At 37.2% G+C, this 72,089-nt stretch overlaps 5 protein-coding genes, 1 long non-coding RNA gene and 2 pseudogenes across 9 annotated transcripts in view; 5 read left to right on the top strand and 3 right to left on the bottom strand.

Annotated features, from left to right (window-relative positions):
• Positions 1–5,707: 5,707 nt before the first annotated feature.
• LOC147498495 (protein FAR1-RELATED SEQUENCE 5-like) lies at positions 5,708–7,077 on the top strand. Of its 2 annotated transcripts, none has more exons than XM_086559055.1 (3): positions 5,708–6,476; positions 6,558–6,640; positions 6,745–7,077. In XM_086559055.1, coding segments are annotated over exons 1-3 (777 nt in total). In that variant the 5' UTR covers positions 5,708–5,784; the 3' UTR covers positions 6,747–7,077. The 2 variants fall into 2 exon arrangements, with proteins under 2 accessions (XP_086415181.1, XP_086415180.1); XM_086559054.1 differs by having other exon boundaries at positions 5,712–6,476; positions 6,558–6,631; positions 6,745–7,070.
• Positions 7,078–17,379: 10,302 nt separating this feature from the next.
• Positions 17,380–20,096, top strand: LOC147498494 (uncharacterized). Its single transcript, XM_086560477.1, has 2 exons — positions 17,380–17,621; positions 19,289–20,096. The coding sequence occupies exons 1-2, from the start codon at positions 17,549–17,551 to the stop codon at positions 19,924–19,926; spliced, it is 711 nt and encodes a 236-aa protein (XP_086416603.1). The 5' UTR covers positions 17,380–17,548; the 3' UTR covers positions 19,927–20,096.
• A 28-nt stretch (positions 20,097–20,124) lies between these two features.
• LOC147498493 (Prolyl oligopeptidase family protein) lies at positions 20,125–31,085 on the top strand. The gene is given in 16 exon segments (XM_086560476.1): positions 20,125–20,400; positions 21,114–21,330; positions 22,146–22,256; positions 22,672–22,717; positions 23,759–23,868; positions 23,955–24,006; positions 24,008–24,459; positions 25,115–25,243; positions 26,049–26,348; positions 26,430–26,888; positions 27,010–27,075; positions 28,951–29,011; positions 29,108–29,257; positions 29,377–29,514; positions 29,959–30,257; positions 30,720–31,085. Coding segments are annotated over 16 exon segments (2,877 nt in total). The 5' UTR covers positions 20,125–20,144; the 3' UTR covers positions 30,751–31,085.
• A 5,278-nt stretch (positions 31,086–36,363) lies between these two features.
• LOC147498492 (uncharacterized) lies at positions 36,364–38,926 on the top strand. Its single transcript, XR_015195508.1, has 3 exons — positions 36,364–37,875; positions 38,038–38,113; positions 38,255–38,926. It is a non-coding gene; the product is annotated as an uncharacterized LOC147498492 (long non-coding RNA).
• Positions 38,927–45,727: 6,801 nt separating this feature from the next.
• LOC147498491 (nicotianamine synthase-like) lies at positions 45,728–47,109 on the top strand. Its single transcript, XM_086560475.1, has one exon. It carries the CDS (start codon positions 46,000–46,002, stop codon positions 46,951–46,953), a length of 954 nt encoding a protein of 317 aa, XP_086416601.1. The 5' UTR covers positions 45,728–45,999; the 3' UTR covers positions 46,954–47,109.
• A 1,714-nt stretch (positions 47,110–48,823) lies between these two features.
• On the bottom strand, positions 48,824–51,055 carry LOC147498490 (pentatricopeptide repeat-containing protein At4g18840 pseudogene; annotated as a pseudogene). Its single transcript, XR_015195507.1, has one exon. The product of XR_015195507.1 is annotated as a pentatricopeptide repeat-containing protein At4g18840 pseudogene (transcript).
• Positions 51,056–51,201: 146 nt separating this feature from the next.
• Positions 51,202–57,028, bottom strand: LOC147498489 (homeobox protein knotted-1-like 1). Its single transcript, XM_086560474.1, has 5 exons — positions 56,459–57,028; positions 56,246–56,359; positions 55,996–56,149; positions 53,022–53,272; positions 51,202–51,629 (listed from the first exon to the last, which is right to left on the bottom strand). The coding sequence occupies exons 1-5, from the start codon at positions 56,567–56,569 to the stop codon at positions 51,438–51,440; spliced, it is 822 nt and encodes a 273-aa protein (XP_086416600.1). The 5' UTR covers positions 56,570–57,028; the 3' UTR covers positions 51,202–51,437.
• Positions 57,029–70,479: 13,451 nt separating this feature from the next.
• LOC147498488 (cytochrome c oxidase subunit 5C-like) overlaps positions 70,480–72,089 on the bottom strand; it is a 3,153-nt pseudogene continuing 1,543 nt past the window's right edge. The window contains exon 2 of the transcript XR_015195506.1: positions 70,480–70,877. The product of XR_015195506.1 is annotated as a cytochrome c oxidase subunit 5C-like (transcript). The remainder of the gene's footprint in view (positions 70,878–72,089) is intronic.

Genomic DNA, 72,089 nt, shown 5'->3' with positions numbered 1-72,089 from the left:
CTAATGTTGAGAGTTACACATTTTTCATAGAGAAAATGAGTGAACTGTCAATTGGAGTTGCAAAGCGCAAGGAAACTCTCATTGAAGGAGCTACTAAAGGAATTACTAAAGAGGTGGCTTCAACTAACGAGAAGCACAAAGTTGATGTAGTGGAGGTATTTTCTTATCACTTGTTTTTACCGCGATTAAATTTAATTTTAAGCTTAACCCCTTAACCTTTGTTTCACAGGTTTTAATTTTGAACCCCAACATTTCTCAAACAAAGAGGAGAAATAAGAGAATAAAGTCTGGTATGGAGATAGCCCAAGAAGAAAAAAAATGGAAGGTTGTGTAAAACGTGCCAAAAGATTACAAAACATGACTCAAGAAATTGTCCGGACAAGATTCAAAACGTAATAACATGTTCTATTTTTTTGTAAATTTAATATTGGATATTTGTTGTCAACTTTTAACATGTATTTTACTTGCATGCTACTTTTAGTGAGCAAATGACTAATTAGCAATGGGATAAGATATTGAATTTTGATAGTTGCGGTGTTGAACTTTGATAGGGGTGTACTGATTTTTTTGCATGGAGGGGGTGCCGAGCAATAAGAAGTGTTGTTATTGGTTTTTTTTTTAGTGCTGAATCATTCAATTATTTTTGGTTATGTGAGACAATGTGGTAGACAAAGTGTGTTCAGACTTCAGACTGTGGACGCTGCGTTACTGCAGTGGAGATATTCCTGAGCATTATGAACTGATTTATTAATTTGAAGGGCTTCTGTTTATTGTTCTAAAGTATTCTTTTAATTGTTGTCACAAGCATCATTTGGTTACGACTGTACACAGAACATGGGATACTGTATTTATGCAGGTGTGTAACATGTCAGGTCTTAAGACTTAATTTTGTGAAGCCACGACAATATCCCCATCTCATGCTAGTTTTTGTAAAATATACCAGAACATGTCTACAGTTGCAAAAATGCCACCACAAAAATGCCTCATTGCACCTAGTATTCAACTCGCTATACCCATCTACGGATTCAAAGAAAAAACACTTGCACCACATCATCGCTTGCAACAGTGGCAACCACCAAAAGTTCACTAAAAAGTAACTAAAGCTCTTCAATTGCTTTGTATTGAATTTATTGACTACTTCTATACAATTATTTTTCTTCACAACTGGGACATCATATAAAGATTAAAATAGATTAACCATTCTCCCATTATAGTTCTCATGGAAATCTGGTTTTGATCTTTTTCTTATAACACAACATATAATTGTTACAAGACTTTTTATAGTTCCCGTATAAATTAACTCTTCTTCATAAAAAATTATGCATTGGTGACAACTTACACAAACAAATGCAGTGTGACATAGGTACTTAAAGGAAAATTTTAGGGAGGCAGAGCATTAGAATGTACTTGATTGCATCTATAAGGCCATTTACCGAGCATTGAACTTGAACACATGTAACATTACTTACATAAACTAGTGTTTGTGGAAGTTTTCAACCAAATGTGATACGCTAAATATACAAGATTTTTCGCATTCAGAAATGACATCTATGGTCGAGCTATCTAGAAATGTAGAATCCTTCCAGTCACTAATAAGGCATGCTACCAATCCTTGAGCTAGCTTCTGCGATTCCGATGGGTAAGGCCATTTGTGGTGCCTACTCCACCAGTCGTAAAAACTTTTGCCTAGCTTTCTTGGGGAGTTTCCCTTTCTTTTTCTTCTTCATAAATTCCTGCTTAAGACCTCCCAAATACCCACTGTACTTCCGAAAAAGTTTAAGCTTCAGTTCCCTGTCTTCTGCTAAAATAGATCAATATAGTGATCACTTACATCAACATTTTCCTCGAATTTCTCGTTCAAATCAACAGCCTCAAAATGACCAGAATTTGAAGAAGAAACGGTGAGGGCTTTGAATTGGCACTCAATTCTGGACAAAAACATCATGGCTTCTTTGACTGGTCTGCCTAACAAGAAATACTTACAATGGGAGTCTGCCTAACAACCTTTACGATGGGAGTCGAAAAAAATAAAACGAGATTTCCTTGAGAAGAAGAAGGAGTTTTTTTTGGGTGAAAAAGCTACGAACAAGAAAAATGAGTTTTTTCTTTAGCAAAACAAAATGACATTTTCTCCCCTTTCAATTTCAATTCATTTGTTTGGCTTTTTTAGAGGTAGATCTGGGGTCAGATTCTGTTTGATCTGATGGTTGACTAGGTATGTCAAGATAGTATATTAGAATAGTATGTCGACGTAGCCCCGTATATATATATATATATCAGCCCCGCTCTTAAGCGGATGTACTTAAACGGACTTTATCTAAATATTGAAATTTCACCAAAATAAAATTCACGGTCCCTCAAAACCAAAAATCTCTCTTTCGATCTTTCTTTCTCTTATTCTCTCTCCCATCTATTTCGTTAGAACACTCCTCTCTCCCTCCTAGCACTCTCTTTCTCTTTATATCTCCTGTTTTTCTGTTTCTCTCCTTCTCATCTTATAGCAAGTCCTAAACAAAAAAAGAGAGGCACAACACAAGTTTGACGTTATTGAAATTCTTTAAACTGATTCTCTCTTTCTTTCATCACATTCGTTTTCCTGATTCAGTGTCACGGATTTAATATATTTGATTCAGGTAAATTGAATTTTCATTGCTTTATTTATCAAAATCAATGCATGTGTATCTAGACAAAAGCATATGAATCAATTGTTTCAAATGAAAAAGATGTCACCACTAAAAAGGAAAAGACGTCCATTTATATTCAAGGGAGGGAATAAGGCTTTTAAGCCTAAAGAATAAGATTCTTTCAAATATACAGAAGTAGTGGATGACTTTCTTTTCAAAACTTCTACCTTTCCAGTTTTACAATGGTTCTTTTCAAAACTTCTACCTTTCCAGTTTTACAGTGGGTTTCATTAGCAAGAGACAAAAGAGAGCGAATTATTTTCTTTCCATGTTCTTTTGAAATTACATTTTCCTATAAAAGCTTATATGCAAGTGATGTACTAGATGGTATAAATTGACACTTACTGGGGAAAGTGGCGTCCTCATTAGTTTGGATTGAGGTAACTTGTACCTTGGTTATCCGTGTAAATTGCAACGTTATTCATACTTATTTCTACCAATGGTCTATATCAGTATTAAAGAAATAAATGCTGCAGATGAATCCGATTAGGAAAAGAGGCGAAGAGTTGCAGCTTGGGGCATAACATTTGCATGTATAGGCGTGCTTCTCCTCACCTCTGCGTCATCAGCTGCATACCTTCCTAGGTAAGGTTCACTACTAAACATTATTCGTTTATGGTTTGTGTCAATTCTCCCCACTTTTCGATTTTTAAGTAAGTAGCCCTTCATGGTTCTCAAGCCTGAAGAATAAGATTCTTTCAAATATACAGAAGTAGTCGATGACTAAAAGGCAAGTCCGACAGCAAGGAGTGTTGTTTGGTATAGAACCAGAACAAGGGCGGAGGGAGTTGTTTTCCAGTAGCAGGTCTTGCAGAGCCTGGTTGTAAGGTCTATAAACCCATAGAGGGGTGGCTGGCTAAGTAGTTTCTCAAATCCCGATAAGGGTGGTGGATGGGAATAGATAAGTAAGCATGCGAGTACATTGTTTCAGATCGCTGAATACGTTAAATCACCCACCGAACAATCAAGAAAATTCAGTAGACTCTTTTCTAGGAACTAAATTTTGGTCTATTTGCTATTTGCTATTTGCTCAAATTTTAAGTACTACAATAATAAAGCACTTAGCATAAAATATATTGGTGAGATGCCCAGTGTAGGTGTTTGACGTCCATGTCATATGGCTACCACATGAGCAGTCGGATGCTGCATCATTACCCCTGGATCGGGAAGAGCTCGTCTTTGTGATAGGTCCGCGAAATGAGTGTGGTGCTGTCTTGGTGCTTCTTACATGATATTCAATTTTACAGATAAAAAACTATCGCTATATTAGCTTTACATATTGGTCCTGTCATTTTCGGTCATGTAATTATTCTATTCCTACATTGTTTTATGCGTTTGCTTGTCGATGTCGACAATTTTTTTTATAATTTCAATTGTTCTGTTATTCCTCTTATTCAAACTTGGGTTTGTTATATATTTTTTTTCTAGGTTATATTGAGATGGAAAATGAGGATTTTGAAATTGAGAGTGGGAGTGTAGGTGGGAAACCCAATCACATTTACAATCCCCAAGTATCATATGATACCAAACCTAGAAAAGAACAGGAGTTTGAATCACTTGATGATGTCTACGGTTTCTACAATAATTATGCCAAAGCCATTTGGATTCAGGTGTTAAGTAGTTGGTCCGAAAGGAAGAAAGATGGTGAATGTGTAAGAAAGGAATATGTGTGTTACAAGCAAGGAAAAAGTTCAGAAATAGCAGACGTTGATACAAAAAGGTGTCGGGGCAATGTAAAAGAAGATTGTAAAGCAAAAGTTGCTATGACGAAGTCAAACTCTGGTACATTTGTTGTTACTGTATTTGTTGAAGGGCATTCTCACCCGTTGTCGACCCCACGAAGAGTACATCTTCTAAGATCTCACCGTGGTGTTTCCAGTGCCCAAAAATGTTTAACACAACAACTTGGCATGGTAAACATACCACAACATCAGCAGTTCAGTCTTCTTGGAGTTGGTCGGGGAGGGATAGAAAATATTGGTTTCACCTGAAAAATTTAAATAACCAGGAAAGGGACAAGCGTAATAAGATGAAAGGCCATGATGGAGATATGTTTTATGAGTTTTTAGAATTGGAACAAGGGAGGAATCCTTCTTTCATTTTTAAAATTGAGACAAACGATGAACAGAGAATTACACGTTGTTTTTGGGCTGATGCAACCTCGAGACGAGCATACAAATTTTATGGAGATGTGGTTATCTTTGATACTACCTACAACACTAATCGATATGGCTTGATTCTTGCACCGCTGTTTGGGGTTAATAATCATGGTCAGACAGTTGTTTTTGCTTGTTCATTTTTATGTGATGAGACCACAGAATCATTTATTTGGTTGTTCAACCAATTTTTAGAAGCTATGTCAGGCAATCCCCCAAAGATGATTATTACAAATCAAGATCCAGCAATGACAAAAGCCATTTCTCAAACTCTTCCAACCACTTTTCACAGGTTTCTTATTTATTTATTTATTTTTATAATTAATTTGCAGATGTTTTTTTTTTATTTGTTTTACATGCTAAAGTTTTGGGTACTCTGTCAACAGGTATTGCAGTTGGCACATACTGATGAAATTTTCGATGAAAATAGATTCAGTTATATATAGTAAGTACTAATCGAGTTTTTCAAACTGTATTTGGGGATCTGAAATGAAAGATGAGTTTGACTTGAAGTGGAATGGTATTCTTCAGAAGAGTGGTTTACATGAGAACAAGTGGTTGGAGTTGATGTACGAAATCCGATCACAATGGGTGCCCGCACATGTGAATCACATCTTCTCTGCAAGTATGTCAAGTAGTCAACGAAATGAAAGCTCATTCATTTTCAAAATGTATGTTTCAAAAAGAAAATTCTTTGGTAGATTTTATGGTTCAGTTTGGTAGGGGACTTGTCGCCAACGTCATGAAGAATTAATGGCAGATAACAAAGATATGATTGAGAAACCAAAATGAAAATGCCCCATAGCTTTTTGGTACATATGGTTGATGTTTATACACATGAGTTATTCTTTAAATTTCAAGATGAGTTATGGGAGAGCTTGAATTATAGATTTGTACTTGTTAGTGAGAATGAGAAGTGTTGCGTTTATAAGGTTCATAGAAAAATGGCGGCCAAAAAGTCTAAAGTGCGGGAAATTTCTTATCAAAAAGATCTAGATTTTGCTTCATGCACTTGTAAAAAGTTTGAGAGCTTAGGGGTCCCTTGTAGGCATATTTTAGCTTATTTGAATAAGATGCATGATTTTGATAAGTTGCCGAATCAATACATTTTGAAGAGATGGTGTAAAACTGCAAAGTCAGGGGCAGTCATTGATGATGGTGGAATGGAGGTTCAAGATAATAAATTATACATAATGAAGCGGAATGAATTGATTCAAATGTCAACACTTGTAGTTGATAAATCCCTCGAAAGTGAAGAAGCAACTAAAGTGTTTACAGATGCTTTAAGTGGTGCACTTGAAAAAATTAGTAAGTTGGTTGGTTGTGATACAAGTGTAGCAACACCATATGAGAAAAGTAGTCAAGTGTTTGGTTGTGATACAAGTGTAGGAGTTTCTGGAGCAAAGAATTCTAATTTGGCAATTAATTATCATGAACCGAGTCAAGCAAGACCAAAAGGATGTGGAAAAAGACTTAAAGGAGATAAAGAGAAAGCACTCAAAAAGGCACAAAAATATAAAAGGAGGCGGTGCAATGGATGTAACAAGGTTGGAGTGTCACACGATAAAAGGAATTGTCCGGAGCTTAATAAGAAGGGTAAAGAAGAGCTAAACAATGAAGAAGAGCTAAAGAATGGGTAAGAAAATTTTTCTTTCTTTATTTTTATTTCGATTAGAGTATTTGCATATTCTTTCTTATTATCTTAACTGACTTGCAGTGAAAAAAATTCCTTGTACGACAAAGACGCAACTTCGGACTCTACCACAGATGATGATTCTTGTTCATCTTCGGGTAAAATATGTAATTTTCCTTTCGCATACACTTGCTTTGTTTTCTGTTACTAATGCCTTTGGTGGAGCACTCATTAATTCATAGCTTTATATTTTCACATGTTTCTATTGTAGGAATGTCTAGGAATGTCGTTTGATTAAAGGATGTTGCAAATAATTAGAGTTTGAAGGTTGAAATTCAAAGTTTACAAGCTATGCCGAGAGATAAGAAGGTTTCTTTTGGAAGATAAATTTGCAGCCACATATTTGGAAGAGTTTTATTTTGAGCTTTTATGCTTTGAGTATGCATTTTTTTTTCTTCAACAAATAAATTGTTAGCTCAAGTAATCGACCTGATGAGCTATCCGGTGCTTACATTTTTTTGGTGAACAATGACAATTTCTATAGAAGTGCGATATTGTTTATGAATTTCCAAACTTGTTCTAGATTCATTGGCTGTGTATGTGCATGTCACTTATCATATGGCGCCAGGTCTTTCAGGATTAATGGGTTATTTGCTGGATGTATCCTCACTTTGTTTCCTTTGTGTGCAGTTCAATGATTTAAAGGCCTCTGAGCCTTTAGTTAAGTACATCAGACAATCCAAGTAAAGTCTCTCAATCCATGTCCAGTGATATTGACAAAAACAATAGTTACAACTAGCTTGCAATAACAAAAATATATTTCTCTTCCCTGTTCCTACTTTAAGACAAAATGCAATTGAAAGACTGGAACCAATCACTGCACTAAATAACTACCTACAAATTTCTCACAAGAAATAACAAGAATGTATAAAACTTATCCATATTCCAGAGCACTTCGAACAGATAATGGAGGACCTTGCACCAAGCCTTGGGAAATTAGATCATGGTTTAGAAACAAAACAATTACACTTATATCATCATGGAAGTGGCGTCTGACTTTCTTGTCAGTGCTTCTAAGGTTTGCATATCACATCTCACGTTTTCTAGCTGCTTCCTGTAGTGCAGCCTTGATTAGCCTTTTCGCGCTTCCCTGCATCAACCAAACTCAACAAAGGCTTTAATCCACATTACAAGAGACTACAAATCATGACCTGTAAAATTATATAACAGAAATCTAAATCTAAAAGTAACTGGAGGTAGACCAGCATGCGATAAGGCTAGCAAAAGACCGAAAGGCAGAGGCAGATTTGCAATAAAGTGAGGCTGGCTCCACTAATAAAGGGGACGAAGTCATTTGAGTGAAACGAAGGAGGTAACGATTCTGTCTTTCTTGATGAACTACCTACCCGGATACTACTTTAAGCGAGTAGTTCAATTCTCGTATGCAATCCGAAGGCCCTTTTACAAAAGCAAGGGAGATCGGATAAAAGAGAGGCAAGCAATTGAATCATTAGTCCTTCCGAGGTTGGATCGGTTCGGGGCTCACCGGGTTGAATGGATGCTATTTGCTTCGGTTAGCTGGTTAGCTCCTTCCCGGGGGAGAGCGGACATGGAGGCGAATAAGGTGGAGCTTAGCGGGTGAAGGGAAGACATGGAGTTGCTTCAATGGCTTTGCCTCTTCAGTAGTTCCCTCATTAGATCCAGTCATGGGACCTCCTTTCCTTGGGTTCCCTCATAAGCAAGTAAATTAGTCTGATTCGATAGCAAGTATTTAATGGGGACCAAGGGTTGGGCGAGTGGGTGTGACATAACCTAAGTAACCTTTCTGATCCTGTGCTCCAAAACTTTGCCGCTTTTAGTTAAATTTTTTTTAGACAAAGCTTTATCATCTTCTCAATCCTATTACCTTTCCTATTTAGGTAAAATCCAACACTACCTAACAGTGATTGTTCTGGATAGGGCAAGGAAGTAGGATCTCTTTCTCTCTTCTCTTTCACTCTTGTCGATGGGTAAAATCCCTCACTGATCAACAGTGAGTGTTCCGGTCTCTACAGGAAAGTTGCCACCTTGGGTTCATCCTTGCTATCAGGTAAAATCCACCACTGTGGTACAGTGGGTGTTACGAAAGTAACCGGGGAATCGATCCTCTCACCTAATAGAGCATGTGTACTTCCTCATTCGGGTAAAATCCTTTGCTGCTGACAGTATAAGTTCTGGAGAGGAAGGGACAGACATGGACATCTATGAGTTTGAGAACCCCCATAAGGTGACCAACGAAAAGCTTCAACCACCAATGCAATACATCACCAACGAGGCTCGAGCTGAAGATTCAGCTCCTAAAGAATCACAGAGGATTTCATATGCGGCTGTGACAAAGCAACACCTATGGGAGCCAGTGGAATTCTAGGAGCTGACCACTCCAGAAAAAATGGGAGAATACCCCACTGTCACAATACCGGATAAGGCTTATGAGGCAGGGTTACTATACTGCAAACACTGCTTGGTGGGACGCATAGACCTTCAAAAAGTTTCGCTTGACAGAGTGCGTATTTTAGCAAACCAAATCTGGCAACCAACAGGCGAGTGGCTTATTACACCTATCGGAAAGGGGTTCCTATTCTTAAGATTTTCGAATGCGGATGATCTGAACAGAGTTTGGGCAAAGGGTTCTTGGGACTTTGATAAGAACCCTATGTGAATCAGCCAATGGTCCCCAAATTTCAATCCGCATGACCAAAGACAATCTCATGGTTTGGTGCGGATTCGTTTGTCGAAGTGCGGGGACGGGGAATACTGGGAGCCCGAATCCCTCATGACAATTGCACGTGGAGTGGGTTATCCAATGCAAATAGATGAAAAAACACTCAATTGCGAGTATGGGTACTACGCTAACATCTTAGTGGATGTGGACCTGTCAGAGCCTATCCCGGATCAAATCTACATCAAAGCTAAGAATTTTAACCGGCAAACAAATCGAGGTTGGGAAATTACCAAAAAATGTGCACGCATTGTAAAATTGTTGGGCACTTGGTCACGGAGTGCAGGAAGCTTAGAAGGGATATGCAGCACAACAAAGATAAGGATAAAGCAAATAAGGATAAAGAGGTGGTGGTGGATGCCACTCCACCCCCGAAGGAGGGTGGAGATAACTTTTCACAGCTTAAAAGGGAGGAAAAGAAAACAGAGAGAGAGCAAGCAAGGAGAGACTATCCCGGAAACCTAAAGCCTCGGTTAGAGGGTTGATATTCAAAACAAGTTTGATGGGTTAGGTGAAGTGGAGGAGGTTCATGTTATTGAGGATAAGGAGATTTTGGTCCCAGACCAGGTACCAAAACCTCATACAAGTACCGCATCTGTTCTTAGAGGTACGCAGCAGGAGCAAGAAGATTCTGAATATGAGCAACATGCTGAGAATCGAGATACTCAGATTGACCAAGTAGAACCTGGTAAGGAGCAGCAAAAAGACAGAGAACATGAGATAACTCCTACAGAACAAGTGCCGGGGGAAACACTTCTGGTATCGGGAGATGTGGCCTGTGACACTAGACAGACTCGTGAGGTCTGTGTATCTAGGCAGCCTCGCGAAGACGGAGACTCTAGGCAGACTCGAGAGGAGACTCAAGAGGAGGAATGGATCCATCAAACGGAGAGTGTAGCAGCATCAGATCTTATGGCTCTGGGAGATGTGGGCTGGGATTATGGGCAGAATAACGAGGTCTGGGATTCTAGACAGACTCGAAAGGAATGTGCCTCAGGACAGACTCGAGACGGCTGTGTTTCGAGGCAGTCTCGAGAGGAGCAAGGGATATATCAAACGGAGAGAGTAGCAACAGTAGTTCCACCACCTCATATAAGAGAGGAGGAGTTACTCATAATGCGCAATGGGAACAGCCCGTCTTCAGAGAGAGGAGGATCTACATCTGAGTCTCTATCTCGTATCCATAAGACTTCAGTGGGACTAAACATAGCAGACTCTAAGGCGGAGAAAGTGCTGCACCTTCTGGTGCAAAAGCAATAGGTGAGGGAACTCGAGTCTAAGCCTCCTGATCCTACCTCTCCGCAATCATCGAACTGGAGTGATATGATTGAAGAGGATGTGGAGGATCATCTCCAAAGCAACAAAGAAAGATACAAACCACAATGGCAGCTACAGTCTCACATTCCTCCAGCCACCAGGTCCAGATCAAGATCTAGGACTAAGGGTCGGGAAGAATAACTCGACTTTCACCATCCAACCGAATAAATTTCCAATATTCTCAATGAGGTGCATATATTGGAATATTAGAGGTATAGCAAACGACAAGTCTCAGAATCGACTGTCCAAGCTTATCAATAAATGGGATCCGGAGATTGTGGGTATTGCAGAACCGATGATTTATCCCACTGATCTCCCCAGGAGTTTTCTACAATCTTTGGGAATGAGTAGTGCTTTCTACTCCAATCCCAGTTCGGATCTTAAAAGAACTCCTAACCTTTGGCTCATGTGGAAGGATTCAATTTCAGCTCCCAATTTGATTCACTTCTCGAATCAGCATATTACAGTTATGGTTGACAATGTCTTAATCACAATTGTGCACGCCCACTGCCTTTACGTGCAAAGAAGACTCCTTTGGTTAGAACTATCAACCATCAACTCTCTAAATTTGCCATGGCTGATTATGGGAGACTTCAATGCCTACTTTAGTGTCTCGGAAAAGAGAGGGGGGAATAACCCCACGGCTGCCTCCATGAATGACTTTAGAGACTTCATGAATAACAACCAGTTGATGGAAGTACCCAACTCTGGGTTTCAGCTTACTTGGTGGAATAAGCAAGTCGGAGATTTTAAAATTCTGGGCAAGCTCGATAGAATGCTATGTAACGTGAACTGGAATTCCACATTCCCAGGATGGAAATACAAGATGGTGAGCAGAATTTGCTTGGACCACTCACCTTTAATGGGGGGTAGTATCAGTATCCCGCGACCCAACAACATGCCCTTCAAGTTCTTCAATATGTGGTGCTCCCATCCAAAGTTCAAAGATGTGGTGATGGAATCTTGGCAGGAGCCAATATCAGGACATTCTTTATACATTCTCACTCAGAAACTGAAGCGTCTTAAGGCTGTTTTGAAGAAGTGGAATAAAGAGACTTTTGGTAACATCAGGTTCAAGGTAGAGGAAGAAACCAAGAGGTTGGATCTGATGCATGAGCAGTTCGAGAGTGGGGCTGTTACGGAAGATTTTGTGATGAACATGGTGGACCAAGAAAATCAAGTGGAACAGCTGCTACAGAAGAACAAGATTTTTGGAAACAGAAGTCAAGAACAAAATGGGACAAGGACAATGATCGAAACACAAAATACTTTCATGCAATGGCAAACAGAAATAAAAGTAAGTCCCTGATCACAGAAATGAGGAATGAGGAGGGGGTCACCCTTCACACTCAGGAGGAGATCGGCAAGCACATAGTCAATCATTACTCTGCCAAATTCAGGAGAGTGGAGCATACAATGGATTGGGATCTTATACATGCTATGACTCATGACTTGCAAGCTGAGGATAATGATCTCCTCACATCCATTCCAACACCAGAAGAAGTGAAAGCGGCTATTTTTCACCTGAACCCAGACAGCTCCCCAGGTCCTGATGGGTTCTCCGGATATTTTTTCCACCAGTGTTGGGATATAGTCGAGTATGATCTTACAAGGGCCATCTGCTATTTCTTCTTAAAATCTAGACTGCCATTTGGTATCAATACCAACTTCATTGTTCTAATCCCAAAAGGAGAAAAATGCCAATCGGTTAGGCAGATTTCGCCGATATGTCTCGAAACCGCGTCTTCAAGATCATCACAAAGATTCTTGCCACAAGGCTGCGTCCAGTAGCAGAACGAATCATCAGTAAGGAACAATATGGCTTCATCCCTAACAGAAACTCACAACAAGCCATTGGCCTAGCATCGGAACTGGTGAATGATTTGCAGACTCTTAGACATGGTGGAAGCATTGGGATAAAACTTGACATCTCTCAAGCCTTTGACACGATGGACTGGGACTTTCTGTGGGCAGTTTGCAGACAAGTGGGGTTCAATGAAAGATGGATCAGCTGGATTCAAGCGCTTTTCCAAAGCAACACAATGTCTATCATGATAAATGGTGGACCACAAGGGAATTTTTCTGCGGGAAGAGGTCTTAAACAAGGAGACCCTCTATCCCCTCTGCTCTTTGCTATAGCGGAAGATTGCCTAAGCCGAAGCATAAGCAGATTGGTCCTGGAGAACAAGATACAGCCGATGGTGATAAACTCCAAATACTGCAGTCCCTCCCACTTGATGTTTGCGGATGATATCTTTCTTTTCTGCAATGCAAATATGAGATGTCTTAAGCAAGTAGGGCAGATTCTTAACAGGTATCAAGACACCTCAGGGCAGCTCATAAATAAAGAAAAATGCAAGATTTTTCTAAGTCCGATGCAAAGCCGAAAGAAGAATTTGATACAGGCAACTATGGGAATCAAAGAAGGGAGCTTACCGGAGAATTATCTTGGAGTACCTTTGATCGGGGTAGGGTAACAAAGGGCGGCATTGGCATACTGGTGTAGACAAGATTAGGAAAAAGGGCGGCAGGATGGGGGGGAAAATGCTCTCTTTTCAAGGAAGGGTTGTTTTAGCGAGACATGTTCTAAATAGTATCCCAGTCCACAATATGGCGATCTACAAATGGCCACGATCGGTGATCAAAGAATGTGAGCGAATCATCGAATTTCATTTGGAGTGGTAACCGGTGCCGAGAAAATCTTTTATGGTGTCTTGGGAAAAACATGCAAACCTTTAGAAGAAGGTGGTCTAGGCATTCAAGACTTAAAGATATCAACTTATCCATGCTAATGAAACAAAGCGTGGGGACCGCTCTCCTGAGAGGAGAATGACCGGGTCGAAGTTTATGCGAGGAAAGTACACAAATCGATCCGGCGCTGGACCAATTACAAGACATCGGCGGTTTGGGGGCATCGATGGGCACTTAAGGAGATGACCGAACTCCATGGGTGGATAGTGGGAATGGCTCCTCTATTAATATCCGGCGAGAAAAAACCGGCTCTGAAGAAACCCATTTGTGACTTCTTCAGAAGTAAGTACCGATATCAAGAAATTCCAAGGAAGGCTACGGGGAGTTTATTCAGTGGTCGATTGGGATTTCTCGGTAACTTTGCACAAGTGCTTCAAGCAATCGGTATCAACCTTCTCTCTCCAACATCCCCGATGATTCCAAGGCCGACGAAAGAGTATGGTTTTCGATGGGAAAGGGAATTTTTCGGTAGCAATGACATTATGAAGACATAGAAAAAAAAAGCCGCGGAAGCTTGGGGGATCTGAGTTCATATGGAGTGCCAAGATACTACCTAAAACGCAAGGAATTGCATGGAAACTAGTAAGAGGGGCATCGAGGACTGATGATCAGCTGCAAAAGAGGAAGATACGCCTTTGCTTCGAGATGTTGTATATGTAAACGAGAAGAAGAAACCATCGAGCACATCCTATACCACTGCCCTCTAGCAAAACGAGTTTGGGATCAGATGAGGCAAATTTTCAGCATGCGAACAAGTATAGAATCCTTCAATGATATTTTGCAACAAAGCAAGCATCATAGCGCATTGATCTTGGACATGTGGAAAGCATGCTCGCTGACTTGCATGGTCAGTTTGTGGAAAAATCGAAACAAGGTGATTTATGAAGAGAAGAAATCCAGTTTTTCGGATATTTGCTTTCTCACCAGGAGAGCCATCATCAGAGCTTACTTCGCTCATCGTACTATGAACAATTGCATGACGGACATGAAAGCTCGCACACGATTCAATCTTCCACATAAAAGCGAGAAGAGCCCCCAAATTATTGAATGCTATTGGCTTCCTCCAACCCAGGGATTCTAAAAGTGAACGCAGACGGGGAGCTCAAGGGGAAATCCAGGTATGGCGGGATGGGGCATAGTTCTAAGGGACTACAAAGGAGATTTCTTGGGGCAGCATTTTAATTTTAAGCAGGGGGTTGGGCATTGCAACTAACTACATGGTAGAAACTGTGGCGGTTGTTGAAGGTATTTAGAGAGCCTTGGAATTGATTTGGAAATACATTTGGGTTGAATCAGATTCTTCCTCGATGGTTAAAGCTTTTCAAGAGACACGCGATACATTGGAAAGTTAGAGCTAAATGGAGGCGGTGAAGGAGAAAGCCACATGGATTAATGTCACCGCAACATGGGAGAAACTAACTTAGGAGCCGGACGGAGTTGTTCGAGGCATGGAGCAGCGTTACAAAGGGGAAAGTAAATGGTGGGGCACAAGGCCCCTTTCATGAGAAACACGGAGAACCGGGGTTCACTACCTACTTTCGTTTCTCTTATTAATTTTGGGCTGTAATAGGTGGGTACACATATGATGATACTCACACTAGGCAACTTTTACTCTACTTATTCTTTTTCTTTGTAACTTTCATTTTATTATTTTAATCAATTACCTTTTAGCGAAAAAAAAAAAAAGTTGAATGGGCCGGTATGCCAGCAAGAAAGGAAAGCCTCGCACGATCGGGGTAGGGAGGCCAATCAAGCGGCGAGAACGACTCCCCCCCCTAACGATGTCTCACTATTGTAATGTTTTCCTCTTGGACTTTGCCTCTTGCCTCGGTGCACCTTCTTCTTGCTAGTTTAGTTAAGTAAGTGCCTTTCCCGCCTAGGTGAACCCAAGAACAGCAGGGATATAGGTATTAGAAAAAAAAAAAGAAGGAGCAAGTAACTCAAACTAAGCTCACTCCCTCAAGCAAAGTAGTTTGCCTTTCTTTCCTTACGGATATAGTTTTACTATATTCGCATTTGATTTCATTGCTTGAACTATAGCCCCTCATGCCCAGCCCAAAGACTCCCATCTTTGCTTGGACCAAGACCTTAACTTAAAGGTTCGTCATTCTCTTTTTGATCCAGTATCTGTCTTTACTCTTTCTCCCGATCCCCTACTTGAGTCATTTCAAAGTCCCCTCAATGTCCGGGTTTCCAAGAGCGGAATTCTCCCTTGCCTCAAGTTTATACCATCAACTTTCTCCTTACTCATTTCTATTTCCGAAGTCTTCCATTCTTTCTTTCCTCCAATGCCATAAAGAATGAATGAAGATTCAGAGAGTTCCTCCTCTCCCTTTGCACGGTTCCTGGTGGTGATCCGGACCCATATCCAACAGCAGATCTGCTGGAGCCATAGATTCTAGATCTCTCTAACAACCTAGCCTCTTACTGAGCCTTTCAAACTAGGTGGGCGGGGAACATCTTCATAATGCAACAAGTAAACACGGTAAACCTTGGGCAATAAAACATATATATCAAAATCTTGCATGAAACATTAAAAACAAACAAAAATTGATTACCCAAACGAAGTGTGATTGCTAATTATTAATGTATATTTACCCGCATACATCTTCACCATTCATGGCCACAAGAGTCAGTCTCTAACTTGATTTGAGCTTTAGCCCTCTCAAAGTTATCAAACATAGGCAACATGCACATTCTGAACTCACAGTGGATCCTTCTCAATCAGACTATCAAAAGTAAGAAGCAAAATGGAAAAAAAAAATAAGAATATGATGTAAAACTTGGCACGACCTAAATAATGGTTTTGAAAAGAATATGCACCACCAAGTCCACTGACCAAATTTGTGCATAGAAATTATAGAGTACCTTACTCATTTGACCACTAATTGGGATGGCACCGAATCCCAAGTTTCGAAGAATCAAAGCCAGAAGACGCGTTGACTCACAAGTGCGAGTAAACACCATTGATGTACTTCCAGGTATATCGCTTAAAATAAATACAAGGTAGCAGTCTTGCATGTGATTTTAAATTAAATAGAGGTTAGCACGAAAGAATACAGTTTAAGGATATGTGACAATGAATACTTTGGGTTGGGATCACACCGAAAATCACAAACCCCACACCAAGTTAATTCTCAATAATTGGCTCGATTACCACGACTTTTAATGCCCAATTAACCCAAGATCCCGGAAAATATAGTGGAAAGAAGAAAACCTTGTACTTCAAGCGGGAACAAAGCAATACTGCCGTCAGAGTGTCAACGATGGAATATTTGGAAGCTTCCTCAATCTGAATAAACCAGAAAAACTGAGATTTAGACCGTAATTGATACAATTATGCGAGATAGTGCAACACCAAGCACTAGTTGTGCAAAGATACTTGAACTTCGTCAACCATAAAGAACACAAGCAGATCACATTAAAATAATACGGTAGAAAGGGAACACACCTTCACAGGATTCCGAGACATGCCCTTTGTAGTTTCTTCGACCTAGAAACACAAGGTAATGATTAGTGAAAGGTCTAACAATGATGGTTGTTACCCAAAGACATTAAAAAATAATAATTAAAAACCATAGTCACAAAGCTTAAAACTATGAACTCAAGGGTTCCCTTTGTCATTACAAGAATTAGAGCATTGCAGATAGAAAACAGGAAAACTTGTCACTTACCTTTTTTGTCATGGTAGCAGATGGCTTTTGTGAACCGATTTGAAGTTCAATCTCATGAATTGAAGTTAATCTCATGAATTTTGTGAACCGATTTGAAGAAAACAGACGAAAGAGAGAAAGAGAAAAAGTGGTATGTAGGAGGGGAGTGTTCTCACGGAAGAAGAAGATATTGGGGAGAGAGAAAATAAGAGAGAGGTATGGGGTTTTTAGTTTTTAGGACCCGATTTCTAAAACCCTTCGTGAGTATATTTCGTGATATTTCACTTTTTTTTGTTAAGTCGGTTTTACGAATGTCCGTATGTGAGCGGGGCTATATATATGTTTTTTCTATGATATTTCTATACATGTTTTTTTTTGCCACGTGGATACGTGGACATTTCAATCCACAATCAGGACCAAAGGCAAAGGGAGGGTTACGTTTTTAACCATACACGTGTATTTCAACGCAAAAAAAAAAGAAAACCCTCACGTACGATATGCCTCTCTGAATCCCATAACCCAAAATGTACAAGGCAGGCAGTTAAAGCGGTTGGAAATTGAGATTAGTAGAATTAAATTAAAGACTTGGGTTGGGCATGATGGATTTGACAAAGAAAAGGGTTCAGCTACTTGTGTTCATTGCTGGTCTTATTATCCTCAGCATCACAGGTATACACTTTAATTTTTCACTTCAACTATAATTTTGTTTTGAGGGTTTGTCTTAGTGCCCAAGAGGCTGAGTTAGTGGTTGACCTGTAGTAGTTATGACTTTGTTAGATTCATAATACTCATGTTGAGTTGCCCCATAATTGTAACATAACACAAGTTTAGCAGCACTCTAAACTTTGTAGCAGGTCAAGTAACATAAGTTGAGTTGCTCCATAATTGAGTTACTCCTTATGGAGCTATAAATTGGTTACTATCACGCAGTGCAGCTTAGAGGTGTTGAGGTCGAAATAACAGATGAGCCGTTCGAATAGCACTAGATATGAGTTCAAATATGAATAGTTGATTGGAATGGTTTGTGCAGTTTGGTTAAAGTCAAAGGCTCTAAAAGGGAGGCATTGTGGCCAATAATATTTTGGATGAAACATATACGAAACTGTGGAAACACATGTCTCAACTGAACAAGGCTAAGAGGTTCAGTTATGGAGACTGGATGTTGCTACCTCAATATCTGGGATAAACTATATATGCTGGTGATGACACTGTTGTATATTATTTCTAAGCATCATATGGTATCAAAATTCAGTGATTATAATATTTTAAGATGAATCATTTTCCTTTTCCACTTCTTGTAACAGTAGAGAGTGTGTTCCCAGGAGAGAGAGAGAGAGAGAGAGAGAGAGAGAGAATTTCTTGAGCAAGGCATTGGACAAAAATCTAGACGGGGCAGAGATGTCACTCACTTTCACCCCATTTTCACACGAGTGATTAATGAGTTCGGAGGTGTAGTGTTATACAGTGGTGCAGTAGTATCAAGTGAAAGGCATATGGCCTTCCATATGCTTACTAGGCAGCTCCAATACCCAGTTGATATTTTTGTGGTAAGAGAAGTTTATGAATGTAAGTATGTTTCAAGATTTATATTATACACTTAGGTGCTTGGACTGCCAACACTGATACCTACTGTTATAGCTTAGAAAAGACATCCCATTGAAACATTTGCTCAATTTTATAGAATCAAAACCAAAAAAGTTGTATATTTTATTCCATATTTAGTCCTTTACGAACAAAGAATTTCCAGATCTCGAGAATATTCTGACCACTCATATTGAGATCTTTCAAGTGGCACACCTATAAGTGAGGAAGGGAATGGAAATTTTTGTGCCAGGAGCATGTGTTGTGCTGGACAAGGTGGAACCACATACAATCACCAAATACTCACACTGCAGTATTGGTGTGTCAAAGGCATTTAGATGCCACCTCACTAGAAGACTCCTGTTCCCTTAGGATTAAGTAGTGTACTGAAGAACCAATGCCCCAGATAAAAGGCGTGTTTTATTGAGCTGGTACGTAGATAACTCATTTGGCAATTACTTATTGGCATTTCTCTTTAATATATGAAAACTTGTTTTCTTTAAGTCAACCCCAGCCTGTGATTCTGTAAGTGGATGAAAGTATTGACCATTTGCACGCAGGTATTGTTTTCACTCCCTTGAACCTGAAGAAACTGAAACATTTGTTAACACTATGTAAAAAAAAATTCTTGATGTTTGTAAATATTTCTTATCTCCTAGGAGGCTAGAAAAGTATCCAGTCATTGTTGCTCGAATTCTTTTTAGTTTTTCATTGTTGTCGCTTACGAGATACATTTTATCCTTGATTTTTTACAGCGGAAAAATGCCGTCACTTGGTTGGAGAGGAGGCTTCGTCCCAAAGTGGGAAGTTTACATTATTAAATTGCTTCGACATGAGCACTGGAAGCATGGCCTGTGTAGTTAAGGAGGGCGTAAAGATGTATTTCTACAATATCAGATCTGCTCATGTTGAGAGAGCAAGGCATAAAGCAATTGGAAGTGCCTTGACCGATGCACTGTCACAGGGTTTGGATGCTAAGGCCGCATCCACTCTTGCGCAGAAAGAGGGAATAAAGGCAGCAAAGTTGGCATCTCGACAAGCTAAGCGTATCATAGGCCCTATTATTTCTTCAGGATGGGATTTCTTTGAAGCTATTTACTATGGAGGTACCATGACCGAGGGGTTCCTCAGGGGCACTGGAACCTTGATTGGAGCTTATGCCGGAGGGTTTCTTGGAGAACAACGGCTTGGTAGATTTGGCTACCTTGCAGGGAGTTTTTTGGGCAGTTGGGTTGGGGGAAGGATAGGACTAATGGTTTACGATGTGGTCAATGGTGTTCATTTTTTGCTCTACATCACTCAACCAGAAGCCGCCAGTACGGCTTATGAAACACCTCCTGAAGATTCTTATGCTTATGAAACACCTTCGGAAGAATCCTACATGGTATACTGAGCTGAAGATAGGATTTTTTTTTTTTTGGTAATTAAACGGGTCGATCTTATACAATTTCAGTGTTGTAATTTCAAATAAAAATTCTTATTACTGAATCAACGGGGCGTGTCCCCAGAGAATCTTGACTAGACGGAAAAGATAGAAACAGTATATTATTGATTGATCCAAAAGAGTGCCGACATATCATTTATATAGACAACAGTTGCACCAAGAGAAGAATGCGCCTACACAAACTCTATCATCGTTTCTCTCTCATCTCCACTTTCTCCTCTCCATCATCACAAACTTTTCATCATGGCCCACCTTTTGTTTCATTATTAACTCATCATCATTTTCTTTCTTCTTCATTTCATCACTCTGCCTTCCTTAAAAAAACTCACCCAAGAAAAAAACTTATCATGTCTAGCTTCCATAGTGCTGTTGAAGATGGTGTAGGGGGAAATACCACAAATGACCCTACTTCTTTCGATGATGGTATATCTATTACTTCTTTTTTTGTAGTATTATTCGTAAAATATATGATTTTTGGCAATATGCAATTGAAGTGGGCTTGTTATGATGTTGTGGAATGATGGTTTTCTGAATATATGTGTTGTTTAGCAGTTTTATTGATTTGATTGCTCGTGATTAATATAAAAACATGGTTTTTGTGGGCAACTGCAGTAATTACAGCTCAGTTTCAGTTTCCTTTAGCATTTTGAGAAAATTGTGAACAAGTTTATTGTTTGATCACCCCTTATAATGAAGTTTGGAAGATGAAATTTCAGAATTTTGAGTGGGTGAATAATTTCTTAATTTTATTATGAGTCTGTTGTTACTTTTCTCCCCCTTTTGTCATATCTGTGTGCTTATACAGGTTAACTGGAGTCCAAGTGGCTGAAACTTTTCTTAAATTGCTAGTTTTTATAGATATTTGTCCATTTCTTTGATTTGGTTTCGTATTTTTTCAAAGCTCTGGGTTTTATGATGGTAAATTGGTTCTCTTTGATGGTATTTAAAGCCAAAATTTTATTCCATGAATTTCAAGTTACCTTATTTACTTAGAGTGGCACTTTGGTTGATGTGTAATGTTGTAATAGTTCTTATTAATCGTCTAGCGATTTTATTAGATATATAAGTTTTCTTTCATGGATTTGTTCTGAGTTGATCTCAGTCTATGACAATTTATATATCTTTGCATGATGTAGAAAGCTCTTCCCTCAATGGTGGATATCGCCTTCCTCCACCTCAAATAAAAGATATTGTGGACGCACCACCCCTCCCTGCATTGTCGTTCTCTCCTCGAAGGGATAAAATATTGTTCCTCAAGCGTAGAGCTTTGCCTCCCTTGACAGATTTAGCAAGACCAGAGGAAAAGCTTGCCGGTATTCGCATTGATGCAAAATGCAATACTAGGAGTCGCATGTGAGTTTTGGAATTCTCTCTTATGTGTGCATGTGTCTACAATTTTATGTGAATAAACATGTTCTGCGGAATACTTAGGTCAGTACTCACGAAGGATCAAACTTTTCTGACCTTTTGGGCAAGTGGCTGTGGCCATGCTTGTGTGAACTTCACAGTGATGATAAAAGGTGTATACTTATCTACTGATAGATGATAGGAAAAGGTACATACAAATCCTATGAAGGACGCACATGCTCAAAATACTCCTGTCTTGTGTCATACTTGTGATGGACACGGACAGGCTTGAGACGTGTGTCTAACATGGCACATGCACATCCTGTGTGAATTGTGGATGTTGACATGGCCAAGTGTGGATTTGGACATGGCCCTCATAAAACCTTGACAGTCACAATGTTTACAAAAAAGAAAAGAAAAGAGAGAGCTCAGTCTACAACAGGACATAAGTCTTACGGCTGTATTCCTCAATAACCTGTTCTTTGTTTTGCCAAATAATGCAAGCTTTATGTCCTCTGTCTCCCTGGCATGTGTGTTAGAACATGGCTTGTGTCTTTATGACATTTGATTTTTGTATGTGGTTAATAATTGTGAATTATGATATATGACTTAACTTCAAATCTTCTATTTCAATAGATAATGATATAATAACCGTGTCTGCTCATACTTTTTTTGGAGTTTGTCTGTGTCACCAAATCCGTTTCCGTAGTCCATGGAAAATATTTTATCTTCGACATTCTTATATACAGAGCCTTTAGTTATCATAGAATTTCCAAGTTTGAAGTTTTGTGGTAACAAAATATTTTCATATTTTCTCTTAGGTCATTCTACACAGGTATTGGGATCTATCAGCTACTGGATGATGGTACTTTGGGACCGGAGAAAGAGGTTCATGGCTTCCCAGATGGTGCTAAGCTCAATTTTGTTAGCTGGTAATTTCTTAAACTTGTACATTCTCAACTCCATATCGGATTTCATAACAAAGAATATCACAGCAATGCATTGAATGTCCGGGTTTTGTACATGAAGCTTAAGCTAGGGATCTCTTCCCACTTTTGGTTAGCTTAGAAATTTGAGGAGCAATAAAAATTAGGCATTTGGATTTGCCTACATACAAAAGTAACTAGCACAGTCAGTTTGAATAGTTCTTAGATTTCGACAATATATGTTAGAGGCCAATAACCAAATGTTTTGGTGGGTGATGAACTTTTTTTTTTTTTTTTTTTTTTGTATATTATATCTTATAATGAACTCTTCCTCATAATCTTTAACTTATCACCCTCAGTACTTGTATATCTGTTAGCATATTGTTGGGCTCATTTGTGTCCGCTGCTGTTTTTGTACTAGGTCACATGATGGCAGACATCTTTCCTTCAGCATTCGTTTTGATGAGGTGATTAACTTTTGTGCATGAGTCAATCATTGGTTTTTTAGAAATGGGTTTGATACTTTATCCTTTTACTCCTTGATTTCATTGTCCATAACCAGTGAGCAATATTTTTCATATGGTTACGCAAATGTAGAGAAGTCTAGGCGTGCATCGTCAAGATTCTACTAACTTTCTATGTGACATTCATATACATGATTTTCTTGCATATTGTGAGGAACCAGGGAGTTATTGGTCAGTTTAGGAAATTCTGATGCACCATTATTATCCCATATGTAGAATTATTGTCTAATGTTTATCTATTTTTCCGACCTCACGAATTAGCCGGACCAGCCTTATAGTCAAGTATTCAATTGAGTTCTTAGTGACTGAAATGTTGTTACTCAGAAATACTCGGTTTTGCCTACCGGACTTTGTGTATGCATTTGACAATGGTGGAGGACTTGTATGTACAAATGCCTAGTGTAACATACCATTTTTCTTTTCTGTCAAATTTCCTGTATGAAACGTGAAGTATAGGGTTGCCGGTATAGAACAAAATGGCGCCATATCTGAAAAAAATTTGTGATATTTGCCGTATCTTTGGACTACGGCACCGGAATCTGTCCATTTTACCATGGCAGTGGAACCTTCCTATAGTTTCGTTTAACGGAAACTAACCGTAGATATTGGTAGATGTCCAAAATATAAGAAAAAGTATCTTAAAATTGCATAAAAAATTTGCATGTACATAAATTAGATAAAATGGCAAAAGATTCCAAGTTGTTTTAAATAATTAGATTTCTTTTCCACCAAAACCTCATCTTTTTTTCGATAATACCAAAACCTCATCTTATCAGCTGATATGTACCGTATATTTTGGAGACATCCGATATTCTGTCTCACACAAGATTTATTTCTATGCTTGCCTGGCTTAGAATGTTGGAGACAAAAGTTTGTGTGCAAGTTTTTCCAGTCTTTGTTGGATTCTTTCTATAATATGCTGTACATCTTTCTCTTAAAACTACTATAAATTATTCTAACACCTTCAGGCTTTTCTTGGATCAGGAGGACAATGATAGCAGTAAGCTTAGAATATGGGTTGCAGATGTGGAAACAGGAAAAGCTAGACCTTTATTTCAATCAACAAATATCTGTTTAAATGCAGTCTTTGATAAGTAAGTTCAAGCCTTCAAGGTTTCATATGTCACTTGGTAAGACCTTTTATCATGTTCCGTGTGCTAATACACCTCCTGCTCGACAGTTTTGTTTGGGTAGATGACTCAACTTTATTGGTGTGCACCATTCCTTTATCTTCATGGGGACCCACCAAAGAAGCCATTGGTTCCTTCTGGCCCTAAAATTCAATCTAACGAGCAGAAAAATGTTGTTCAAGTTAGAACGTTCCAAGATTTGCTGAAGGATGAGTACGATGAAGATCTGTTCGAGTACTATTCCACCTCACAGCTGGTTTTGGCTTCCTTAGATGGGTCGGTGGAGAACTTTGGCCCACCTGCTGTATATACATCACTGGATCCTTCTCCTGATCAGAAGTATCTCTTGATTAGTTCAATTCACCGTCCTTACTCTTTTATTGTACCATGTGGAAGATTTCCCAAGAAAGTTGATTTATGGACAGCTGATGGAAAGTTTGTTAGAGAGCTTTGTGATCTGCCCCTTGCAGAGAACATTCCTATAGCCTTTAACAGCGTAAGAAAAGGGATGCGTTCAATAAATTGGAGGGCGGATAAGCCTTCAACACTCTATTGGTACGCAACTAAATTTTCCAACACTCCTTTGAGGTCTCTATATGAGGAATTAAATATTGTTTTATGAGTGTATTTCCAAGTTTAGCCTAGAGCCCTAGACGGATTAAATAACCTTTACATGAGCTTGGATCATGAAATGAAAATGTTAACTGAAATTTGGAAAAGGAAATGGGAATTGTGAGGACAGAGTGGAAATTGAAATTTCTTTCAAACATTTAATTTAAATATTTAATTCATTGAGTTACATAAAAGATAGAGGAAGAAAGAAAGAAAATAATCTTCTATTTGGTATCATCTGTTTTCAGTGATGTGAGTCAATTGCAGAGAGGTTTGCAGTTCAAATGGTAATTAAGAAGTTCTTCAGACTTTCCTCTTTTGAGAATTACCTCAAAACTACATAAAACAAACTTAAAAATAATTTTACACGTCTCCCGCTTTTGGATGTTGTTACTATTAGCATTATATATCAACTTCTATAGCACCATTTTCATGTTTCTACCTACAATTAGAGTGTTGAGAATAGAAGATAACAATTCCAGTATGTACTCTATGTCCTAATTACATGTATCTATGACAGCTATAATATGCACTTTTGTCAAAGCATATTCCTCTAAGTTGTGCGATGTTCATAAGTATTATTTTTTGACGTTTGTAGGGTGGAGACCCAAGATGGAGGCGATGCAAAAGTTGAAGTTTCTCCTCGTGATATAGTTTATACACAGCCAGCTGACCCATTGGATGGTGAACAAGTAGAAACTCTGCACCAGCTTGATCTCCGTTATGGGTATGGTTTTAATCCGTCCTTTATTTTTCTTGCAGTTATTTGATGATTGAAGTTGAAAAAACTACAACTTTGGGGGAGGAATAGTTATTAGTTGTTTTCTTTGTTTTAAGCCTAAGCGAGTAGAAACAGTGATATGGTTCTTAGCCTCAAGTATTCAGTGAGAAAATTCTGTCAAATACTTTAACTTTAGCATAAATTCCTGCGCTTCATTTTTTTTACTCATCTATTATTATTGTTATAATTTTGCATTGTATCTTCGAAGCAATTACTTCATTGCAATAGTATGACCACACAAAAAATCATTGTTGGTTAGGATAAGAATATTGTTTGGTACATCGGAATTTAGAATTTAAGAATACTAGATGTTCTTTTAGAACAAAATACTTTTCATTCTTTATTCCTTAGTTTTTTTTTTTTTTTTTTTTTTTTGTTGGAAACATATTGTTTCCTTCGTCTTCTGTCTTTCATTCCTTTTCTTTAATAATTTATTGGTCTAAAAAGCTATGGATGGTCTTAGTTTGTCGACCAATCATAACAACAATTTGATATTCAATTCCCAAGTTAAATTATAAATGCTTAAACATCTGATTATGGGACAGTGGCTCCTAAATCTGTAAATGCTTGTTAAAGTCTGAAATTCAAAAGTAGTGTATACATGTGGGAGAGTTCATTATTTAAATGTGATTTCTTTTGAAATGATGTAAGCAGTTTATGTACTTGGGATCTTAGGTAACTGTAATTGGCTTATGGTATTATATTTTAACCTGGAAGTTAATTAACCTATCTGATGATTGCGTTTGAGCAGAGGCATCTCTTGGTGTGACGATTCACTAGCTCTAGTTTATGAATCTTGGTATAAAACTCGCCGAACAAGAACGTGGGTCATATCTCCTGGATTAAAAGATGCAAGTCCTCGTATACTATTTGATAGGTCATCAGAAGATGTATACTCGGATCCTGGTTCTCCAATGATGCGTAGGACGCCTGCTGGAACATACATTATTGCAAAAATGAATAAGGAAAAAGATTCAGGGACATATGTTCTATTGAATGGTAGGGGTGCAACACCAGCAGGGAATATCCCATTCCTTGATTTGTTTGACATGTAAGTGTTTCACGAATCCTTGGTTGATGTTTTTGTGCACAAAGTATTGATAAAATAATGAATAAACGAAAATTTCTTCAGAATAACAGGTAGCAAAGAACGGATATGGGAGAGTGACAAAGAAAAGTATTATGAGACAGTTGTTGCTTTGATGTCAGATCAGGCTGAGGGTGATTTATACATTGATCAACTGAAAATATTGACTTCCAAAGAGTCAAAGACAGAAAATACTCAATATTACTTACAAAGTTGGCCAGATAAGAAAGCATGCCAAATTACAGATTTTCCTCATCCATACCCTCAGCTGGCCTCATTGCAGAAAGAGATGATTAGGTACCAGAGGAAAGATGGTGTCCAACTCACCGCAACACTTTACCTTCCTCCAGGTTACGATCCCTCCAAGGATGGCCCTCTTCCATGTTTATTCTGGTCGTACCCTGGAGAATTCAAAAGCAAAGAAGCGGCAGGACAAGTGCGCGGTTCTCCTAATGAGTTTTCTGGCATAGGCTCAACATCACCCCTTCTTTGGCTTGCTAGAAGGTATTCTTCTTATTTCTCTCTCTCATGTTCTGTATCGTTACTCCTGCATATTTTATGCCTAGTGGTTGTTTCATTCAAAAGAAATCACATTATGTATAGTAATTGGTCCTCTGTACATCAGGTTTGCTATTTTATCAGGACCAACGATACCGATAATTGGTGAGGGCGACAAAGAGGCAAATGACAGGTACTATTTCTCTTCTGTTCTTTTCCTCATCTGCATTAGCCAGAAGGGAGAAACAAAAATCATTGGAAAAAGTGAGTCAGAACAAAGATACGTAAAAAGCACGAAAACCAGAAGGGTATGCAACAGCAGAAGCAGTAAAGAAAGAGAGTTGATAGTTTAATGCCTCTATACAAATGATAATCTTACTTACGTTCCATGTCCTTGAAAGCTTAACTCATTACACACAGTAGATATATACCAAAACAGAGGTTGTGCTTGGTCCACTCTGTCATGTAACTCTCAGTCTCTCACATGACTCGTGTTTTAATTTGTTGTGAACAAATTATTCAAAATATATGTCTGTCCGCTCAGTCTAACACATTTAGCATCTGTTATATGCAAGGAACTAATTTTGTTTTCGACCAATGCTTTGAAGAGGACTGAGAAAGAAACTTTCGTGAATGTATACAAAAAATGTAAAGACAAACAATACTTTTGTTAAAGTTTTAACAAATACAGAAACTTTCGAAACACTGAAACTCTTGGTGTCCAGTAAAAACAAAAATTTCCCAAAAATTTCTTGGAACATTCGAAAGTTTTGGTTGTATGTGTGCAATATAGCATATTAAACATGTCTTGAATGCGTTATTGCTTAATTGTTTTGTTTCCACGTTAGTATGGGCATTTGTCATAAATCCAGTACTACAATTCTATAGGCTAGCCAATTCTATAAATACAATATAATGAATTTATAGTGGTGGGGGGGGGATCCTGCACATAAGGACACGAGTGAGGTGGGGAAGAAAATGCATAATAACAATGAGGATGACCAGATCCTAAGTTTGGGAAGAGGTGGGGTGTTAGGGTGGGAAGATGTAGAGGAAAGATTCAAGGTTTGCTAGACTAATGAAGAACGAACGAATGATTTTGGAAGAATGAGATGTGGAAATCTCGACTAGAGAAGATGAGAAGAAGATATATAGGAAATTTAGAAGAATATGGACAATAGATTAAGAAGAAGATGACTATTGTGGAGTAGAAAATAGATAGTAATAATGATATATGATTCAAATAGAATAAACTTCAATTCAATCAATAATAAGCATATTGGTTGGTTTTACAAAACATAAATAATCTATATTTATAGATATGGTTCCTTGGACTCCAAGTATATGCAAATAGAAGCTAATACTAATTCTAATTCGACACAAATTAAAAATAACTTGACTCGTAATTCTACTATTCTAGAACCAACTATAGCATAGGTATCTTGTCCTAAGTTGACATCGGGATCTAATTTACTTTTTAGCTAAGGAAAATCAATAAGTAGATAATGGTAAAGGAGAGAATCAAGTGCTATGGGACTATCTTTAGACAGAGTCCAGTGTAATTGGGTTAGCATATGTATTGAAAAGGAGAGATTTAAATGCAGAGGAGATCAGGAGAGAAGTAGTCAGACTGATGTATGAGAACACATATTGTGTAAGGAAGTATGAGAGCATTTGCTTCACTATTTATCAGTGCACAGTTTCTTATCCAGTTATACCCCCCACCCAAATTGTTTTACTCCAAAACTGCTGAAGCACGGTTCAAACCTGAAGTGAAAACACATAATGTGATAAGGATAGGTCATGCTTTTTTGTTTCTTGTCTCTCTTGTTAAAAGTTTTTATTTTCCGATAAAAGAGATGATAGTTCTCTAATTCCTTGAAGATGCTAAACCACACTATTTTCCTTTTTCTAGGAAAGTTTTAGATGTTGCTTACATCTTTTGGCAGCTCTAAGAACCCTTTTAACTGGTTTACTCAAAAAGCGAAGTAGCTTCTTATAGGAGTAGATCATGTTATTTAATACATTAGATCTTCCTGGATTATGAGGGTCTTTTTGTCTTGAACAGCTATGTAGAACAGCTGGTTGGAAGCGCAGAGGCTGCAGTTGAGGAAGTTGTTCAACGAGGGGTAAGTGTTCCTTATGTTATAAAGACAATTTATACCTACCCCCATTACTTTGTATGAGGTGTCAAAGATGATGATCTGGTTATGATCTTATTTTAGGTGGCTCACCCTAACAAAATTGCTGTTGGTGGTCACTCTTATGGGGCATTCATGACAGCAAATCTGCTGGCTCATGCCCCTCATCTCTTCTGTTGTGGAATTGCCCGCTCTGGTGCTTACAACAGAACACTTACTCCTTTTGGTTTCCAGGTGAACAGAAGATTAAACTTAATATAGACGAACAAATACATCTGAGTCTTTCGTTGATTTCCCATTGTTGAGAGCTTATTTTAATTTACCCTTTACTTCTTCACCATTTTTCGTTTCAGAATGAAGAGAGAACTCTTTGGGAGGCCGCTAATACATATGTTGAGATGAGCCCATTCATGTCTGCTAACAAAATTATGAAGCCAATTTTAATTATCCATGGAGAGGAAGATGATAATTCAGGGACTCTAACAATGCAGGTAAAGAGTTAATTACACTTCCACTCTAGCTGTAAATTAAGTGCCGATCGTACTTGTGATTGGTCTGGAAGTTCTTATTGTGCTGGTCAGCGGACTACAGCAGCACAATTAGAATTTGTCTGATGTATGTTTTTATAATAAGCTCCCTAACAGAATTCCGACCAAAACATATACAGGATTCACATGTCAGAGTTGCTTTAGTTTTTTTTTTAATGAGCATCTGTTTATAATCGTAAATGTAAAAATGCATAATTGCAGATAACTTGGGTATCTCAGCGACCGTCCAATCTTCTAAAGAATTCTAACTTATACTTTCCCGAGCTCTGGATTTCATTGTTTGTCTTGCCATAGTGTCCTCACGCCCTTAATTTGTTAACAGTGTTTTACATAAATAATTCACCTCTACCTTAAAAGAAGTGCACTTATTACTTAAAGTTAATGCAGTCTGATAGGTTCTTTAGTGCTCTGAAAGGCCATGGTGCTCTCTGCCGCTTGGTGGTTCTTCCCTTTGAGAGTCATGGCTATGCTGCTCGAGAGAGCATCATGCATGTTCTTTGGGAAACAGACAGGTGGCTAGAGAAGCATTGTGTCAACAGTTCTGATGTTGTTGCGGATCTTGATGCTTGCAAAGATGTGAAAGATTCTGAGATAAAAAAGGCTATTCCTGCTAGTGGGGGAGGTGGTGCTGAACAGGATGGTGTTGCATCGGAAGGACTCCATGTCATACAAAGATCATCATTATGGTAAATCTCCTACTATTTTCTGTTTAATCATATGCTTATCATGAATGAAACTGAAGATAACAGTATCATAGCCCTGTTGATGATGAACTGGTATAGTCTTTGAATACAGATTATGATATATTGTAAGTTAGACTTCAGAAAACTTGGATATTTTGTGTCAAATATTGTCTAATCGCTTTAATTTACTATTTTAAATGTTTACGAGGAAGCTTTTATTTACTTTTATCCTTTACTTTTTATTTTGTTTTTACGAGGAAACTTTGATAGAGATTAAGTTATGATTAAGTGTTTCACAATCCTAATATATATACCAATCAATTCAGATATGTATGGTGGTTTTGTTTTTTACATGGTCAAGTATGATTGGAACATTATTATTATTACCATTATTATTATTATCGTAAAAAATCTAATAGTATTAGTTTTATTTTAATTTCTCTAATAGCCTTCTGATCTATCTAGTATAGATGAACTCGAACTGGGTAACTGTTGATAGTTACTCAAGCTGCAGCAAAATGCACAAAGAGTGAGCTTGGCCGATCGAGTGCGTGAGTTCGGTTGGAAAACAACAGTCGCACGGAAGCAAATGACACAGTATACTGTACAAGATTCAGTGCAAGCTGCATTTTGCCGCTCCTGAGATATTTATGTATCTGTGTTGTGTGTTTGACTTTACATGATTTGTCGCTCAGGGCATACAGGTGTGTATTTTTGCAACGACTTATGTTCTCTAAAGCATCTGTATTTTAGATGCGAGGTAGTTGAATCGAACAGTATCAGTGTAGATTATACACCCTAAGCAACAAAATTCAGGGGCCATTAACCATATTACTAAATCTACAAAATAATTATATATTAACAGTATCCATACAATTGCCCAGTCAATACGCAAATAACTGTATTTCGGCAGTGGCAATGACAGCATCCATCTCAGTAACAGTGTGTGGTACAATGTGAAACAAGAGATGTAGGAAAACAAAGTGAATAAGTTGAAGGAAAAATATGCCAGCCAAGTCGTAACTGACCCCTGAATGATTTTCTGGATATAAACATCCCCGTTTTTTCAAACTTATTAGTACCTACTTAGTAATTACCCACATATACCATCATTCTTTACTGGGATACTTCTCATTGAGTCATTGCCATTTCGCTTATATAACTGAAGAGATCATTGATTGTCGTACGAAACAAAGTCTGGCTGCCACACACGCTTGCACATTGGACACTGCTAAAAAAATTCCAACAGCAGATTGCTCTAGTGAAGGACGATGAATAGTGAACATCTCAGCAAGAATATCTAGCCAGAACCATTTATATTCAGATTGCTCTAGTGAAGGACGATGAATAGTGAACATCTCAGCAAGAATATCTAGCCAGAACCATTTATATTCAACTTGCAAAGATGGAACAAACTGATCTTAGGCAGAAGGTTGATTGCGACGGGCTACAATTTAATGATAAGTGTAATGCTTATTTTTTCAATGCTTTTAAGGAGAAAAGAGGAAGAAATCTCATCTGGTCAATTGAAAATGATGGTGGTAGTTTATTAAATGATCCTGATCTAGTATCTTCTGAATTTGTGAGGTTTTACCACTCTATGCTGGGTTTGGATTCTGCTCTCTCTTGTGATCCTGGATTCTTTAGTAATTTACATATCTCAGGTACTATATCCTCTTTTGATGCTGATGAATTTGAGAAAGTAGTTATCTCTAATGAGATACAAGAAACTCTTTTTAGTATGGATGATAACAAAGCCCCATGCCCTAATGGGTATAATGTTTTTTTCTTCAAGAAATGTTAGAATATTCCACAAAGCCCTGTGCCCTAATAGGTGATGACTTTGTGAATTCTGTCATGTACATGCTACAACATAATTATATTCCACAAAGCATAAATTCTACTTTCATTACATTAGTACCTAAGATTCAAAATCCCATTAAAGTGGGTGATTTTAGGCCCATTGCATGTACTAATGTTCTGTACAAGCGTGTAGCCAAACTTCTTACTCAATGACTACATCCTTTTATGGATAAGCTCATTGCTCCTAGCCAGTGAGCTTTCATACCAGGGAGATCCATTCAAGAGAATATTCTACTATCTTATGAACTTTTAAGAAGCTACACTAGGAAACATGGCTCTCCCAGATGTGCAGTCAAGGTTGACCTCCAGAAAGCATATGACAGTGTCTTTTGGAGCTTTATTTCTTACATGTTGGATGCTTATTGCTTTCCTCCAAAGTTCAAGAGTTGGTTAATTAGTTGCTACTCAACTCCTTTCTTCTCAGCCATTGTCAATGGTGCCCCGCATGGTTATTTCCAAGGCAAGAGGGGACTAAGACAGGGTGACCCCTTGTCTCCATATATTTTTGTGATCATTATGGAAATCTTGAATTCTCTCCTGGTGCAAAACTTTCTTAATAAAACTATTATGGCCCACCCTAAATACTAGAGCTCAAAGATTACTCACTTATGTTTTGCAGATGATGTTCTCTTATTCACTAAAGGGAATATGGATTCTATTATAGTCATAAAAGATTTGCTATCATCTTTTACTGTAGCTACTGGGCTTCATATTAATTTTAATAAATCTTCTGTGCTCAATGGAAGTATTTCTTCTGATGATGGTATAGCCCTTGCCGATATATTTAGAGTTCAAGTTACTAATCCTCCTCTTAAATACTTGGGCCTTCCACTGGTTTCATTTAGGCTAAGTATCAAGGATTGTCTCCCTCTTATTGAGAAAGTCACTGGCAAAATTACAAACTAGAAATCTATTCACTTGAGCCATGCAGGAAGACTTCAACTCATACAGTCAGTACTATCCTCTTTTCACTCATACTGGACTAAAACTTTCTTTCTACCAAAGAGTATATTGCTTAAGGTTTCTCATATATGCATTAAATTTCTTTGGAGTGGTCCTCTAATGGAAAAAAAGATGCATCAGACTTGTATAGAGAATTTACTGTATAGTAAGTAGGAAGGTGAACTAGGCATAGTGGATCCAATTATTTGGAATATAAGTGTTTTATGTGGACTCATTTACAAGATAGCAAGAAGAGAGAATAATCTATGGAATTGTTGGATTTGGAAGGAACAAATTAAACCCAAATACTTTTGGACTATGGCAATCCCTAGAGACTGTTCTTGGTCGTGGAGGTCCATTTTAAAGAATAGGAAGCATGCTCAGAGATTCATCAGATATATCATTGCAAAAGGTTCTCAGACATTCCTATGGCATGACATATGGTGTATGGGCTCGCCATTGTACTATAATATTGAAGCTAGAGCTCTTATCTCCTTACCAGAAGATGCAAAAGTTAGTGAATTGATGGAACAAGGCCAATGGAATTCTCTAGTCCTTAATCTTCCAGATGGTACACTCAAATCCAATATCTTAAGTTAATGAAATCTTTCATGAGCTTCACGAGGGCCGATAGTTTGGATCGAGTCTGCGCAATGTGACCTCACTGTTAAATCTGCATACCAGAGCTTAAGAAGGACTAGACAAAAAGTGAAGTGGTTTGGACTGGTCTGGGGAAAATTGGTGATTCCCAAATATTCTTTTAATGCTTGGCAACTCTTCTCGGGTAGTTTACCTACTCAAGATAGACTTATCCATAAGAAAGTCCTAAACTCCTCCTCTTGCTGCTTATGTAACAATAGTAAGGAAAATACCAAGCACATGTTCTTTGATTGTCCCTATTCTAAAATAGTTTGGGCTGCAGTTAAACAGGAACTTGGATTAGGCAATCAGGTGCATCATTCAAACAAGGAATGGTGTTATATTCTCAATTTTGTGCGAGGTACGTCTACAATTGTAGAACTCTATAAAGTGTTTGATTGTCTGTGCTGTGATTGGATATATATGGAAGGAGCGCAACAAGAGAAGGTTTGAAGGGGATTCTATGGATGCTAGGGATGTCAGCAGGATGATAATGACTGATATGAAGTACTATTTGGAAGTAAAGGTCGATGAAATAACTGATTCTATCAAGCTTCGAGTGGTTGTAGAGAGACTTAGATTAACTTTCAAGTACAAGCAAAGGTAGATTCAACATTGTAGATGACTCAAACCTCCACCAGGGTATATAAAATTGAATAGAGATGGTTCCTTGAATTCTCATGGAGCAAGTTATGGAGGTATAACCAGAGATGAAAATGGAGAGGTTGTTTTTGCCTACTTAGGTGGTGGTTGTACCATGTTAGTCTTATTTCAAGAGCTAAAGGCGATTGAGGTGGGATTGAGTGAGTGTGCTAGCAGGAGCTTTAACAATGTAATAGTGTCATCTGACTCTATGAGAGCTATTCAAATTCTGAAAAGTGTGGAGACTACACCATGGCATTGCTTAAATGTGGTTGCTGCCATCAGGAGATATTCTACAAGTCTTTCTGACATTTCCTTCACCCATGTGTACAGAGAGGTTAATAGAGCTGCTGATCATTTAGCTAACCTCTCCCTCTTGTCTCAAGATTACATTTGTTTCATTCCTCCCATTTGTAATGCTCTAAGTACTATTGTAGATGAAGATGTAACTTCAACTTATTTGAAGCTTTAATATAGGTGGGAGTCTGCCCAACTCCAGCATCATTTCAAAAAAAAAAAAAAAAAAAAAAAAATCCAATTCCTGTGTACGTGTTGAGATTTTGATTTTTGATTGGTTTATAACATGGCAGCCACTCTATGGGCATTAGGATTAATCTTGAAATGACAAACTATGCCATAAATCAAAGTCTACTAGAGGGCTATTGAGATCATTAATCCTACATCAGGAGTTTAGAGCTAGTCAATTACTCTAACAGTTCTGGGTGCAGCTCGGTCTACTCATTGCTATTGGATGACTATAAGAAACCAGGTTTTCGAATGTTTACCCAAACTGTGATATCTAACTACTTTAAATAGAATGGTTCGGTGAACAGTAGATATTTTCGATTATACCCCTATCTGGTTTCGATTATTACGATCATGTTAGAAATGAAATTTGTAATAACATATGTGAAGGAGGTGGTAAAATTGTCCATTTTGTATAGTGAAATTCAGATGCGTCTCCCTCGATTTATCACATTGCCCTCAATTTTACAAACAATTATGAGATTGCCACTGATCGAAAATTAGATTTTTGTGCTAAACCAACTGACCGCACACGTGACGTAGACACGTGCCAGTTAACTAGTGGAGATTAAATATGAATTGACTAATTGTTTTTGGGTCTTGTGTTGGGCACACTCCGGCCCAAGTCCAATAGAAATGGTCTAGTACACAAAACCGGTTACAACCTTTTCTAGCCGGTTATCATCTCTCTCGGGTCTCAACCTAACAAAGGAAACCACCATTTTTTATCGAGTTTTCTCTCTTGCCAACACAAATTGTTAAATCGAATTCACCTCATTCCAATCCGCATTCTCCAACATTCTCCAATTCAAATACACCAAATTACTACGCACCAAACTTCACCGCGGCGAAGAAAGTGAATCACTCTCTCTCTTCACTGTTCCAAAGATTATTTTTTCTCTTTACAGATTTGCTTCTTTCTATTCTATTTGTTTTAATTTATTTTATTAAATTTCATTTAGAATGTTTATGGGTAGATTGCATTGAGTGTTGAAATCAATTCGAAATGTGTTTACAGTGATTGTATTGTTTGAAATATGGTAATGTGCCTTGTGTTTGCATTGGGTAATTGCATTGTTTGAAATATGTTTAAAAATTGTTCGAAATAGTGTGTGATTATAATGGAACTTGGCACTAGTAATGGAACCAATGATATTTTTTATTGTATGATTTAAGGATTTTGAATGGTTTCTCTGTTAGCAACAACTTGTTCGTAGCAATAGCTATATTAAGTTCGTATATAATTTTAACTTACACTACTATATACACAATGTATGTTTGTTAGGTTTTGTATTCTTTTTTGTTTCCATTGTGCCCATGTATTGATTTGGAACTGCGTGTTTCCATTGTTAATTTTCATTTTCTTGGATGGATCAATTCAATCATTTATTTATGTTTACATACTCTTAGTTTGGAAATTCTATGTGGTGGATTTTCAATGTTGAATTGGGGTTCTATTTGGTTACTAATACTTGTTTTTTTTTTCTTTGTAGCAATGGGCCCTCGATAAAAAAAATGTCAAGAATGTAGCGAAAACTGCATTTAAGGGTATGTAAAAATTGCTTGGTGGTGGGGGTTCCTCTTCGGGTCACAGTGATGCTCCTGAGAAAAAGAGAGTTAGGGGTTCGAATACATCGGCTTCAATCTATAGATGCGAGAGAAAAACGGATAATGACAATCCTACTAATGTAGGTGATGTAGATTTAGGAGAGAAAAATAGAAGAAGGAAAGCGGGCACCTCGGCATCAGTGTGTAGAGGGGACCACAAAGAGATTGTTGATGTTTTGAGTAATGTAGATGATAGTGATAGTGATATTGAGATTGATTCTAATGTAGGTGATGGTGATAGTAATGTAGGTTTAGATGTATATGTAGATCAAGATCAAGATCAAGATGTCGATGTAAATATAGATCATGGGAAGAATGTAGTTGAAAGCGATGGTGATAGTAAGATGGGGATGGGGATGGGGATGGTGAAGAAGAGGAGGGTGATGATGGGGAAGAGTTACGTGACGAGGACGAGGATGGTGATGAAGACGATGACAATGACGATGATTTAGAAGAAGTGGTGGAAGCACTTGTTGAATTACCTCCAATGGGAGATATTGTGATAAAATCCAATAATGATTTGGAGTAGCGGCCCTTATGAGTCACAACTTTTATATGACTATGCAGTGCACGTGGCTTGCGAAGTTTGGGAGGGGAATGTAATATTATACATTTAGTACTTCGATTTTTTCTTACAAAATCTTTTACTTCTCCTCATTGAGTCTTTGTTGTTTTAGCTGGATAGCGGAGCTTTGAAATTTGTTCCATACCTATTGAAGTTAAGCCAATGGGATTTCATGGAAGAATTTAGGTCACCTAGATTTGAAAATAAACTTAGAAGGACTGGGTTATATGGTCTCGTGTTAGGTTATTACGAGCATTATGATCCACCGTTGGTCTCTGTGTTTGTGGAGAGGTGGCATCCGGAGACCAACACTCAATATGCCGTTTGGGGAGATGACTGTTACTTTGGACGATGTCTCCCAAATCTTAGGAGTCACGATTAAATGAATAGCAATACAAGGGGACACTGAGTTGGACCTCTAACAGTCAGAGAATCTCCTACACCATGCTCTGGGTATTCCTATGAATGTGATTAAGGCAGAGATGGAAGCCAACTTCTTCATTTGAAAAATAAGGTTAGAATTCCTGCAGAGACAATTTGCTGGGATGGTGCATGATAATGACATATGTGACGAAGAGGGGAAGGTGTTGAAAAAGGCGTCAACTTTGAAGGTGATGCAACGTGTTGTAAACACTTTTATATATTTTTTTATTTGGATGTACCATTTTCACCAAGAAAAACTAGGACTTGAGTATATGTTTATTATTTGAAGCCATTGTAGAAATTTAGCGAGATCAGAAACCATGTGTGGGGTGCAGCTATATTGACATTTTTGTATAGGGGTTTGGGGGCTGCCGCAAGGTGAAAGATGTTTCAGGCTATTTGACTCTTCTACAGGTAAAACTTTAATATTTTAGGGACTCCGTTTAATGTTAATTTTATTAATCTATTAGTATGTTAATTGTATGTGTATATCTAGGCATGGATCTATAAGTAGTTCTCGTTATTCAGGCCAATCCCAAACCTAGAGTATGAGTTGTCTGAGTTGTGTGTTTTTAGGTACTCAGTTACCGCTCCACACTACGATAACACAACAAATGCAGTAGCGGTACTTGATGATATGAACTATTTCAATGTAAGTATTTGAGGTTGTTTATATATTTTTTTTATTTAGTAATTGATCATTGGAGTATGTAATTAATGATATATTTTTTTTCTTTAGTAATTGATCATGGCCTTTTTTGAGGGATTGATATATTTTTTTGGTGTTGTGGAGGTTTACGCTGTTTCAAGGGTTGTGCGTCAGTTGGGTCATGTGCATCTTATACCTGCAGCTCCTCCAACACTAAATTGGACGACAAGAACTGTAGCCGAACATGGGTATGATGTGAGATGGACTATTGGGCCTACATATTAGGATTCATGGTAGAATCACATGATCCAACTCAACAATCGATTACCTATGTCTACTTATCCATGGGAGTGTCACCCAAACTACATGGATTGGTATGTGAGACATACTCACATTCGGTTGGTAAATCTTGAGCGTCTTCCTATTCATTTATCTTTACAGACACTTCCCAATTGTATATATTGATGGTGAGTACCATGATTTTTTTCTGCTTTTTTGAAATTGTAAATAGTAATTGTTTTGCATTCTTATTATTTTGATAGAACAACGTCATCGATCAAACTAGTCATTTGCTGGAGAAAGGTCTGCAATTGGGTGAGAATGTTATTCTTGAAGAAATAAGGTTCGAGTTCCTGGAGGCGTACAACTTGACTTGAGTTGTGTACATTGGTGGGCGTTACAATAGTGGAATTTGATAGTTTGATGGTTTATTTTGGAATTTGATATATGGTAGACGTACTTATTTAATTTTGGAATTTTGATGTACGTTCAAGTGGAATTTGTATTTGGTATTTGATTGGAATTTGATATATGTTCAAGTGGAATTTGATTGAAATTTTATTGGTTGTAAATCAGGGATTTGAAAGTGTCCAAAAAACAATTTGATTTTGCAATAAATTTGGTCCAAATGACCCAACCATGTTGCCCAAGAGAGTCCCAAAATGACCCATTAATTATATCGTCCAACAGAGTCCCCAAACGACCCATCCATGTCGTCTAAGGCATGCATGCAAAAACCCGAGACTTTGGTCTCAAATGACATGCTCAGACCGTTTGAGTGTATACTCAAACGACTTGACCACATCGTTCCAAGCCAAAAACCCAACTTCTTCCCAATGCAATGCACATAGCTATATGCCCGCAGTTGTCATCGCCAACAGGGTCATTAGCTCTAACAATGTATTTGTGCATTTCTTCAGGAATATCCAACCCGTAATATTTCAAACCCCTCGGGATGCTAAGGACCAAGGTATACCCATCTCTCATATTTTGGTCCTTCAACAGAGTCTTATTTAGTGTTTGACGTGTTCTTGGAGAAGTGATCTTTGGTGGTACAAGTTCTTTCAAAGAAGACTTGTCCGCCGGTGTCTTCGGTGTAGCGTTTTTTTCCTAGGTGTAGGTGTTTTACGAGAATGCTTAGACTCCAGCGTACCTTTCGATTGTTGCGATGAGACCCACTATTCATGTTCACGTTGGGAATGTTCAAAACCAGATGGATCTTGCTTTGAAGAGTTATAGCCATGTATAGAAGTTTTCTCTTGCAGCTACCCTTCGGTCGACCTTTGCTTTTTGCATGCTCATGAGATGGTTCTAGCCATGTACTTTCTGGCACTGCAAGCTCCATAAGATTCCTAACAATAACCATCTGCTCTTCTTCAGAAACCACTTCAAACATATCTATCGAAGGTCTACAGTCATAACCAACACCCGTCGAGATATTTGGACAAACATACAAAATTTTCCAAAAGTGATCGATACTCAAAGGGATAGACTGGTTTTGCTCTTAAAATTCAATGATTTCGTGAGCACATGGCAATTCATGGCTGGTGCGCAAATAACATTTGTAACTGATCTCGCCATCTTCAACAACTTTTATGCGGGTATCAATTTCTTCATAAAGCAATTCCAAACATTTTGTAGAGACTAGGCTTCTGAGTTCATAAAACAACGGAATCCGGTGGTGGTGCTTAGTTACAATCATATTCTTCTCGAAGGTACCTCTAATCTCAGACATTTGGATATCTAGAATCAGGTGGATTAAGCAAAACATACATAGAAAATCATGACAATTTGAGTTTCTTAGAACACGTTTAACCTGAGCATGAGATCCTTCGACTCTAGTGGTTGTTGTACTCCCAAAGTAAAAGTGTTGGTTTGTCTAACAACATACGAATCAATCCCTGTAAGACAACCAAGTCTCTCGAAGATAACTGACAAAACCGGGGTACTCAACCAACCAACACTTTTCCAAGGCATTAAATCTACACTTAAATATATCCATAATACTCGATTTTACTATAGTGTTCCACAAAAATTGACCCTTCTTTACAAGTTCTGAGGTTGGAACATATCGGTGCATTTCGCAAGGACACACATAACGTTATGCCATCTACAAATATGTTTGTGTGCATTAGGAAAAATTGTATCAGCGGCAATCATCAGGGCCAAGTCCATATCAGACACGATCACGGATGAACTTTTGTCACCCAACAAACCGCTAAACTGACGCAAAGCCCACTCATAGTCTATCATTGTTTTGGATTGAAGCAACACTTGACACACCGTGAATGACTTCTAAGTTGAAGTCACCCCCCACAAATTGTACAAAAGACCACCGATACCTATTGGTTAGGTAGGTGACATTTAAAATGAAAACTTTTGGAAAAGTCCGAGCTAACACCCACTGGATGGGCCCATAACAACACCGTTATCTCCTCGGTATTCTGATCCCTTCTCAACTCCTCCAAATACCGCTCTTTTGCTAACATCTCACACAAGACCGTTCATATCCAACTTCCTTATTAGCTTGTGCCTCGTAGTGTACACTTGACACATGCTGGATAGGTTTTTAGGATACCTATGCCTGATGGATTTCAAAACTATTTTAGGCAAGCTTATTCCATTTTTAGTCATCTTTAATAAGTAGTTGAACGGTCAGATGAGTAGCAAATGCATGTCCTTCAAGGGTCTTCGCTAGTTGATGGTTGTGAACACCATTTGAAACGTATATTTTCCAACTATCGACAATGTCACGCTGGAAAACGCATTTTAACTTTAATGGACATCCACATTTTTTGTTTCCCATCTTTCTCTTATTAGTCTTCTCTTCACATTCCTTCTTGTGTGACCGATACACACCTGAACACTCGCAAGACAAATTTAGTCTTGGTACTCGGTTCCCGTAACAATAGTAGAATTCTTAATTACCACAACCACATTCAATTCTTTTCAAAATCAAATCTAATGAAATCAATGCCTAATACATACCTCTTCCATAGTAAATATTTTTGTTGAATCCTTTAAAATCGGTTCAACATCTTCGACGTCATTTGAGTTTGCGAAGGAATAGTTATCGGATCGCGACAAAGGATCCTACATGAAGAAAAATGTTTAGTGATTTATTATACTCCAATTGACCTCACGATGTCGTGCATTAACACAACCCAGTCAGGTCGTATATTATTAACACTCTAAACGACCCAGGAAACTCGTTTGAGTATTTGTCTAGACGACTTGATGGAGTCGTTTGGACATAGTTCCATACGGTCTCATCAGATCATTCCAAAGGTTTCTGAGCAATCTCATCATTTGGTCAAAATTTAAGGAGTCGGGCGATTTAGTAGTGCCAATAACAAATTCTATACACATTACAGCTACCATAAACACACAAACATTAGCTATACACATTACAACTATCACACACACAAAAATTGTCAACAATACACATAATGTAGTAGTAGATTTACCTCATTATTTGGTTGTCTTTGTCGTCGACAATTTATCAGCACCTCTTTTGCACGACTAGTCGCATCGTCAAATTCTTCACTTTCAATTACCACTTCTTCCATTGCAACTTCTTCACCTTCCATATCTCTTCTCATTCCCTTTTCATTTTCTTTAATTTCATCTCTCATTTTCTCTTCTCCCATTTCTCTAATTTGTTGTTAAACGTCATCTTCATATTCATGTTCTAAATAATTTGGATATTCCATTTAGTGTTTTGATTGAGTTTGATTGAGATGTGGAGGGAAATTTTATTTGTTGAGTTTTCAATGTGGGGAGTGTATGAGAATAAGAAACTTTGGAGAATCTTTGAGAGAATAGGTTACCTTGATGTAATTGGGGGAGTGGTCAACAAAATATGTAATGGCAAACTCGTAATAATTCTATTTTTTTTGGGAGCGTGCCGAACGCAAAATGGATTGTGCCACAAGAGTGTTGTTTTTTTAGGCCGAGACAATCCACACGACAAGAAAGCAAACATGTCCAAACCACAAAAAGGAAAGAACTGTAATAAAAGCAAAATGATACCATCACAATTTTGAAGTCTGATTGAACCACTGGGTGACGAAACACTAGCAACTTATTAATCAATCAAGGGGTCTCGAACTCGTGACCACTGCTTTTTCTAACTTAAAATATATAATACCAAAAGAATCCAAACTACAAATGGTTTTGAGGATGAAAAGGCTATCTATCCCGTTCTCAATGTCGAGTAGTCGCATTAGTCCTCCTTGTGAAAGTGGAAAAATTGACAGAAAGGAATATTCAAAAATAAAGAAAGGTATATGAGCACATATTATTTTGATGTCTACATCCTTATAGACGACTTACTTAGTGGGGTTTCAATTTTTCTCCTAATACAATGGCCTAAAAGTTGCAAGGCAAGGTTCCAACAACAGCTCAATATCTAAAAAGCGCGAAGCATTTGATGGTCTTTTGCAGCACTAACATAAAGTGTTGTCGAACATTGAGTTGAACCATTGATTATAGAAAGGGTGCACCACCTCATCCCAAGAGTTGAATTTTTGTCTGAGGGAGGTGAGTTTTTGTGAGAACATATGTCGACATTATAACCTTCAAGATAAGCTATTTCAGATTACATAGGGCAAACGTTTACTCTGGGTCTAAAGAAGTAAAGAACTGCATGAAATCTTGGTACCACAGGAGGGCCCTCCATGATTCTCTGTAGGAAAGAAGTCTTACATGAATATTTATGCACCCTATAAGCCACAATCCACAAAATTGCACAGCTGCCCAAGTATTAGTATTTGGTAGATTCAGATTACGTAGCTAAACATAAGTAATGCGATATAACATTAGGGTATTATAGACTTGAATCTACATCTTCAAATCATTTTCTTCTCTTTTCAGTGCAAGTACAATGTAAAGGGATTTGAGGTGCATATCACAAAATCAGTATATATATTAGAAGTGCAGTTACCAAAAAAAAAAGTATATATTAGAAGTGATTTAATGCTAGTATCCTACGAAATAGAAAACCCAAAAGTCTGTATTTTCTGTTTTTTCAGTTAGCAAAAGCCGAAAAAGTAGACACAAAGGTCATATACCATATCTAGTTTTCATATTTTCTTGTTTGATTAGTTTCCGCCAAAGCCCAAAGGCCCCAACAACACAAAAATGAAAATTCTACAGACATGATATGACAGTAGACCGTGACACGTACAATTGCAAGAAGAAATAATGTTATTGATGTTGCGCCGGGCATTTGTGATATGATAAGAATGGGTATTGTCCAATTACGTTTGCGCTCTTTAGAATCTCAGCATCACCAATGGATTGCAAATGGCAAGCTACTCAGCTACTTAGGTCTCAGGCACAACATGTTTTTGACTCTTTGTAGCAAGATGTGGCAAGCCTGAATAAACTTTTAGGACTCATTTGAAAATGAACCCGGCCTGAACATATTCAAGCTTGATCGAGTTGGCCAGCACTATTTACTTATTTAGTGGGAAGTCCGGTTTTAAGTTTGAATGTTTGTGTCTTACTTTCTATATATGGATGGGGAAGGCTTAGACTCCAAACCTTAGCCCAATCAGTTGGATTTGCATCCTCTAGAGTAGCAAGGTTGTGTTAGTTTTATAATCAAGGTTTCTAAAGTGACCCTTCGCAAGTTATAGAGCTAAAATCCTTTTATAGACAAGTCTGACATGATAAGTTTCGTACACGCCATAATACCCTATTGAAACTCTGATTGTATAACGCTACCAAGCATCCTCTTTAACGAATTCAACCTTGCAACTCCCAGTGTAAATTGCCATGCAGTTCAGATTTTCGAAAATATAACCAGATGTATATGAGCAAAAACTCTTGATGGACAGCAGCCTAAAAATCGTTAAGTGCAATGCAGTCAAAGGATTGAGATTGGAGACTGCACTGTTATATTCAACTATTTTGCAAAGGATTTGGCTTTCTGGAAATTAACAAAGGAATGTAGACGCCGCTCTGTTAATGTCCTATGGCGTAGTGTTTAAGCTACAAGGACCCCTGTTATGACGAGCAGACAAGCAAACCAACAGGCAACAGCAATAACTGGCCTAATTACCTAAATAGCTTGTAAGCATATCCATCACTACTAATGGACCAATTGAATTAGTGATTTAATACAAATTTCTGATCCTAGTTATTGCACGGTTTCAGCTCCATCTGGTCTATTTGTCAACGATCTGGTTAAACTGAATGTGGTTGTATAACCATACTATATGAAAATATATGATCATGGACAATGTATATATATATTTTTGGTTCAAGCGTTCATCGACAATATTACTATGTATATGAAAGATTCTATTCTATTCCGACTCCAGAAAGGGACTCCTTCAAGACTTTCTAACTGGACACCGTCAGATTTGTATCAAAATAAACGTAGAGGTGTTTCTCAATGCAGATCAATGATGCAAATTAATATAATCAATGATGTCCAGTTAAAACGTTTCTTAAAGGAGTATCTATCAACAGAATTTCTGATATGCATAATTAAATGTGTTGAGGTTCTTTACATGAAGCTTGTGTAAAGTGTGAACACACTGATGCCATTTAATTATTTACAGTACATAATTATTAAATTAAAACAGTTTCAAAGGAGATTATGTGTAAAGCATATAGACTATTATTATTATTAAGTAGTCCGTTCATATAAGTAGCCGCATGAACATAGTACAATGAGGGTGTGAAAGCAGGAAAAGTAAGAGAATCCAAACCACAAAATATGTAAAAGTATAGGATTTCTTATGTAAGCGAAAAACCAAACATACATTATCAGGTATCACTCATAAAAGGCTTCAAATCATTTCCTCCTAATAGATTTTTTTATGTTAATTTGTGGCATTGGCCGAGTGGTCATGACCCCGACATTCTGACCATCAATATAATTTGATCCCAACTGTCAGAGGACTTTATATGTTAGTGAAATGCAAATTGAGGTATAATAAAGAAATGGATAAACAAGGTTTCATTAACTGATGTAAATTGCGAACACTATAATTATTGCGCCTGTAGCTCATCAGTGAATACATGGTCTCTTCCCTAAGCAGAAGTCATATGTTCGACCCCTACCATGCATGGCGTATTCTAAAACAGGTTAAGATTATGATGGTCGGACATATCCGCTCTATGCCTAGTATGGAAATTTGTTTTTTCTGAGGAGTTTTATATCATTCGTGTGGGTTCACTTGTCAAAAACATAAAATATAAAAGGATAGAAGTAATGTGTTTTCAAAACTTGAAATATTCATGTATCGCTGTTACATCGATCATTTTTTGGAGAATCCAATCTATACTTCATATTGATTTTGACTCCTGATTATAATTAACTCAGCAATAATCAACGTCAGACATCCAATAAGACAACTTACTTTCTTGTACTCAAAATATTTAACTTATCACAACTAACATGGATAGCAGCATCCTCAAAGGAGATCTATATGTTTATGTCTAGGGTAAACTCTCTCTCTCCTCCTCCGTGGGCCCCAATTAGTATGATAAATAGGACCACCTTTGGATGTGTGGAGTGTACCTTAGTCTCAAGACTCAAAGAGAAAAGAAGTCCTTGGGAGTTCGAGAAAACTGCATAACCCCATAGTGTTGACATGGGCTGCCAAGATGAGATAATAGTGCAAGAGGTCTGTGAAATCTATGACAAGATTTCTAAGTTGCAGAGTCTCAAGCCCTCAAAGGATGTCAACATGCTTTTCACTCAACTTGTACTCACATGCATGCCACCAAACCCAATTGATGTTACCAAGTTATGCAAGAGAGTGCAAGAAATGCGTTCAAAGCTCATTAGACTCTGTGGAGAGGCTGAAGGACTCTTGGAAAGCCATTTCTCTACCCTCTTGGGATCTTATGAACACCCACTTGATCATATCAACATCTTCCCTTACTACTCTAATTACCTCAAACTTAGCCTCTTGGAGTTTACTATACTCAGTAAACATTGCACCCAAGTCCCTAGTAGGGTTGCCTTCATTGGGTCTGGGCCCCTTCCCCTCACATCAATCGTTTTGGCTTCTTTACACCTGAGGACTACTTCCTTTCACAACTATGACATCGACCCGTCGGCAAATTCCAAGGCTGTTAGTTTGGTTTCGGCCGATCCTGACTTATCAAACCGAATGTCTTTCCATACAATTGATATCATGGATGTGGCCACTGATTTAAGGGACTACGAAGTCATTTTCCTTGCTGCTCTAGTCGGTATGGACAAGGAGGAGAAGGCTCGAATTATCGATCACCTAGTTAAATACATGGCACCAGGGGCCCTTTTGATGCTAAGGAGTGCGCATGGGGCTCGTGGTTTCCTCTACCCAATCATCGATCCTTGTGACCTACGAGGCTTTGAGGTTCTATCTGTTTTTCATCCCACTGATGAGGTGATAAATTCAGTTATCATTGCCCGTAAATATTCATTGCCTCTCCACAAACTAGAACAAGGACTAGGTCCCATAATCCTTCCTAGTAAATGTTCTGAGATCCAAGTCTTTAATCCACTTAATCATGGAAACATGATTGAAGATTTGGCACTGGAGGAGCAGCTCACTTGATTTCTTTCATTTCCAGGATCTCCAATTCATGTTTTCCTCATTAAATTGGAACTCTTTTAATTGTTGCTGAAAATTATATTTCATGTCTAACTCATTATGTATCTGCACCATGGGCTTCTACCTATTTATAAGAAATAAAGAGTGCCACTTGTTCTACATTGAATGCCTCATTTTATTCATATTCATGAATGCATGCTATCCCACTTCATGCTGAAGGTAGAGTTAGTTAAAAAGCTTTCGACTTAAAGACCAGGCTTGTGAGAATAATTCTAGTTTGCTGACATAGGTCTAGCAAGAAACTTTCTAGCTATAGGAGTGCAGTTTTGCAGAATTCGTACGTTGGACTTGATGACCCAACCTACAATTAGAGATCAGAAGGATGGGAGTACTTATCCTCTTGTCAAATGAGTATAGTTCTAACTGATGTTCCTTAAATACATTGCTCTGACTCTCTGGTTGACAAAATACAAGTATTACAATTATTCAAGGACATCATCTTATATCAATGCTCCTTTATTCTTCCCAAAACCTGCGCCCTGCGATAATGGGTTGATATCCACTTGAAAAACCGGGGGATAGAATGCCCCGACTCCTCTCTTTACCAAATATAACTCTAGGGATGCAATTCTTCTCCGAGAGGCATGCTTTACTCTGCATTCCTACCTATTACACTTGAATGTAGCTATTACCGCAAGTTGCAACCAAGCACCACAAAGTTTCAATATCCTAAAATTTTATTTTTGGGCATGATTGACAATTGCTGTCCTGTGTTTCTAGTTCACTTACACACCTAAAGGTACTCTGAACAGTGATCAAGAAGAGACACTGCAGCACCAAAAAAGACTGGAGAATATTAGAGGAGTCGGATGACTAATCGTAACTATGACTTGCAACAATGCAGATATATCCTCAGTAAACTCTTTATGAAACTTGTTTCTCATCGTTCGCAGCACTAGTGACTGTATTCAACACTGCCTTTAAGACTGAAAATTATTAAGGTTTTAGCAAAGAGTATAATCTTCAGAACACTGAAGTGACTTTAGAAGAAACTCACGTTCGTTATACAGAGCTGTAGGCATTGTTAACTGACTCAAAAGTGTGAAAGTTATGTGTGGTTTTGTTTGAAGTTTTAGAATTGTTTGCACTTGGTCATTATACATTTCCTGGATGGTTGTCTAGTGCCATGTTTTTCTAATAACTTCTCTACTGAATGAACACTGACTGGTCGACCGATGGAAACACTTGAATGAATTATATATATCCACGAAATTGTTAACGCGAATTAAAGAAAGGTTCTGCCGTGGAAGTTAGGACAGTTGAACAAAGCAAAATTCTCAATGAAGGTTTTCTGCCACACTGTATGAATGAACTTCTATAAACGAATCTAAACTTCTTCTCCTTCTTCTTCTTCAAGACAATAAATCGACACAGTGCACCCAACACAGATTACTGAGCATCTTATATGGTTGGTGGAGATATTGACACAAGTTAAGAATTTTTGAGGTTGGTCTCAATTCTGAGTTTGTTGTCCTGATTTGAAAGCATCTGCTAGTCCTACATCCAGATATTTCTCTTCAACCAGACCGATGTGCAAAGAAGGCTTCTTTATATCACATGGGAATCTCAAATCTTACAGGCTTATAGTTCTCTGTGTATGAACATAGTGCTAAGAGACCATCAGGTTATGGGGACAACTTGAGAATTATAGCAACTTGGGCTCAATGCGAAGCATGTTTTAACAATCAGCTGATAGACGAAATCATGATTTTCAAATGACAATTTGACGCTTACCTGCCTGATGTAAATTGTGAGAGTATTGCAGAGTGTCCTTAAAATATAGAGCAAAGAACTCAAACCCTAAAGGTACATATTTAATAGGGAGACCCAACTGTTTTATTAGTAATTTTGGAATAATTTATGTACATGTATAGTAACTTGTGTAAATGCTCCACAAGGTACAGAAAAGTGCAATGATATGGGATTTACTAATACAAATGAGAGCTAAACCTTCATTTAACTCATTCTTATGGCCAAAAACTGAGGAGTGACAGAGCGGGAGCACATACCATTTACTTCCAGTACAGTAGAACTTTTTCGCCGTCTTCTGCAGTTCTGCAGAAGTTGGGATCAATCAGGACAATATCCTCTACGTGGAATCTCCTAAGGTCAATATGGATGCACATCTACATTTCCTTAATTCCTTCAAAGACAATTGACCTACAAGATGGCCGTTATTCGGTGACTATCTCCCAATCTCAAATGAGAAATCATGATTCCAATTGACAGCTCAAGAGAAAATGATATAATTCATCTTTCTGAGTCACTGAAAATTGCCTGGCCAATTTATCTAACAATTCACAAATATCTTGACTTTGAGGGTGCAAACTGTCACCTGCAATGAACTCATGGACAACACCATCCAACTCAATCGAGCTACAACCAGGACTCTTCCTCACCCCTCTTGCCTTCATGATTCTCCTCAATGTCCCAACATCATCCCACCTATTACCAATTGCATAAATGTTTGACATTAACACATAATTTGCGTCATTTAGTGGCTCTAGCTCAATCAAAATCCTCCCTACTTCCATTCCCAGCTCAAAATCACCATATAGCTTGCAGGAGCCAAGGAGAGTTCTCCATATACTACCATTAGCTTCCATTGGCATGGTATTTATGAACTGTCTTGCATCTTTTAACAAACCTGCACGACTAAGAATATCCACTACACATCCGTAGTGTTCGACCGTGGGTGTTATGTCAGATTCTTTTACCAAACTGTGGAAGATACGCAATCCATCATCGACAAGACCTGAATGGCTACATGCTGCTAAAACACAAATGAACGTGATCTCATTTGGTATTATTTGTCCGTCCAACATTTCTGAGAATAGCGTAAGCGCTTCCTTCCCACGTGAATGCATAGCAAGTCCTCCTAGTATGGAATTCCAAAGGAAAACCTTCTTGTCTGGCGCTCTCCAAAAGACATCAAGAGCCACTTCTACTCTCCCACATTTGCTATACATATCCACCAAAGCTGTAGATAAATGAGCATCGACTTCAATACCATGTTTGTCAATATAAGAGTGAATCCAACAACCTTGATCAAGAGCTCCTAAGCTAGCACAAGCAGACAACACAGACGTCAACATAACCTTATCTGCCAAAACACCAACAACTTGCATTTCCTTAAAAAGGCCCAAAGCTTCCTTCCAACAACCATCCTTAACATAACCACTGATCATCGCACTCCAAGAGACAACATTCCGCTCCGGCATCTCATCAAATACATATCTAGCCTCACTCAACAAACCAGCATTTACACACCCAACAAGCATCATTGTCCAAGAAACGGTATCTCTACACGGCATTTCATCAAAAACCCTTGTACACTCATCTACTCGCCCCGACTTCACATACCCATCAAGCAAAGAATTCCAAGAAACAATATCCGGGTTCTCAATGCCATCAAAAACTCTCTGAACCACCGACACCATTTCCCCACTCTTCACATAAAAATCCATCAATGAGTTCCATGAATGTGTCCCAAACTTAACTGGGCATTTCACCATTTGTGCATGTGCTTGTTTCCCTTCAAACACACCTAATAACTTGGAACACGCAGCGAAAACAAACGTGAAAGTAAAATCATCAGGGTATAAAACACACTCCTCCTCACACACCATTTGTACATAAACAAGAAATGCATCTCTTGCATTACCACATTTCAGATAAGCTCTAATCATGGTATTATATATAAATGCATTTCGAGGAAAACTGACGGTGTCGAAGAGCTTACGCGTATAGTTAACGTCCGTAGATGCGTAGCGTAAGATGAGGCGTCCGAATGCGTATTTTTCATGAATGAGGGAAGTTTTGATAAGGAGAGAGTGAACTTGAAGAAGTGAAATCGCGGTATCCCGTTTCTTGGGTCGAGATTTTTCTTGGAATTTCAGGTTTGTCAAAGGTTTGGGAGTTGTAGAGATGATCATTTTTTTCGTATGAACTAGTTATGTTGGTTTGCAGAGATCATATTTCGAAATTCTTGAAATTCTTGAAATTTTGAAAGTTTCAGAAAAAGAAGAAGTAATTCCATGTAGAAAATTATATAACACATATTTGTTGTTGTCGTTCAACTTTCAATGTCTTTTGCACATGAATTGGCGTACAAATACTTCATTCGTTTCAAGTCTGGTGTTTCACTAGAATATAGCACAAGGAAACCAGTAGAGAACACAATATTCAATATTGAAACAACTCTTTAACTAACTTTATTTAATTTGTAATTTGAGCTTCTACAGTTCTACCAAAACTAATGAAAATATTGGAGTCAGTCACTCTTGCTAACTTTATACTTCTACTGTATTCAAGGAATTTGCAATTACTTAATTGTCAAGTTTGAGTATATCTTTATATGCAATTTCTCCTAAAATCAAACCTACAACTTGAATAAAAAAACAAATCACAAACACATGACAGCATCATTACTCGTCATTCTTGATTGCTCCAGGGATGTCATAAAACACATGCCCTTCCCCACCACTTATCCCTTCCATAACAGCAAAGCGCATGTCTTCAGATGGTCTCCAATGTCGCTTCCTCTGGTTGATGAACCAGTTGTTAATCTGCTTCTGGTCAAGCCCAGTCACCTCTGCTAGCTTTATCTTGTCTTCTTCCTGCGTTCACCATTCATTACTACTCGGAAAATTAGCATATATTAATTTGTTAGCTGGATAAAAAAATTTGCTTATCAATAGTGATGTGAAATAAGTTATCACTGTCACTATTTGAACAATGATCATCAAGATATTCTTAATAAAGAAATTCAAGTAATCAGGCACCATCCAATAAAAGTTTCATGTGTTGTAAGTGAAATACCTCGTCAAACGACAGGAGCAAAACCCCGGACTACATATTCAAAATAAGTTTGGCAAAACAATACAACAAAATGAACATATATGTAGGATATTCATTTGCATGGTGAATTGAATCAGTTCCTTCCATGTGTTGCGCAAGGCCTTTTTGCAGAAACGTTAAATGTACACAGGGACTGGGCTGAAAGTCTAGCTCAAGGCTTCAAATTGGTTATTATCAACTAATAAGAACAACGTAAGATTGTACTTCATTGGATGTCTTCCTTGCCAGAAAGGCCTGGCCATGTATGCACGTGTAGAAGGTCTAATGTATTGTGAAGAACATGCTATGCAAATTGAATCAGTAAGGTGCTAAGCTACAAAGGTCATTTACCAATTCAGCATACACCAAACATTTGGGGAAAGAGTAGAAGAGACAGCATATCTGAAGCAAAGGAAAATGTGTTTTGCAGAACAGTAACACACATGTACTAAATATAAGAGAGAAACAAAAATGAATAGCAGCAATTTTATATAAGATAACATATGGCATGCGCATAGGTAATTTTAAAAAATAATTTCACATGTAGGAACTGATGAGAAGTTGAGAACAAGTTCACAGAATCTGAGTTGCCCAAAGTGTACAAGCTTTTGTGGTGGAAGTTCCATATCACCATGCTAAAAGAAAGTAATGTTTGACAACTGGCCGGTATGCATTATGCACTGAAAATAAGTTCTTAATCTCTTATAGTGCCTTTATTGGGGTATTCACTCTGTAGTGGTTTCATGAGGAATCTAGATAAAGACAGGTATGCAAATTCAGAAAACTGGTAAGTTATCCGAAATTTCATATCGCAGCTTTTGTTCAACATCATACCATGGGAAATTGTTGAAGATTGAATGAGTACGTCTCTCCCAACATTGGGAAGAAAACTTTGAAGTCTTCATCGATCAGTTGGTACTTTTAGGTTTTAGATCTGATAAAATTACTCAGAAATCAAGGCTAGCTATTGGGATCTCCCAACGGCGTACAAGTCACACTCGGAAACTGGCCTGTAACTATGTGTGGCGAAGATATCAATCATAAATCTAAACCATGCAGTTATGACAGTTATTGATACTAATCATATATCATTTTGAGTATATATCCAATGCACTAACCTGTAGAGCCAGAAACAGGAAGAGCTATAGTATATTAAATTTGTAGAATTTTACCGTGGGATAAGGCCATCTATAATGGGTGTTCCACCAGTCCAGCAATGTCGTCCTCGCATCCTTTGATAACTTCCCTTTCTTCCTTTTCTTCAAGAAGTCCTTCCTCAGATTGCTAAGATAGCCACTGTATTTCTGCATAAGCATATTTTTCAGCTCCATATTAGCTGGGCTGGGACCAGAAAAATCCTGGCTTCCTGATGCTTCGAACTCTCCACAGCTTAGCTCCTCTTCTGAAGATCCAACTGCTTCATCTGGATACATCATTAGCACAGTTAACACACTTTATATTTTTTGATAAGTGAAAGAGATTTAACTGATATAATTGTGAGCATTACATCAACACCAAGACAAATAGCAACAACTAATGATCAGGGACCAAAACCCAAACAACCCAAGTACACCCGATAACTCCATGCCGAAGAAAGAAAAAAAATGGTATAGTAGCTAAAAAAAAGCCTGAAAACAGAAGCAGAAAATATGCAAAAAGCTAGGGGCCACCACCATGGTACATTGCAGTATCATTCCCAGTACAACCACAGTGCCCTTAATCCAGTTCGTCCTCCCTTCTTGTTTTCACAACCACCACACCAACTCCGTGATCCACTCCTCCCGAGTACTCAAAATTGATCATGCATTCTTCCTCGTCATACTCCAAATCATTGTAATATTGATTGTCATCTGACCACCACATTTAACACACTAAACCATAGAGTCTACATGAATAATTATTGGGACATAAGCATGTTTTCTATAAGTGATAGTGACCAAGTGACATTCCACTAAGCAATGGTGGGTCGAGAATATGACATTCCTGCATATCATTTAATAATATAAAGAGAACACCCGTGGACTGGGGTAGGAGATGGTAAAAAAATAGCCAAAGACTAGGGGTGGCAGTTTTGTACACGACCCGCAAACCCGACATGATATTAGCGGGTTTGGGTTTGGAAAAAAAAAAGGCTTTTGGGTCATTTAAGGATTGACCCGCCGAACCGGTCAAATAAATGGGTTGAGTTAGGGTCACATATGTTAACCCGAATAACCCGTTAGTAGACCCGATTAATTCTCGGGTCTATTGGGTTGGGTCATCAACCCGTGACCCATATGACCTGTTTTAAGTTGTGTTTCCTAACTTTTTAAGATCTAGATCATTATCCAACTACATATAATAAAAAACTAAAAAGTGATGGATAAGTCATTAAGTTGTTATATATATTCATTCAATAAATATATGTTTCGTTGTTTAGTTTTTATTGATATGTAATTGAATTATGGATGGTTTTTTAGACTTGATAAAAAAAAAATTAATCCATTTTTGTTAAATAAAATTGTGAAATACAAAATATTTTGCATACCGGTTATCTATAAACTCAATCCGAAATTGACCCACTGGCTTAGCGGGTCACCTGTTATTGGCGGGTTTAAAGGTGGAATTCAAGCTAAATGAGCCGAGCTTTACTATGCTCAAGTTCGGCTTGTTTATTATACGAGTCTTAAATTGAGCTCGAGCTCGGCTCATATAGTTAAACAAGTAGCTCGGTTATTTTACACTACAAATATGCTATTTGAACTAAACGAGCCGAGCATCATCAAACTCATTTGTTACACGAGCGAGCTCGAACCGAGCTTAAACGAGCTGAGTCTGAGCCGCTCGGCTCAAATTCCACCCTTATGTAGATTGGGCTTGGATTTGACAAACTCGACACGATTAGTAATTGGGTCGGATTTGGGTTTGCTTTCCTGACACATGACCTGAATATGACATGGCGCGAACCCGACCCATTGCCACCCCGACCAGAGATGAATGAAAGAATAAGAAAGGGGCAGTTACAATATGGATATATGAACTTGTGCTTCCACTTACACTACTTACTCCTAATTACTACATTCTTCCAAAAATTGAGAGTTGTGCTGCCCCATGTTGTAGAGGGGGAAAAGGAACAAAGGAACAACATGAAAATGTTGGGATATTTTTTATAAGTGTACAATGCACCCACGGTTCAACAAATATAAATTATAGCTAACTGGATTGACTGCATGTATATGTCTTCAATGAACAACTTGTTTTCAGAAGGTTCAGGTTTTCAGTTTTCTAATAGAAAATAATAATAATAATAAATAAAAAATAAAACGGAGGGTACAGAAAGGGCTTCGGGGTGAATCAACAGTTATAATAGATAAACCTAACATCTTGGAAATAATGTGCTTAGGTCTAGTATTACCAAAGTTAAGTGGACAGTGACATAGTTGCTTAGGTGGACCAAAACGAAAGAAAGTTTTCATAAAGTTGTTTCTTGTCTAATGTGGAGGGGATGAGATGTGTTTGTGTTTCACTCTTTAACACTCAATTGCTCAGGTTGTAAGCATCAGCAACCTATCTATTCATAAACAATCATATTTTCAAACAGAAGTTCATGTCAGTAGCCTTGTCTTTTTAAGTTTGATTTCATGGAAGCCAAATTATCTAATAATATACTCACTCTAGATTGATCTTGGCACTAGGTTTATTTAGGTTCTATACGATTAAGCCACGATTGCTCTACAATGATTTGATTCAAATCAATTTTTATATGGTGGGATGATCAAAGGCTTTTAGGGGAATTCCATCCTAACAATGAGGATTAAATGGTAGAGTTTCACCTATCCATCTATTTGATGAAGAGAAGAGACAAGAGACAAGAGAGTTCTCATTTATGCATTTGATGTACTCTTATTCGATTAATTGATGAATACTGCGGGATATTTAACTTGGATTAATAGTTCAAAACTCAAATAGAATAAACTGCAAATTAGAAGAATTAAACACATACATAAAACAAGACCATGATAAAACACAAAGCAGTTGGTTCAAGTCCTATGTCTTAGAAATTATAAATGGTGGCACACTTTCCCAGCTCATTTCAAGTTCACAGCATATCAGCGAAAATGGAATAGCAGTACTATAAGGTGGTGCAGATTAGATATATCAAATTACCCGAGTGGTAGTTCCCAGCTGAGATATTACTTGTAGACATTCCTTCACAAATATCATTAAGCTGGGTCTCAATATTGCTCAAGAATGTCGCTGCTTCATCAAATGGTTTCGACAATTCTTGTTTGTATTGAACCAACACTTTACAGTAAGACTCCTTCACAACACAACACAACATAACAAATAAAATAATGGACAACTGATGAGCAAGAAAAAAAACATAATCCTTTATTTTGTTTGCATTGTTTATTACCATGAATTCGTCGAGTTCAGGATCATCTCCAATCTCAGTACTACAACTACCACTTGGACGATTCTCTTTACCGATTTCTTCAAGAAGTGAGGCCATTTCAGGTGGTGCACCAATCTGTATGTGGGGTAGAGAGTAAGTGCTGGTATGTATATAAATAATTCTAGGACAGTTCAAACAAGGAAAGATTAGATATTGCGATGATGTAATATATACCTTTTGACATTCAATATAAGCAGAAAGCAAGCATGGAAAACGAGGATGACTTGCGATCTGAGCTTTTATTAGATCAGACATCTCAGATCCACTAAGTTTATGGTCCATCATAAATCAGTAAATCAATATCACCAATATTCTTGGGAGTATGAACTGATGAAGCCTTGACTAACTATCACCAAAAAAAAAAATAGCTCAAGAAGCACTAGACACTCTTTTGAAAAAAACAAAGTAACTAAAGAGAAGTTTCCATGGCTAGATATGCAGTGACATGAGAGGGAAAGGACAACTAGGCTTGGTTTGAACTTTGAAGCATAAGAAGAAGAAGAAGAAGAAAATGGACAAGTACAATTGAAGCAGTGAGAAGACCGAAGAGCGTGGGAGAGAGAGACGGGGGAAGAATGTGTTGTCTCGGGAAATGGTGTTTAAAAGGGACTTGAGAAGGAACTGAAGTGAAAGTATGGAGTGTGAGAGAGACAGTTGGTTCAGTAGTAACGTGAGTTCCCACGTTCTTAAACAGTGCTCAGAAGTCAGAAAGATTTCCTGGTCTTTGGAGGTGTATCGTGCATTACATTCTTCAGCACTCGTTGGTTGGTGAAGTACTCAAGCTTTTTTACCTTTCTAGATATGAAGGGGACACATGTCATACAAACAACACCTAAAACAATTCATGATCGTTAGAGATTTTAGATCAGGCTAAATATTTTTAGGTAAAATCATGATCACAACAAAAAGTAATTTAAATAAAAAATTTCTACCTAAATAAAATAAAATATAGTCAATAAATTAAGAATTATGGACCATTTATTTTTACGATAATTATAAAAAAAAAATTGAATATTTTTTATTTTTTAAGACAATATTTAAAATAGTTAGGAAATCATGTATACAAAAATTTAGTCTAATTAAAATTTTATAAATATTTTAACCATTATGAGTTTGTTTACATATTTTTACAATTTATGAGTATAGAACCCCTCCCAAAAAAAATACAATGCAATATTTATTAAGAATAAAAATTCATCAGACCTTGAATATTCAATTTGTATTTCAACACAATTTTTTTTTTTTTATCAATACTAAATTGGTTTATTTATTTATATACTATGACCATTATTGTACACAATTTTTAAGGGCACTAAAGATGACAAAATTGTTTTGTTTCAAAACTTATGTCCCTGGAAAGTTTCTCTTCACGTGTTATGAACTTATCATGGAGACATAGACAGCTAAATGTTAATCATCATGAGGATAGGGACACTACAGGCGGTGACGAGTAATAGTGGTTATCCTAAAAAAGAGGAAAAGAGAGTAATAGTCTAATAGCATGGGATTTAAGAAATTAAGAGCACAAAATAATGTTAGTGGTGTATCAGTGAGATCTTTGACTACCAAATTAGGTTATCATCCACAACCTGGTGTCTAATAAAAAAATAAATAAAAATCCATAACCAGGTGAACTTGGATACCATTTAAATGCCTGGTTGGCCATTTGCTATTAAATTAAAAAACACTAAAATACTATTAAAATTATTTAAAAATATCTTCAGAGAGGAAACAGTGGGCGCTCTCACAAAAAGTCTCGTGTCAACCTACATGGCTACTTGCTCAAGAACAATGTATGCCGATAACACGGGCCCTCTTATTCTATAATACTGAATTTGGTTAATCTCAAACTTTTTAAATCTAATAATTAAGTTCTATTGAAGCTCTGCCCTCTCTGTACCACAGATCATGGAGGGTTTACCACTGGACATGAGTTTTATAGATAATAAAGTAGAATCGAAGTTCCACATTTGCTGGAAACCTCATGGTCGTACGCTGACTGCTGACACACTTATTCATGGAGGAACTATGGTATCCCCCACTTGTTCAATGTGTAACTTGCTTGACGTAAGTATAGCACGCTTGTTCTTGCATTGCCCTTTCGCACTTGAGTTTTGGGCAAAGCTGATGGAATTGGTATTGAGAGCGTTCCCTATGCTGGCACAAGTTGACTCAATATAAGAGCTGCTGCAACTATGGTCGAGAAGAAATAAGAGTAACTTTGGTAACAGAGTGGCAGTTATTCTTTATGCGCGCTGGAGAAATAACCATGTCTTCAAGAACAATGAGCTTTCTATGCATGGAACTATCTTGGAAATGAAAGGAATCTTATGATAATATTGGATGTCTACTTCGTGGCAGAGAAGGAATTATGTCTTGAAGGATATGGTGCTCGACGTACTGGTCTAGTATAGTAATGGGGAGCTAACTTGTTTTGTTTTAAAGTTCAGTAGGGGTACAAATGTTCAGCTCACTTCTTACAGTGTGAGGAACTTACTCACCTTTCCTATCTGTGCTTTGCAATTGCACTTGATCCCATCAATAAAATTAAACTTCATAAAAAATAAAAACATTTGCTGGAAACCTACTATATATGCTGTGTGATCCATTATTATCAAAACTCCTCAATGCAAAGAGATGTTTTTTTTTTCGGTAATCAACATATATTATTATATATTAAGAAGCAGAATTTACATTAAGTATATCCTCTTCCAAGGAGTTCATCAGCTATATGGGTGGTAGCTGGACCCATTCACAAGGAAGCTGGATGTTATTTATATACTGACTGTCATAAGATGCTAGGATATGTGCAATTTTGTTTCCAGTACGTACTACACAGGGGTTTGCTAGCCCGCCCTAAACATTTAAAGTGACGTGATCAAAACACAAAACTAAATTCAAAAAAGGCTTTTAGCGTATCAGTTTTAAAACTCATTTATATTACAAAATGTATAATAATCTACAAACTCAAAGTCCAACCAATCTAGTAATAATCGTATAAGTCCAAAAATTTTAAATGCACATCCACAATCTAAGGACATGAGAGTTCGAATTCTTGTACTCAAACCCTAAAATTACATTTAACATTTAAATACATAGACAAATAATTATATTATCATTTTGTAATAGATATGAAACATAATAGACATGGAAGTTGTTAAACTATTTGTAATATCATAAATTATTTCTATAATAGATTCAAACAAATATAATATATCTTTCTTTAATTTAAAAGTGAGCCTATATGGAAAGCTGCTTTTTCAAGTTTGAGAAAGGTTTGACATTACAAATGTCATTTTTCCGACAAAGGGTGTTTTTGGTTTCTATGTTCAAATGTCCTCAGATTTTGCTTTTAATGGTGTGGAAGGAAACCTTTAGTTTTAGACTTGGCTTGGATGTGAATAAAAATATAATTTATAAGAAATAAGTGAGAAAAGAAATTGAGAATAATAAGTTATGGACTTTGACTTGATGATCAAAGGAATAAAGTCTTATTTTTTATTAGGCTAGTGCTCATTGTTCTTCGTAGGCCGCTAAGTTGACAAGTTTTTTGTTATATAAAACAAGTTATTGGAAGTACCCTTTGGGTGTAAGTGATAAATTACAAAACAATGTTATTTTAATTGAAAATATTTAACAAAAGTTGGACAATTATGATATGTGTATTTATAGTGAAAGTATGAAAGGGGCGGTTAAAATTCGGCCTATGTTTTAGAATCTTAGCCCTAGCCCCGCCTCTAGAAGGCGGCCCTAAACTCTTGAGGGCTTTATGAGGGCTTTATAAGGTAGGGTTAGGGTCGTTAGGGCCAAATTCCCACCCCTACTACACAGTTTGTAGTGACGTGATCAAAACAACCAAAAAAGGCTAGTGTATCATTGAGAATGAGACGTGATGTCTATGATAGGTTCGTATTCTTCCGCTCCAAAGAAAATTTTGCTGCCTGAAGACTTGTCTCCACCTCTATATATTGTTTAAAGTGAGCCTACACCAGCTGATTCCTTTGAGTAAGGCTCGACATACTGCCTCTTCAGAGCATTTGTCTCATCCCTGTTCTCTTCCTGCAACAATATAGATTCCATTAGTGTCACACTCTAAATTTCCAGACAATATTTAAAACAATTATATTCAATTATCTGGAAATCTGGAGTGAAACAAAATCCAAAGCTCTGTTATCAAACACGATATATACAAAACTGAAATCAAAAGAAAACTAAATGAACAATCCTTAAATCACATTATTAAACTACAAAGACACTAACCAACTCTATTACATTTGTCTCAAAACAAAACTGTACCGTTCAGAAAATCTTAAACCAGAAGAATCAAAGAGCAACTCCAAATCACGTGTCCTTATCCACTACACTCCACTATCTATGTTTCCAAGAACACACTCACGTTGCAAAACAAAGCAAACATGGGTCAGCAAATTGAATTTACTGGTATAAGTAGACTAACAACAAAATATATATAATAATATTTCAAATTAATAAATATAACATTACCAACCATTTCAACTTTGAAGACAATATAGTTCCGTTTTTCAAAACAGCGTGTAGTTTCTTTCCAAATAATATTTCACCCCTAATATACCAATTCCAAGAATCTCATATAACAGTACTCATCATTCCCACTTTTCAAAATAACCCACAACATAAATATCACTTGCATTCCATTTATTAAATGCACATATGATAACCTAATTAAATATGAGTTTGGTATACCTTACATTTAAGCCAACACGTCGTCTCAGGGTAGGATATTTACGTCACTGCAGAAATAATTAATAGATCCTACCATTCTGCAAAACAGAATTAGACATCACAATAAAATGATTTATCTCAACCAGTCAAATTTCCATTCATAACCAAACCTCATTTAAGACATTTAAGTCTAATTGATATAATCTGGTTCGTCTTGCATATTCGGAAAATACCACTTATCATAATACCTATATCAAGGGTAGTCATTCATATGACATCATTACGACATAAAGTTTCTGTGTGCATAACCATAGATCTCAGACTATCACAAGTCATTAATATTTTTGTAATAACATATCAAGTTATAGTCATTCCGCAGTCACATAGAAATCACAATCATTTACTAATATTATTTACAGTCACACTTCACATCCATAACATCACACAATTCATATACTTTTACTTAAAAACCACTCGTCTACTTATGGGAACGGGGAAATATCACACCTAATGAGTACATTCATCCCTTGTGAGTATCAACTCATACAAACCACGCATATATTTCTCATAAGAAATCATATACATCATATGCAATAACTCCATCACACGTAAAATCAATATTCTACTTTACTTATTAATTATCTCGTCGACTTATTTAATTATTAAAAGACACAACCCAACCTTTAGTTCCTACTCCACGATTTGCACTACACACATTTGCCAAATCACACATATCCGTGTGCCTCACTCACACTGAGTACCACTACAAGACATATGTCCCAAACGGGATATCGCCTCCAGGAAACATACTTTCATCTTGTAAACTCGTAACTTGTGAGTCACAACCATCTCTGGGCTTCCATACACATAATCACAAAGCCTCATTTGGGCATAACAAAATATCAGGTCATTCATGCCACATTCAATGAATACCTTGGGTCATTCCCGCCATATTCAAGGAATACCCATCATAATATTAACAGGTCATTCATGGCACATTCAATGAATACCTTAGATCGTTCCCACCACATTCAAGGAATATCTATCATAACACTAACAGGTTATTCATGGCACATTCAATAAATACATTGGGTCATTCCCGCCACATTCAAGGAATACCCACCTACATTCTTGTACATTCAAGGAATACAGCCCACCCGCAAGGCGAATGTCTTAGTTCCTCTCTAAGATGGCTTTTCACATGACATCATTAGTCATAAATATTTCTTTTCATCACAGAGGCGTGGAGAGATCTAAAGATGTGGGCGACACATTAAATTTTCACCGGACATTTTTACACCGGATTTTAACACTCAAAAGTTATCATTTATTATAATATTTTCATTATATTATAAAATATACATCGTCTCAAGCAATAGAATCATTAATAAAGATTCTAAACACAATAACCAATCAACTCACCTCATTATCCATTATATAAATCATAAATACCAAAAGGTTCAATCAGGAATAACACTTAAATGTCTCGTGAATACATTTTAAGCTACCACAATCATGTACACAATTAAGTAATAACATTGTACACATATAGTTAATTATCATAATAACTAATAACTAATATATAATATATAATATAGTGTAGTGGCTGTACTTTTGCTCAAAGCTGCCTACATATCCAAATCTTTTAAGATTGGAATCAAGCCTTCGTAGTTCTTATCAGCCACATAGTCAATGCTATAGTTTTCCTACATTCATCCAAATGACATGTAACTTAAATATTTAGAAACTAGGGTATGTAGACATATTTTTTCATGTAGAACTTGAAGTCCCAACATCAGCCCATCTAGAAGAAAACTCAAGTCGAAAACGGTAAAAATCCTAATTTTCAGCAAACTAGATTTCTGATGGACTATCTTCGAATGACACAACTCTTTCCACAGGTATCCAAACGCATTGAGGCTTTTTGTGTTGAAAATCTAACACACAGAACTTACTTTCTTATGTTTTACAAAAATACCCAATCTCATTATAAATATGCCAAAACTAGGCTCGAACACAGTGTGAAGAAACTGATTTCTGACGCACTATTTTCTGCCAATCAAACTTCCAAACGTCATAATTAATTCTACAGACCTCGGAATGCGATGAGGCCAATTGGAATAGAAAGCAGACTTCCAAATCTTACTCTTTTATGTTTTATAAAAATTCTAACTCTCACCCTAACTATTTTAAAACTGGACTTGAACACAGTGCAAAGAAACTGATTTCTGACACACTGTTTTCTGTCAACCAAACTTCAAGACATCATATCTACCACCACAGACCTCGGAATGCAATGAGGCCAATTGGGTTGGAAAGAAGACTCAGAAAACTCACTTTTTCATGTTTTGGCGAGTGTTTGAATCTGACCTTAACTATGTGAAAACTCGATTTCAAACAAGACATAGACCGGATTTCTGCAATCAGAAAATTCTGACGTGTCAACTTCCGAACACCGTAACCATATCCACAAACCTCGAATGCAACGAGGTCGATTGGGTTGGAAAGCAGACTTCTAGACCTTGCTATTTCATGTCTTCATAAAATTATAGTTCAAACTCTAACTAAATTAAAACTGAGCTCGAAATCAGACCAGTGCTAAGCTCAAAACTTCTGACATCTAAAGCACGCCAAGTCATCCAAAGACCAACAATACTAGCTAACTACCACACATATAGCCATGGAATAACTTGCGTACTACTCAAGCAATTCCACAAACAACATAAATTAAGTATCATAAATAGGCGCACCAGTAGCCATTGTTAAATATTCTTTATAAAAATCCAACCTATACTTATCATGTATAAGACATTTAAATGCAATAAATTCATGCAAAGAAAACTACCAGCCACATAAAGCCAGGAATAACTCACATATCACCAAAGGTTCAAAAGCCTATAAAGACATGCAGATAATACCATTATACCTTCTCATATCTAAAAGTCACTTTAGAATCAAATAATTACTTATTATACCCTCTAACTACTCATGGTAATGTGTATCTACGCCACAAAAACCAAACAAGGTATGGCAATCATCAAATGGATATACCCGACCCCCATTTTTTTTGAATCCGAACTCTGGCATATAACAATTGCTCACTTCAAACAGTTAACCAACGATTTACTAAATTCCATATACAATTACCTGGCAATACACAGATAACCAAAAGAACGCATATGCGTCAGTATACGATTTAAGTCTTTGAGCACTTTAATAGATTTACATCCCATAGTTCTAAGTAAAACAATTCAATGAATTAATTAGTAGAAATCAGTTAACAATCCATTAAAATTTTTAGAACAAATTAAAATTAAGACTACTCACTGTTTTTAAACCGAACAGTTAGATCTCCGAAAGCGGAAAAAACCCCAGAAGACCGAAGTTGATTGTCGCGCGAAGAAGACGGTCTTCCTCGTTCGAACCTTTTTCTTTTTACTCCTACACAGCAACCACTCACTGATGTTACTCTCCTGTCTATCCTTTTTTTTTTCCTATGTATAACTCTCTGTCTTTTCCAAAAACTCTACGGGTGTGTTTGGAATGCTGGATTTGAGGGGAGAATTCATAATATATTTCCAAGAATTAGGAGTTACCTCGTTTGGCAACTTTTTGTGTGCTAGAATGGAAACTCCAAAACCCCAAAATAAAGGAACAACAAGTTTCTATGGGGCGCAGAAACTTGAGATTTCCGTATTCCACAATTCCTTGCGGGTGAAAAATTATCGGGTAAGATATATTTTCTACTTCTTTAAAACCTCTCGTACATCCCACTCGATCTCTCTACCAACACTAGTCGAAAACTCGCCCATTTTTTCTCTGAAACTCGTCCAAGGTGTGCACTCTCTCACTTGTTTAGGTTGGTTTTTTTCATCTCTCATCCCTAATTATTCTTGTTGTTGTTGTTGTTTGCACAGTTCTATAATTCTTATCTTTTTTCTTTTTCTTTTTATGCTTTATATTAAATTTCTAGTTCTCTTGATTATGTATCAATGGCTTATTGTTTTGAACATAAGGTTTAATCTGGAATCATCTTAAATGAACATGACCAATAAACAAGTAAAAGTGACTCCATTGAAATTCTTGACATGTAAATGGCAACTTGTGAGTCACGAAAACAACAAATATTAGAATCTCATAACAATAAAGTTGAGAATCCAGACATGTTCAACACCAACAAGTATTGCTGCCGAACAAAACCAATTTATTATACACCTCATCACCCTCGTATAACTTGAGAACTTGGGCACATGCTGCCAAAGGCTCATCCTTGATAAATCCCAAGTTGTTGGAAAAACGATTGTTTGAGTTGATCCCATTGTTATTTGTAAGAATCACACGAGCTCTCTCACGCCCGGGCATGCTCGATGCCGCCTTTTTCGAGGGTTGCTGATAAGCACTGATTCACACAGCTGATCATCATGGTCATCTGCAACAGAAACTTCATATGCTCCACTTGAGTCTGTCACCGCTTCAGTACTGTAAACCACCTGTAGGGTGTCTCTTAGCTTGCACTCTACCCTGATCCTAGCCTCTGGAAATACCATAATCATCAGAATCAATTTTGAAATACAAAACCAGCTCCTAGCATATGTGAAGAATATTTTCAGTAAAAATTTAATATACGTTCCACCCATTTGTAACATTTTCTCTTTTTTACAGATCATTTTAGTATTTTAGTGTGTCAACAACGAGATTGTCTGCCTTATCGGAATAAATATTTTAGTACCCAACATTAAATATTATGCATTTGTGTATGCAACTATAGTTATAGACAAGATCAGGCATTTAGTGATTCTACAAAGCTCAGTAACCTTATTTTCATGTTTAAAAGTGATATCGCTTGGAATGATCTCAGCAAGACTTCAACAGGAAGATCCCTGTTTATAATTTTATACGACTGCAAATAAATTAAAACACGAGTATTATGAGTCGCTACTAAATTATATTCATTTATAATAAGATGCTACAAGACCCATAATAAAAAAAATATGTATCATAGGTTTCAGTTTGTGGATTAAGGGTTGGCAGATCTAAACTCAAATACTTTGCCTTAATCAATCTATAATAGTCAGATCTGAAATCAGTATAGTATACCTGCAATGTATGTAGTGACGGGGGTTTCAAAACCACATTTGCAAGTGTCACAGTAAACACGACCATGTAAAATTAAAGGGTTCATCACTGTTGATGGCTTACTGTTGCAATGCTTATTAAGTAAATGTTTTTATGCATTTTCTTTGCATGTATGTATTGATGAATAATTTGATGCTTATAATATAGATGGAAGATCATACATACGATATTGACGATGAGAGTATGGATATTGTTGTAGCTACATGTGTGGCTACAACGTTGTGTGTTGTAGGATGGTACCACGATACATATATAGATAAATTTCCTACATCCAATCTTGATATTGAAAGAGATAAGTTTATGAATAGGCTGACTAATGGGAATGATAACAATTGTCGCAACATGTTACGGATGAATAAAATTCAATTTATTAGTTTGTGTGATTTTTTGCGTCGAAAATGAGGAATTCAAGATTCAAAGTTTGTCTCTCTAGAGGAACAGATTGCATATTTTTTACATACCATTGCACATGATGTAAGAAATCGAGTAGTAAAATTTGGTTTTAATCGTTCTGGGGAAACTGTTCATCGTCATTTTAAGCGAGTTTTGAATGCAATAATACGTGTGTATAAGTATCTTGTTAGATGACCTGGGGGACTTCCATATCCACAAATTGCCGAGAATCCAAGATTTACATATTTTAAGGTAAATTTATATTTTTTAAATATGTGTTATTTGTGGGAACAAAAAGTTTTGTTCTTATCCATCTAAAACTTTTCAACACGGGATATTAGGATTGCATGGGAGCACTAGATGGAACTTATGTCCCTGCAAAAGTCCCACTTGCAGAACAAGGAGTTTATCGTAATAGGAAGAAACAAATTTCACAAAATGTCTTAGGTGCATGTACAATGGACATGAAGTTCACATACGTTTTAGCCGGTTGAAGGATCTGCGGCAGATAGTAGAGTACTACAATCTGCATTACGGAGGTAGGATCCACTCCCTGTTCCAATTGGTATGTTCTTTACCAATTGCTATTAAAGGACAATATACATATTGATTAGAAATAGATCGACTAATGAAGTGTTGTCATTTTAAATAGGTAACTATTACCTTGTGGATGCGGGATATGCCAATGCCCCTGGATTTCTTGCCCCGTATCGTGGTGTTCGCTACCATCTCAATGAATGGAGGGGAGGCAGAAGACCACAAGATTTTAAGGAACTATTCAATCATAGGCATTCATCGCTACGCAATGTGATCGAAAGGACATTTGGATTGATAAAAAAATGATGGGCGATACTAAGAAGTGATCCATTTTATAGTTTTGAGATGCAAGTGAAGATTGTGCTTGCTTGTTGTGCTGTTCACAATTATATAATGACCATAGATCCAGATGATCCTTTATTAGCTAAGGTTGATATTGAGTTGGAAATCTTAGGGCCAGAGACAAATGAGTTGATCACTGAAATTAGTTATGACAATGATGATTGGATTGGCATCGAGAAATTGTTACATGACTTAGTCTTATAGCTTTTCTACTTGAGAATTAAAATCGTTAAATGACTTAGTATTATATATAGTTTTTCTACTTGAGAATGTTTTATTTTCTAGTCTACGTTTGGTCTGTTGCAATGTTTCTTGGATTGAATTTATGTTAGTTATTATTTATATTTCTAATTAATAAGCATTTGTATCATGTTGCATGGGAACTCAATGATAATTTTTGTATGTAACTTCTGAACTATTAGAAATGGAGAACAATCAATCACTTGAACAACCAAAAAGCACCAAAGCAAAAGGAAACTATGTGGTTTGGACAATTGAGATGGATCGTGTATTAACTGAGACATTTCTTGACCAAGTTCAAAAGGGAAACAAATCTGAACAAGGTTGGAAGTCTGTTGTTTGGACTGTAGCTGTTGATGCCATCAAAGAAAAATGTGGAAAAGCAGTGACAAAGGATAATGTTCAAGCTCGCTTAAAGGCTTGGACTAAGAATTTTAATATCGTGACTGAGCTTCGAGACCAATCAGAATTCAGGTGGGATGACAATCGCAAGATGATTGTGGTGAGGGATGATGTTTAGGAGAACTATGTTAAGGTAAATTTTTTAGTAATATAAATTTGCCTTTTATTGTCAAGGTGTTTTTTCTTAAATATTGGTTAAATAATTTGCAGTCACATCCCGATGCCAAAGGGTTTAGGTATAAACCTCTCACAAACTATGATGAGTTAGCAACTATTGTTGGGAAGAATAATGCAAAAGGAGTTGGCGCTAACACAGGAGGAGAACTTGATAAAGCAAGAGAAGAAGTTGAAAACAATGGCAACAATGAGAATGATGGCCATGAGGACATTAATGGCGAAAATGAAGGAAGTGACAAGCAATTGAAAAGAGGTTCGAATGAGAAACAATCTGCAAATAAAAAAGTTCGCACAAGTGATGCCATTGCCGCAGTTGTGACTTTCATGACTGATACATTGAAGTCTATGGTAGAGACCAACTCACGTGCACGTCTTCCCATTGTTGATGTGAACAAGTTATGCCAAGAAGTTAATAAAGTTCCGGATTTTGATCGTTCTCTAACACTACGAGTTGTTGATTTGCTTGCAGCTGATAAGACTAAGGAACACATCTTTTATGGGCTTCCGGATGATTTTAAGAAAGAATGGTTGGTGATGCATCTCAATGTTTAGAATACTACTTTTAAGAGGAGGTTTAAATATTCAAAAATAAAGTTTATAATAAATTTGGTCTGTAGACCTGTTGGTTTAGAGTACTTTTTTTTTTTGAATATATCAACTTTGGTTTGGAAATTTTGAGTGGCCAAACAGTTGATTTGAGATTTTGTGGAATTTGGAAATGAATTCCGTTGTGCAACCAAACATAGGAATTCCAATTTGAGGAATTTTAACTACTTGAAATTGTAAGTCTTGGAATTATATTTTCAATTCCAATTCCACATGAAAACTTCCAAACAGACCCTACGTGAGAACTCCTTTTTGTTTTTCAAACCCCACCATTTTATTTTATTTTTCAAATAGGGAATGAGGTTTATCCTCTTTACCTTATCTCTTTCTAATATTTATCATTTTATTTTATTTTATCTATTATTATTATTATTTTTTTTTATTATTATTTATTGTACTAGGAAAATATTAAATAAAAACACGGGGTGTTATAATTAGAGTCTCTTAAGACATAACTATAAGTAAATTTGGCTCCCTGTTTTTTAAAACTTGCGTCAGTATTGAGTTTCAGGTTATTCCCCAAAAGGGGTTTCCACTTCTGAAATTGTTCTGACATCTGTAGGGCACAAGAAATGCTCACATTAGTATGATTAGTAGCAAAGAAATTTTGAACTAAACTAAGTAGTTTATACAAATTTGGTGGATGTTTATTGTGGAAGATTAAACATCTTTCTAGCCAGATGTTCCAGTACAGCATCAAGCAGAATTTTGACCAAGTTTCATTGTCAATGGGCCACCATGCAAGTGGTGCAAACCACATGTCTATCCACTCCTTTACTTGTAGGTTATCAAAATTTGATATATGGACCAGCCAAGGAGTGGCATACCATAGGACTCTTGTAAAGCTGCATTTCAAAAGGATATGATGAATAAATTCTAGAGTGGCATACCATAGGACTCTTGTAAAGTTGCATTTCAAAAGGATATGATGAATAAATTCTATATGTAAGCCACATAGCAGGCATAATTTATCAGGTATGTATATGAATTGACTAAGATGATCTCTAGTAGGAATTATATCATAATAACATTTCCAAGCAAATAAAGAAGCCCTCGGATTATGATTATTTTTCCAGAAAGCTAAATTAGATTTATTATTATTTATAGTAGGGGTAACTTCACTAACCTTAATGTACATAGATTTATTAATACTGAACTGTCCTGTTTTTTCAAGGTTCCATTTCAGACAATCTGTAGGACTACTTCTAGGCAGAAATTTTTTTTGGATCTCAAGACAAGTATTGTTGTCAAACAAGCTATTTATAAAATTTACATTCCATGTCCTAGTGTGTTGATCAATATTTATAGTTAAGAAGACTGGTGATCCAAGGGTCTTCCCACACATTCATGTTCATACCTGTTCCAGTTTTCCATATAGAGTTATTTTTTATGTTATGTATTTGCCATATCAGGTGGGGTGTAGGACATTATAGACTGCACCAAATCATTGCTGATTAGTTCTTACACTTGCAAACTATATATGTCATAAATTATTTTTCTCAATTACTGACCCCCTCATAAATAGCAGTTTGGGACGGTTAAAGAAATTAATCGAAACACCAATTTAGTAGAAAAGCAGCTGCGCCCTCCGAGAGTCTACACAATATTAGTTCATCTACTGAAGCACCTGATTTCATCTGTATGTAAGAAGCTTTGCAATGTGAAAATACCGTTTTCTAGTTCCAGTTCCATATATTTATTTGTCACGACCAAATATCATAAGAATGCTCATAATCATGAGTCTCAATTTTCGACAATAGGAAGAAACACATAGTCAAATACAGAGAGATAAGAAAGAAACATTGTTAAGCACCAAAGACATAGGAATGCAACTAAGAACACTACTGCTCAGCCACGACACTGATCTCACCCTTCGCTAGCAAGTCATAAAATGACCTCACTTTCCTCTGTTCGTTCTAGTGATGCATCTTCCACATTCCACCGGCAATCAAGCCAAGTGTGGCACCAATGCAAATCTCCTTGACGACACTCGGTCCTTTCAAAGTAGCATTAGCAATCTTGTGAGCAGCCATTCAGGTCTGAAGTTGAATAGAGAAACCTACAAATATCCAAAAATAAAGATCATATAAGGAAAAATTGTATGCATAATGTAGAAAAACACAATTTTCTCGACTATTACTCAGGAAAGCCATTGCTTCCATAAAATTCTAGAGAGTGATTGTTCCTTGGGAAAATTCATTATAATCCAGGTAACATGGACACTTCATATTCTAAAATATTCGTGCACAGACACACGGATACTCACATCGGAGATACATAGGCACGTTGTGCATACGATTTCAAACTAGGGTTTGTTCTATATACTAGAAGACAGAGAAAATACTATGTTAACATAGTTACAACTCCATAATATACCACTTTCACAGTTATTACTTTGTAAGGAAGCACTTTGTAAGTTTTTGAGCCCAAGAATTAGTTGTGTAACTAAAAAATAGTAATAGTTTTCTTTCATAATTAATTGTGTCCCATGTATCCTATTTCACATAGGTCGCCATGTCGGACACCAACATGCGTATTCATGTATATGTGTCTTAGATTATAATACTCTTAAAAGATGACTTATGACATGAAAAGATGCATTATGCAAACAAATGTGATGGCATTCTATGGAGCTACAAAGTCCAGCTTTGTACTAAGAATTCACACCTCTCTTAACATGAGTAACTCATTAGCGACGCGTAAAAGAAAAACCCAACTCATGCAAAAAACTCAATCTTGTATGTGTGTCCTGTTTTTGTGTAACTCATTAGCTTCACTTAATATAAATCAGTTGAGGACTCAAGAAAACCCAAAGAAACACTGAAAAAGACAATGGAAAGGTAAGAAGATTAAACAACCCTTGTACTACTATTGGAAAATTGTAAAAAAAAAAGGTAACAGGTAGAATAAATGCAGGAAACATAACCCATTTAGCCACCTCTAACCCATCTGGAAAAGATGATGCTTTAGTAGTTAAGAAGTTAGTGGTATTGACAGGTTGAACACATGGTTGTGGTAACCATGGACAGAAGCATTACATACAACAACTAATTCTTCATAAGAGAGACACAAAACAGCTCCCTTTAAGTCCAGCTTACGTAGCGTTGGACTAAAAGTTTGATCCCGACGTTCATTGGCGAGGAAATATGTTGTCCGTCCCTTTCTAGTTCTGGTTTGGTTTTTCAAAATTTTCTCTATAAAAAAGAAAACATCGAAGGGAGTAAATACTCTATATTTGCAAATTTATTATAATCCATTTACATTTAATTTT

The sequence above is a fragment of the Coptis chinensis genome, chromosome 5 (assembly GCF_015680905.1).
Source record: "Coptis chinensis isolate HL-2020 chromosome 5, ASM1568090v1, whole genome shotgun sequence".
In the NCBI taxonomy this organism is placed as follows: Eukaryota; Viridiplantae; Streptophyta; class Magnoliopsida; order Ranunculales; family Ranunculaceae; genus Coptis; species Coptis chinensis.
The sequence above is the reverse complement of the archived record's forward strand: the minus strand, read 5'-3'. Positions and strand labels throughout refer to the sequence as shown.

Excerpts from the sequence above, each read along its gene's own strand:
- LOC147498494 (XM_086560477.1), top strand. The coding sequence starts at position 17,549 with ATGATGGATTTGACAAAGAAAAGGGTTCAGCTACTTGTGTTCATTGCT. Across the intron at positions 17,622-19,288 it reads TATTATCCTCAGCATCACAG|CGGAAAAATGCCGTCACTTG; the intron begins GTATACACTTTA and ends GATTTTTTACAG.
- LOC147498491 (XM_086560475.1), top strand. The coding sequence starts at position 46,000 with ATGGGCTGCCAAGATGAGATAATAGTGCAAGAGGTCTGTGAAATCTAT.
- LOC147498495 (XM_086559054.1), top strand. The coding sequence starts at position 5,785 with ATGGCGGCCAAAAAGTCTAAAGTGCGGGAAATTTCTTATCAAAAAGAT. Across the intron at positions 6,477-6,557 it reads GAAGAAGAGCTAAAGAATGG|TGAAAAAAATTCCTTGTACG; the intron begins GTAAGAAAATTT and ends ACTGACTTGCAG. Across the intron at positions 6,632-6,744 it reads TGATTCTTGTTCATCTTCGG|GAATGTCTAGGAATGTCGTT; the intron begins GTAAAATATGTA and ends TTTCTATTGTAG.
- LOC147498489 (XM_086560474.1), bottom strand. The coding sequence starts at position 56,569 with ATGATGGACCATAAACTTAGTGGATCTGAGATGTCTGATCTAATAAAA. Across the intron at positions 56,360-56,458 it reads CTTATATTGAATGTCAAAAG|ATTGGTGCACCACCTGAAAT; the intron begins GTATATATTACA and ends CCCCACATACAG. Across the intron at positions 56,150-56,245 it reads CTGAACTCGACGAATTCATG|GAGTCTTACTGTAAAGTGTT; the intron begins GTAATAAACAAT and ends TGTGTTGTGAAG.